At 44.2% G+C, this 72,089-nt stretch overlaps 1 long non-coding RNA gene across 1 annotated transcript; it reads left to right on the top strand.

Annotated features, from left to right (window-relative positions):
* The first annotated feature begins 35,003 nt into the window (after positions 1–35,003).
* Positions 35,004–48,342, top strand: LOC146358736 (uncharacterized). Its single transcript, XR_014787123.1, has 3 exons — positions 35,004–35,340; positions 40,622–40,812; positions 44,686–48,342. It is a non-coding gene; the product is annotated as an uncharacterized LOC146358736 (long non-coding RNA).
* The last annotated feature ends 23,747 nt before the right edge of the window (positions 48,343–72,089 follow it).

The raw sequence follows: 72,089 nt of genomic DNA, 5'->3' as shown, positions 1-72,089 counted from the left end.
AAATTTGGAGAGCACCAGGGTGGGGAAAGCTTCGTAGAGATATACAGGATATTTTGTATCATTATCATGATTAAGCAGCATGTGTGGTCTGTCTGTCCTATATGTGTGTCTTCACTGAAAAGCTCAAAAATTACGCTACTGAGTTGCACCCACAAGGTCAAACGTCTATGGCCTCCAGGTGATACATTTTCAATTTGCAATGCAATCCTATATATGTCTACCCAGAAGTAAGCCCCACTGAGTTCAGGGGACTTACTCCCAGGTAAGTGTATAGGATTGCAGCCTTAATTAGCCAAAATTACTCATAGATCTTAGAATTCAAATGCCGAAGTCTTGACATCCCGTTTAGCACTCAGTCTCTACGACATCAAAGCAGCTAAGCAGATGCTAGTCAGAGCAGCTGTGATCTGTCTGCATATAAACAGACCCATGGTGATATCTGAGCAGACTGGCACCAGTGCAGCCTGGGATGTGATTAAGCCAGTACTATACCTCCCTATTTTTGCCAGTTTTATTTGGGTATTAACTGAGGGCAATGAAACGTCCCTTTGTAAAGTCTCTAATTCTACAACTAAAGTAAGGGGGAAAGAGTTGAATGGTTTTTGGATCATGGTCAAAGACCATGACAATTGTTCTAAGTCTAACTCTAGTCTAGAAATACTGTAGCAAAGATCACCAGGAGAACAAAAGATGTCGGATACAACTGCAAAGACTCTCTCTCCCTCTCTCTCTCTCTGAGATGTTTCACTAGTAATGATTCAGAGGCAAATATGTTGTCAGGAATGATCTCATGGCAATGACAGAAACTAGAAGAGCATTTTAATGTGACTTAATGCATTTCAGCTTCTTGGAAAACACAGCACATAGGAGCAGCTGCCGGGAGGGTGCTTTTTCAGAATATAAATTGAGATTGGAATGTGGGTTTAATTAAATCATTCCTGAGGTCATCGTGAGCAAAGACAAACTTTACCACCTTTATTTTTCACTTCCTATTTTGCACTAAAGGACATCTTGCCTAACTAGATGTATTGGGGGATGTATTTAGATTGAAGAGAGGCTGCCACAAAACCTGGCTGGCTTAATTGAAATAACTGTTCACATACAAATACATTAGAAATGCTTTGTCCTTCCTCAGAGATGACTGCATCCCAGCATTAGAAGGGGAAATTGTCTTATGTTATAGTCAGCCTTGTTCTGCATGGCATATTTACTGCCAACGATTCAAGCAGATTGCATTGAGTATAAATTAGGGGGTTACTTACTTCCTTGCCTATAGTCAGAATCCAAACAATCAAGGGGAACTTTCATACACCTGCAATGGACTCAGTGTTGAGTTAAAAGGAGCTGGAGATATTCACTTTCCAAACATCCACTGTAGATTTCAACACTTTCCTGCCTTCTTCTGAATGTACACAGTTCAATCTATTTCCCTACTCAGTCATTGTTTACTTGAACTTTCAAAGAGGTTTTAACAAAGTCCCTCACCAAAGACTCCTGAGAAAACGTAGCAGTTATGGGATAAGAGGTCCCCTTATGGGCAGTGGAGGCTGGTGACTCCAATGTCAGTGGGGTGCTGAATCTGCTCCAGGTTTCAGTCAGAACCAACCAGAACTCTAAAGGAGCTATCAGTGGATACTGAGCCCCACTGACATTGGAGTCACCAGCCTCCACTGCTTATGGGTAGAGAACTGGCTAAAGAACAGGAAGCAGAGAGTAGGAATAACTGTATGGTTCTTGCAATGGAGGGGTGCAAGAAGTGGGGTCCTCCAGGGATTTGTATTGGACCCGGGCCTTTTAATCATGTTCATAAATGATCTGAAGTTAGGAGTGAGCACAGAAGTGGCCAAGCTTGCTGATGATACCAAATTATTTAGGGTGCTTAGAACAAAAAGGGGGAACAAAGAGCTCCAAGCAAATCTGTCCACGTTGGAGGAATGGGCCTCAAAACAGCAAATGTGGTTCAGTGTAAGCAAGTGTAAAGTGATGCATGTTGGGGCAAAAAATCCAAAGTTGATGTATGTGCTGACGGAGTCTGAGCTGGCAGTGACTGACCAGGAAAGGGATCTTGGGGTCGTGGTGGAGAGCTCAATGAAAGGATATTGTAGAGCTGGAAAAGGTACAGAAAAGAGCAACTCAAACCTATCTAGAAATCATAGGTTAAAAAATGCCATATAAATCCTCTATCACAGCGATAGTGGTTGCCATTGAATAGTAATAATATGGATGGTGTATATGCACATTGTTTTAAAGAAGAACTAGTTTCAGTGGCTAGGTTCAGACAAACAGTGAGGAAAAGAAGCCACGATGGCTTCTTTCCCTACCCCACACATGCTGCTCCTGTGGATAACAAGCCACCCAGAATCCTAAAACAGCCCATGGCTTCCAGGTGGCTTGTTACCCTTGGCCAGGTTTGCACAACACTACAAACCGCATTTCTGATGGTAATTATGCAAATCCCCCCAGCACTTGTCAGATGGTTAACAAGCCATGGTGGCTTGTTAACAATGTGATTGTGCAAATCCAACCAATATAAGGCAGCTTCCTATATTTCTCTCCTTCTGCAAACCATGGTCAGTAAAACTGAAATAAACAAGCCATTCCAAGTTCTGTAAAGAAACCCAAATAAATTGTTCATTCATTCTAACATATGCAAATGAAGCAATTGTTCTGTGTATGCAAAACTGTGAAATTTTCTGAATTCATGTTGCACAGTACTGCTAAATTTTCTTCTCTTGGAATGTCGGATAATTATACAGAATTTCAGAACTCTTGGAGATGCAGTACTTTCTTCTCCTTCCTTGTTTTCCCATACTTCCTTCCTATGGGTCTCAGTCCACAATCTCAGTGTGGAAAATGTTTGGTATTTCAAGATGCAATCACAGGGAATTTCATGTTAAAAGTCTGCTATGCAACAAAAATACACATTTTGCAAAAAGTTGTACCATGCTATAATGAAATGATAATTAGTCATGGTAATTAGCATGGGCTCCAGTTCCCACTGGGAAGGCCACACGGATGTATGGATTAGGCTTCTATCCAGTGGCTTGAATGGCCTGAAGTCTGCCTTATTGAAGTCTGTGTCTCTCTTGCACCTCTGTATGTAAAGCAAGTTTGTCCATTTAGGGCAGTGGGGCCACAACCTTTTTTGTAGTGATCCTTTCTGAGTCACCCAACAAGCATTTAAGCCTGCTCACTAAAACAGGGACAGATGGTTTGCATGATGGCAACTCAATCTCATCCTCAGCCTGAGGCAAGTAGATCAAAGGGAAGAGAGATGTGAGGCCACCTGGGTCCCACACAGCATACTTGCAGGTGCCTGGGGGAAGGACCCAGAGGAAGCCAAACACTTGTGAAAACCAGGGGCCTGCCCTGTTAACTCTTACACTGAGAACCAAACAAGAATGTCTTGTAATGTATGGATTGGAAAGCGGGGAGAAGATGCCCCTGTTTCTGGGTTCAAATCAAGGCTTACTCTGGAAGCGGGAGGGTGTGTGTTAACAACAAGCTTGTGTAGAACAGGGCTGGGCAGAAAGTAGATCTCTGGATGTTTTGAACTTCAACTCCCAGTGTTCCTGACTGTTGGCCATGCTGGCAGGGGCTTCTGGGAGTTGAAGTCCAAAACATCTGGAGATCTACCTTCTGCCCAGCCCTGGACAAGAGCTGTGTAGACCGCAGGGACACTTGCCTCTGCATTTAAATTATTTTTTAAATGTATAAACTGTCCTTCTTCCACAAGGGATGCAAGGGCAGTGTACACAACAGTAAAACGAACAAACAAATCCAATATAAAAACCAGACAATTACGCATTAAGGGTGCAATCCTATGGGTTGGCTGGAAGCCTCTGATCTCAGAAGCTTCTGAGTATACAGTGCCCTGCCAGGCTTCTGTCAGTAGAGCGGGAGGAGTGGTGGAGGCGATTTTCACCTCTCCGTCCTCCTTTTTCCCCTAGAAGGAACTTCCTCTGAGTCTGTCTAGAGTAGTTGCGCTACTGGGGGGGCGGGACTGGGGCTGGAGAGGCCATAGGAAACATCGTAATGTGGCCTTTCTGCTCCCCTCCCCACCCCTCAGAACACCCCCTTGCAGACCTTTCTGAGGTCCTCTGGGGCCACTTTTGTGACCTTGGAAAGCAGGTGGTGTGGTGCTTTTCACAGTGGCTGGGAGGGGAAGGGGTGGGACCATTGGGGAGGAAGCAGATTCTGGAGTCCCCCTTCCAAGATCGTAGCAGCATCTATAGCCTCGGAGGGGGAACTCCAAAGAATTTTATGGTCCCTGGGATGTCCTCCTGGAACCACAGGATTGCTCTGTCCAAGAGAAGTGAAAACAACAACTCTTCAACCAGCAAGCCAAACAAAAACACAACCATCAACTCAGCTTAGTACTGTAAGGCTCATTGCTGGAACTGAAGGACCATTTCTGGTAGGACTTTCACTGTTCACATTTTGAAAATGCAGCCAAAGATATGAGTTGTTGTAAAGTGAGAGACGTAAGTTCCCATTACATGCAAATGTGTTTAAGAACCCCCTCCTCAGGTCCACTTTTTTGAAAAACTGTTTTGTGAGGAGGCGATTTGGAGAAGAGGCTCAGGGGGGGTGGTACTAAACCCGTTCCCCGCCTGCTGATTTTCTGCCCCAAATCACACACACACACACGCACACACACAACCCCCCCCCCCAGAAGTTCAAAATATGTAGGCAAAGATACAAATGTTTGGAAGCCCACATGTGGGATAGGGAGTGTAGTTAAACCTGCCGGGATAATTTGAATGTTACATCTTAGCAAGCACTGAGGAACCAAGGAAGACTTGGTCACTCCACTCCTGCCTACTATAAAGTAATGCCCAAATAACTGACAGATTAGATTGCCTGCAGTCTGATCACTGTCTCAAAAAGGGACCCTGAAGGAGGCTGGTGGCTCTGATTTCAGTGGGGCTGTGAATCCACCCTGGGTTTCAATCAGCACCTGCCAGAACCCTAAAGGAGCTATCCAAGGTGCTGGATCCATTTTGTGGATAATGTTCAGCATCTTGGATAGCTTCTTTAGGGTTCTGGAGGATGCTGACTGAAACCCAGGGTGGATTCACAGCCCCACTGAAATCAGAGCCACCAGGGTGCACACAGCTCTGACTGGGGATGACATCTGCATCAGCAATTTAACTCCTTCCTCCCTCAACTTTTTGCAGGTATGCGTGGAGCAAATGGGTGCTGCTTCACACAAAACTTTTGCCTGCAGGGGGAGATAACCCCTGTGCGTGAAAAAGATGTGCCCAGATGGTCGCATGCGAAGTGCAGTGTTTAATTTGCTGCAGTGTACAAGCCAGGAAGCTGCTGCAGACAGCAGCCTCCCCACTTGTGTAATATTCACCGCTATACACATCTGGCACTTTGTTTTGATTCCCATCCCGCCGTTTGATCCAGAAGGATCCCCCAGACTGCTGACATAAAGGAATATGCTGCACCGACGTTGTGCCCTCTGAATTAGCTTGCAAGGCAGCACCTGGCCGTTCCAGAGTAACAAAGGTGTACAGCGTCGATCAGTTCTCAGGCTGCTTCCCTTTATGCATTTTCTAAACGTGAAATGTAATCCTGAAACGGCCCTCATATCATATGCGTTCCCACCCCCATTCACTCTGATTTGCACATGGCCCTTTCCAAGGTCCTGAAAATGATGTGGAGAACGAGGTAGAGTAAAAAAGAAGCACCACAGAACTGGCACAGAGGAAAAAAAGGAAAGAAATGAACACTGATCCCCATTCCTGATCTGCCCTGAAGACCTTGAAGAGGAGAGATTTATTATGTATTTGCAGGCTCCCTGGGACCTGGCGTGGGTGTCCAATGCGTTGGATTTTCAGGCGAGTTCCTGTTAACAATTAGCTGCCAAGCAGGGCATCACAAAATTAAAATAGACTGGAGGGGAAGAGAGATAGCAAGGTGTAGTGGCGACAGTCTTGGGTATGGACCAGGATGCCTTTGATGCAAGTCTGTGGCTGGGGGCCAAACTACATGTCACATACAAACGTAGCTGACTGTAACCCAAATGCCCCCCTTTTACTTTGAAAAGCCTCTTTTTAAAGGGGTGATTCAGAGTGGGAAAACAGCGGGACAGGGGCCATTCATTCATTCATTCATTTCTATATTGCCCAATAGCCGAAGCTCTCTGAGCAGTTCAGAAAAATTGCCTCTTTCTCCACCTGCCATTTTTCTGGTCCTAGTCATCCGAAGTTTCTTTCCCCCATCCTGCAAGTTTTCACATGTGTCTGTTTACAAGCACAAAGTACTTTAGAAACCTCACAGGGGAAACCTGGTGTTAGGGGAGGGGGTATTATCCTGAAGCTGAATTCTGGCAAGATGGAAGCCCTGTGGGTGAGTGGTTCCTGAGTCTGGGAGATAAGCTAATTGCCTGTTCTGGATGGGGTTGCACTCCCTCTGAAAGATCAGGTCCGTAGTCTGGGGGTACTCCTAGACCCATCATTGTCGCTGGAGGCCCAAGTGGCCAGCACAGCTCAGAGTGCCTTTTACCAGCTTCAGCTGGTTCACCAGTTATGGCCTCTCCTGGACAGGGATAGCTTGGCCACAGTGGTACAGGCATTAATAACCTCAAGACTGGATTACTGCAATGCGCTCTATGTGGGGCTGCCCTTAAGGCTGCTCCAGAAGCTGAAGCTAGTGCAGAATGCAGCAGCTCAGCTGTTGTCAGGAGCTCCCCCTTTTCAGCATGTAACTCCTTTGCTGAGGGAACTGCACTGGCTGCCAATTCACTACTGGGCCAGGTTTAAGATATTAGTACTAGTGTACAAAGCCCTAAACAACTTGGGACCAGGATACCTGAGAGAGTGCCTTCTCCCTTATCAACCTGCCCGGCCACTGAGGTCATCAGAGGGCATGCTACTGGTGGTTCCACATGGACCCATGGCCCGATTGGAGTCCACCCAGAGAAGAGCTTTCAGTGTGGTGGCCCCCTTCCTGTGTAATTCCCTGCCTTTGGAAGTCAGCCAGGCACCAACATTGTATTGCTTCCAGTGCCTCCTGAAAACAGCTTTATTTCAAGAAGTCTTCTTCTTCCAGCCATGGTTTTTATTGGTATTTTATTTTTTAAAGCTTTTAATATGTTGTTTTAATATGGTGTTTTATTCTTTTTATCTTTTATTGTTAACCACTCCAGAATCTGTTTAGATATGGAGTGGTATATAAATGTTGTAAATAAAATAAATGTGAAGCAGGGAATGGCAGTCGGGGGGAAAGGGATTTATTTTTGCTTTCCATCACTTCCTCCCAAAGAGGATTTTTAACAGGCCCAGAGTCAGCACCTGGCTACTTCAGGCCACTGCTAGGCTACCAGGGCCCCAGCATTGCCCACTGGTCCTGAGTCCTTCTGTAGGATTGCCTGCCTATTCCAGTGCCCAGTACAGATTTGCCTAGCAGCAGGTAGCTGTGAGCCCCTGAACATTTAAAATTTCCTGGAGCAAGGCCATGGTGGGGCACTGGGGACAATTCAAAATGGCAGTAGTCTCACTGCTGCCGCCCACCACCACTGGTAAGCCCATTCAGGGGCCCTTTGCTGGGAGGCCCTATGAACTTGGAGCTGGCCCTGCTTGTCAAACTAAATAAGGGCCACAGACAAAGGTTGGGCATGTTTGCAGGTAATGTATACTTTGAGCCTCAAGCAGAACGTTCACTGGTGCCCTTGCCCAATCGCCATCTTTATCTCAATTTACTCCATAGAGTAGATGCGAGGATAAAATAACACCCTGCTCTATACAGCGTCCAAACTGCTTGAAAGAAGAGTGGGATTAAAATGTAATAAATTAAAAAAAAACAGCGACAAATACTTCCTATGCATTACAGTCCTGGGATTTTCTCCCAAGTAAGTGTGCATAGGACTGCAGCCGTAGCTGCTGATTTAGACATGCAGCATAATTGCTAGAGTTGGTCATAAACATTAGGCAATACTGGAAGTGAAGCAAACAAACGAGGCGATGGTTTTTCTTTCGGATTGCATTACCAGGAATTCAGATGCTCTCATTTTTGTTATGGGAAATTCCCCTCATTCAAGAAAAATACTCTTTGGGACTTTCCACTTTCATAACTGCTGGGTGCTAAGAGGCAACTGCTGTTGTGGCAATGAACTTGTTTGCAGAGAATTCCAACTGCTGCCGTAATTCGACACCATGAGCTGTGAAGTTACTTTAGGGTTGTAAGTACGCTATTGTAGGCAACTATACAAGAGCTCATGAAACTGGCTCTGTCAGTCCAATATGAAGCCCCCACCCCCACCCCCAGCTTCATAAGTAAATACAATTTCTTCTAGTATGTGTGCACATTGGGAGTGCGTGTGTGTGCGTGCGCGTGCGTGTGCAGTTTCATCATTTCAATGTAACAAATCTCTTTCTTGGCTTTCCATTTTGCAAGCAGAACACCCTAACCCAGATTCCCCTCCCCAATGAAGTTCAAATGATGTAGTTTAGAAAAAGAAAGGAAGGAAGGAAGGAAGGAAGGAAGGAAGGAAGGAAGGAAGAATTCTTTCTGGTTCACTCTCTTCCCTTCCCTTTCCTGTCTTAAAATATACATATATATTTATATTGTTCTGATCTTCAAGCTGAATGCTCATTTTGCTCTGCATGTGCTTGAAATGTGGCCTGTGCATTTAAAAAGTTGCATTGAATTTTAAATGTGGAACGTATACAGCAGAGACGGGCAACCTTTTTGGCCCCGAGGGCTGCATGTAATGCTGGACGGCAGGTCAGGGGCCGCACATGTAGAGATTCTGCTGAGAATTGCTGGGGTGGGGGGAGAGTTTAACCTCACCCCCATCCCAGTGACCCAGGGGAGCTGTCTTTTCCCTGGAGCCCAGCTAATCACTGCTGACACCATAAGCCCATAGGTGCGCAGCTAAGTGGGGTGTCCATGTGTCCTCTTTTACAGAGGCAAGTCCTCTATTTGAAGGGCTGCCAGAGAACTGTCCTGTATTTTGAAAGTGTCCTCTATTTGAAAGGCCACTGTAGTCCAAATCCAGCTGAAAGACAAAGAACTGTCCGAAGGAAGAGTTGGGCCTTGAAATTGCCCATTAGCAGCATCTGTACAGCAAGGCACCCAGGTCATTTGGTCCGAGTCTTCCACACTATGATGAGACGTGCTGTATTTCTAGTTAAATCAGAATAATTATTTCTAATTTTGCAGCTACACATACAAATTAGCATATGCAAATTTTATGCAAATTGACACGCTTTTGTCTCTTCTTTTTTGGTGAGTCGTACGCAGCTAGGTGAGTGGGGTCACTGGTGTAGGCAGGAGGACCTATCTGAGGACACTTTGCTGGGGGGTGGGGCAGACCTCTGGTTTTGCTTTTGCTGATTGTCCCAAACAATCCCAAAGGACAGCCTGGTGATCAGTCCCAAGGATTCCTCTCATAATTCACTGGCACAGCACAGCCCACTGTTTGGAAACCACTGATCCAAGCAGTAAAGAGGTCTTGCTGGTATTCTTTAACAAAGGAAGTTCCCATCCAGACTGAGAGCTTTTGTTACCTGCCTTTTCTTGTCTGCGCTTCTTCCTTTAAAAACTTCCAATACATGATGGATTCCATGACATCCTGACATAACCTGATACAAGTCACATTGTGTCAGACAGCATGATATCTTGCTGCTGAGACCACAGATATACAGTATCCTCAGATTGCCTTGCCAGATGAAATTCAATCCAACCTCCTATTAGCCGTTAGCAAGATATATTGATTAAGCCTATAGGCAGATAATGCAAACAATAACATGGCTATTGATTAGTGAGATGGCAGGCAGATAGGTATTTATGATGATGGGGGCTTCTAAACTCTGTCTCTCTCCAGCATGTGCTGGAGGCTGTATATCAATCACAGCCATTTTCTGGATCTCAGGGATGGTGACTGGTGTGTGTGTCTGTGTGCGTTGGGGATTGACCCTAGGACATTTTCAGAAAACTCTTCCTGTCTTTGGGGTACAGTTTTGGATTTCATAAAGCCTTACATCTCCTTGCTTGTCTAAAACATTTTTATACCACCTTCCAGTTTAACAAAACTCCCAGAGAGACTAATTCATTTATTTCATTCATTTATTACATTTCTGTACCGTTCAATAGCATACCATTTTGGGCAGTTCACAAAAATCATTTAAAGATCTACCTTCTGCCTACCCCTGGACTAGAGTCCACTCCATCAGATGCATGAAGTGTTATCCTATGCCAGGATGTTTGTATTATAATCAATGCTGTTTTGTGAACTAAAACTATTTTACATACATTTAAACCTTAATATAATTGTCACAGTCTGTACTTTTTGACTTTCATTTCTCTCTAACCTCAATCTCCCCCACCCCACCCCCCACTACCATGTGTCTGTGTACCTGCCAGCGTAGGGTAACACTTCATGCATCTGATTAAGTGGACTCTAGTCTACCAAAACTTATGCTATAAAAAAATTGTTCATATTTAAGGTGCCACAAGACTGTTTTTCCTGCATCAGTTGAACATGATTACACCTCTGGAAATTATATAAAAAATCAGCAGCGTCTAGTAAAACAGTATAATAAATACACAGCAGATCTAATTAAACCTGCACAGATCTAAAAAGAAAAGAGTATAAGGAAGGTGCCAGGTGAGCCTCCCTGGGGAGGGCATTCCAAAACTAGTGTGCCACCACCAAAAAGGCTCTTTCCTGTGTATTTACCCATTGCACCTTTCTTAAGGGTTTCTTAAAGAGGAAAAATTGCGGGATATAAATGTAATAAATAAATAAATAAATAAATAGCACCTCATTTGGTGGGGCACATGGAAAAGGGCCTCCAAAGATGATCTCAGGGTTCAGGTAGGTACATGTGGATGGAGACAATCCTTCAGATAAACTGCTGCCAAGACACTAAGGGCTTTAAAGGTCAAAACCAGCCCTTTGAATAGAGCCCAGAAATGGGCTGGGAGCCAGTGAAGATGGTGAAGCACTGGCATAATATGTTCAAATTGTCTACTCCCTCTTAATAAATTGGCAGCCCTATTCTGGACCAGGCGAAGTTGCTGTACTGTTTTCAAAGGCAGCCCTGTGTACAAAACAGTCTAGTAATCCAAGCCGACATGATGGGGTGCACTGAATTTCCCCCCTCCCATACCTTACCTTCCTGTTATCAGTTGGTTGAGGCTGTTTTCTCCCTGCTTGGTTCTGATGCTGGAAGTGAGCTGGGAGGGGAGAGAGGAGCCGGGAGCAATGATCTGAGGGGAAGTAAGGGATGTGGGGTGAGGGTGGGGGTATGTTTCAGCACCCTCATCTGCTCCTTTTCCTTGTTAAAGCAATGCATCCTGACTCACCCTCTGCTCCATATGTCAAGACAGAAGAAATACGTGTCTGCTAACATTGCATCAGGGCCCCATCTACGTGAGCCATTTACTCTGGGGTGGCTGCGATTTGAGGTCCTTCAGGATATACGAGGCAGTTGCCACTTCGCAACCAACGATGGTTTTCACCTGGAAAATGCGGATTTCCAAAGAGGTGTTTTGCTGCGATGTTTTTGGTTTGGTTTCCCTCACTTGTGAGCTGTCTGTCCCTTCCCCAAACCAACTTCGCATTTTGTGGTGGGTATGTGGTAAGCGTGCCTAGTGCTTGTTGCACTCTGTGATGCCCCTTCACTCCTCCCCATTCCTTTGCTGCTGAGCAGTTACAGAGGCATGGAGAGGCATGCTCATTTATTCAACCACACTTTTGCAGACCTTCGCAGCTTCATCTCTTCGCAATGCTTTGGAATCAGTAGCCAAGGGCTGGGGGGTCTTGGGGGAGCAGAAGGTCCAGGACTGCCAAACAATTGGCATGGTAATGAAGGAGGAGACCACCCACATTTCACCTAACAAGGAACGGACAGACACAAAAGAACCCCTAAAATACAAAACAGCCATTAAAACCTGAAGTGTGCAGCCTCACGTGGCTTCACAGCTGCACATTTAAATATAATGGTAAAAAAAAAGAGGGCACAGTGGATTTTCCTGTTGGAGAAGTCCGCAGTAAATTGCAAGTGTACTGCAGCAGAAGCTAATTCGCAGCTGCAATGCTGTGCAGTTATGACACAGTGAAGGTTGAAAGTAGTGCCGTGTAGATGGCCCCCGAGTTTGATTGGCTTTGGGGATGAGGAAAAAACTGCATGTTATGAAAAGTTCTGATTTGAATTGCTATTCCTGTGTTTAATTTTAAAAATGAAAAGTCACCTGAAGCTATGATCAGAAACAGGAGGAAAGGAGGTGAAAATGGTGTGTCTAACCATTTTCCCTGCTAGCCATTTTTTCCTCTCAAAATCGTCCTCTACCTGAACTGTTTTTTTCCCCTGTGAGGGAAGATATACCCCCCGCCAAATGCTAGGAAATTAATATTTATGTTATTTATTTATTAGGTTTCTATATCGCCCAATAGCTAAAGCTGTCTGGGCGGTTCTCAAAAATCAAAATCTTCTAACCTTGTCCAGGGTGGCTGGAAGATCCCGCCCCTGCTGAGACTGTAAACAGCTTTATTGCAACCTGTTTGCAAACCATCTTTTGACTATGAGAATTGCTTTTGAGAAGTTTCTCTCAAAAAGCAGCATATCAGTATTCCAAATAAACAATAAACAACCTAAAGGAACTGCTCTGTTAAACAGGCAAGACTGAAAGCTCTATTATTAGTATCTACACCTCACTTGGCCAATCCAGAGGCTTCATATTGCCAGCCAATCACAAGAACTCATGGTGCCAGCCTCTCCCCCGCAGCAAAGTGCCCTCTGGTGGGTTCCCTTCTACCTCAGCGATCCCCCTGGTGGGCCTGCCTGTGGGCAACAGCTGCCCTGCAATCTGAACCCAGCACCTAAAAGCAGCCTGCCATTTGAATGACCCCAGTGTTCCATTAAAATGGTGGAGAGCTCCCAGACCCAGCCACCAGTCCTGGGGGCCCAGGGTGGTCATCAGTGGTGGGCCCAGCATGGCCCTGGCAGCTGCCCAACTGTCAGGGTCGAAACTGAGCCCATAGAGCCCCAGAGCAGTTCTGATTCTGAGGAAGAGCAACAACCCGTGGGAGAGGAGCTCGCTCATCGCTCACAGGCACAGCGGCAGGGAGAGATTCCTCCTGCCTGCATTCCTGAGAGGGATAGTGACCTTGGCAGCAAGACAGCAGGGTAGGGGGCCTTGCTGGATGCTCGGCGCAGATGCAGGGAGCGACAACAGATGGAGGGCGCCGAGAGGAGGTGCTCTGCTTGCTTGGCGCTAAAACAACGGTCGCGTCCCGAGGACCCAAGGGTAAGAGGGAGGACCTCTCCATAGCCCATGAGTTAAGAGTCTTCCTGCCCTTCTCCTTCAAACGGGGACCAACTGCCTTACCTGGAGCTTAGGCTCCTCTGCTAGCTACCCCAGTGCAGTTCATGGCTTAGTCGTTGGTGATTAGCATCTGAAAGAGTCATTAAGTTGTAAATGGAATAAAGCCTTGGAAAGAATCCTTTTCATCTGTGTTTTGAGTTGGCTATTGGTTGTTGTTGTTCAGTCGTTCAGTCGTGTCTGACTCTTCGTGACCCCATGGACCATAGCACGTCAGGCCTTCCTGTCCTGCGCTCTCTCCCGGAGTGTGCTCAAGTCCATATTCACTGCATCAGTGATGCTATCGAGCCATCTCATCCTCTGCCGTCCCCTTCTCCTTTTGCCTTCAGTCTTTCCCAGCATCAGGATCTTTTCCAGTGACTTTTCTCTTCGCATTAGGTGGCCAAAATATTTGAGCTTCAGCTTCAGTATCTGTCCTTCCAATGAGCACTCAGGGTTGATTTCCTTTAGGATTGACTGATTTGATCTCCTTACAGTCCAGGGGACTCGTAAGGGTCTCTCCAGCACCACAGTTCGAAAGCATCAATTCTTCGGCGCTCAGCCTTCCTTATAGTCCAGCTCTCACAGCCATACGTTGCTACTGGGAAAACCATAGCTTTGATTAGACGGACCTTTGTCGGCAAGGTGATGTCTCTGCTTCTTACTATGCTGTCTAGGCTTGCCATCACTTTCCTCCCAAGGAGCAAGCGTCTTTTAATTTCATGGCTACAGTTACTGTCTGCGGTGATCTTGGAGCTCAAGAAAGTAAAATCAGTCACTGCTTCCTTTTCTTCCCCTTCTATATGCCAGAAAGTGATGGGCCAGATGCCATGATCTTAGTTTTTTAATGTTGAGTTTCAAACCAGCTTGCACTCTTCACTTTCACCGTCAACAAGAGGCTCTTTAGATCCTCTTCGCTTTCTGCCATTAGGGTGGTATCGTCTGCGTATCTGAGGCTGTTGATAATTCTCCCGGCAATCTTAATCCCGACCTGTGATTCATCCAACCCGGCATTTCTCATGATGTACTCTGCATATAAGTTAAATAAGCAGGGCCAAGATATGCAGCCTTGTCGTACTCCTTTCCCAATTTTGAACCAATCGGTTGTTCCATGTCCGGTTCTTACTGTTGCTTCTTGGCCTTCGTACAGGTTTCTCAGGAAACAGGTAAGGTGGTCTGGTACTCCCATCTCTTTAAGAATTTGCCACAGTTTGTTGTGATCCACACAATCAAAGGCTTTGGTGTAGTCAATGAAGCAGAAATAGACGTTTTTCTGGAATTCTCTTGCTTTCTCCATGATCCAGCGAATGTTGGCGATTTGATGCAATGAATATGAACTTGAGCACACTCCGGGAGAGAGCGCAGGACAGGAAGGCCTGGCGTGCTATGGTCCATGGGGTCACGAAGAGTCAGACATGACTGACCGACTGAACAACAACAAGCACACATAGATGCTGTTCATACAACAAGCTAACCCACACTCAGTAGTTGAGTGTGGGTTGTTTTGCACTGTGGGTTCATTTGTTGTCTGAATGCAGCCAGGGTGGCTTGTTAACCATGCAGTGTGGCTTATTCTTTCAAAGAAGCCACCTTGAGAACCCATGATTTGCTGTGGGGTTGTTCAGGGTGGTTAACAAGCCACTCTGCATGGTTAACAAGCTACCCTGGCTGTGTTCAGACAACATGATAACCTATCCTGTGGAAAACATGCTGCTTTCAGAAAACATGCTAACCCACAGTTCAACAAACAACCCACGGTTCACAACAACCCACACTCAACTGCTGAATGTGGGTTAGCATGTTGTGTGAACAGTCCCATAGTCCATGGTAGCTTATTGGGCTACAGCTAAGCCTTATGTTACAAGGGTCCTGACTCAACCCCCGCAACTGCTGACTCAGCAATTTCTACCTCAAAGGTTGTTCCGATTTATGTTCATATCAGATTCTGAACTGGATTGTTTCTTTTCATGTGAAAATTTGTGCATATTTTATGTGCATTTTTAAAAAATGAATATGTCGACTGTGCACATTTTAAAAATGAACTCATCCCCCCTCCCATTGACTAAAGCATGTTTGTGCACACTTTTCAAATGCACACATTTTTTCATGCACATTTTTAGAATGTATGCATTTGGAACACATTTTTGTTGTTGCACGTATCACACTGCTAGCTCAGGAATGTAACTGCAGATGTTCAAGTATGCATTCAGTTCCAGGAGGTGCAAATTGGCTAAATTCTGGTCAAACCTGAACTGAACTGAATTTCTCATGCATCCCTAATCCTGAGAGAATGTTTGGTATTCTTTGAAGGGGGCACTTGTGATTCTCCCAGTGGGAAGGATACAAACACTTTATCCCAGGCCTTAATTTATAGACCCTGTCTTAAAAACCTTGCAAGGCTTCATCTGTTTGAAAAATCAGTCACTGAATACCATCTATAATGTCTTCCCTCAGGCAAATTGCGCTGGGGTATCTGTGACTTTGATCAGTCTGCCACACTTTGGTGACTGAGATGCATGGCCCACTCTAGAATTACATTTGAAGTGCTCCAATGTTTCTCTCATATATGGAGAGGTCTATTTTCCCCTCAACACACATTGGCTTTAATGAAAGTTACTTCTATACATCAAGGGGGAAAAGAGAGCACACGATTAAGAAAGCCTCTAGCACAACTTGACACATCGCTCCAATTCCAATTCAAGAGAGAGGCATTGAAATGAAGCATGAAAATAACCAGAAATTTTACATAATTTTCTGAGGGTGCGTGTTTCATTTGTTTTACTGTAATTTTCACACATCTTCACATTAAGTGCATATACTGACAGTGTAGGAGCACTTCGGAATAAGTAATGCCATTCCATGAGTCACAGATGTCAGGCAGTGTTACAAAATGGATCTATAACTGGCTTTTTTGTTCCTCAATCTGAGATGATCTAATTCGATTGCCATGATTTATGAGACAAAGAAAAGGACATCCTCTGCTCTTTGCCCCCTCGGTTTGTTTTTCCCTGGTTCAAATATTTTTGGGGACAGAATTAAATAATTCTTAGAAAAAAGGAACAAGCATCTTTCTTGCCTGCTAAAGGTTTTACAAGATTTGCATGTCAAACTTGAGGATTTACTTCCATCAGCTGCTCCGCTTTTGATGCAATCAGTGTCAAATGTTCTTTAGCTTTGTGTGATCACTGGTCTTGACAGAGCTGAAACTTGTGTGTTTCGTCAAAATGCAATAATGGTAACAAATCCACAAAGTGAATATTGGAATACCATATGATCAATTGTGTATTTGGTACGTTTTCTTTGCCTTTTCTTGTTGTTAGTATAAGATGGTGAATATAAGTCAGTGATGGCACAGTCTCTCTCTCTCTCTCTCTCTCTCTCACACACACACACACACACACACACACAGAGCAATCCTAGACATATCTATTAAGAAACAAATCCTATTATGTCCAATGAGACTAACTCCCAGGTGTGTGTGTGTGTGTGTGTGTATGATTACAGCTTTAATTGCTGGAATTGAAGTGAAATGGGAAGGCAGCATTGTTCTTCATGATTAGCGGCCACTCTTTTCAAGGTGAAATTCTGTGCAGTGGACAACACATTATTTTAAAAAATCAGGCATTTCACAACTGGGCAATATATGCATTTTTGTAGGCGTATCTATAGAGATTGCATTGTATGTATGTATGTATTTATTTAAAATTTATTTATACCACCCTTCATCAGAATTGATTCGAGGGCAGTTTACAACAATATAAGAACAAAAACATTTGGAAACAAAAATACAACATGCTAAAAGAGACCACAAGTAAGAGTAGCAAATAAATCAGAAACAGTACTTTAAAAGCCTGGGTGAAAACTCAGGATTTTGACTGGGGGCTAAAAGACAGCAGTGTTGGTGCCAGGCAGGCCTTCTTGGGAAAGGCATCCCATAACTAGGGTGCTAGAACTGACAAAGCCCTCGCCCTAGCTGACATCAGCTTCACCTCTGAGAGGGGTGCACGTGCAGAAGGACAACTGAGCATCAGTGTGATATTTGACACATTGTCCTGTGACCAGCTTCATGAATCATGGATCCTTCCATCCAAATATTCTCTCCTTTGGCCAGCAGTGCTTCACATTTGGCAGGTGTGACACGCTTTGAGATGGGGCAGCTGTAGAATAATCCAGTTTTCACTGTCCTTTGTCAGTCACTTGCACTGGAAGGAGATCTCTTCAGACTGCCCATATAAAACAAGCAAGTCTCTCTTTAAGACACAATCCTATGCATTTAGGCAGAACCATGGCCTATAACTCCCAGCCAGTGGTGGTCAGTGACTCCAGTTCCGGAGGGGCCATGATTCCATTCAAGGTTTTAGTTACCACCAACTTAAACTCTAATGGTGTCTAGCATCCAAGGTGCTGAAAGGTGCTATCCAAGGTGCCAAATCCTATCTCCAAAGTGGGCTCAGCACCTTGAATAGCAGCATGAGAGTTTTGGCTGGTGGTAACTAAAACCCTCAATGGACCCACAGCCCTTTTGGAGCTGGAGTCACCAGACAACACTGCTCCCAGCATGCTCCAGCCAGAAAAATAGATGCATCTATGGCTGATGTCAAGAATATTTCATTTATTCTGTGGTGGAGACTGAGCAGTTCAAGGTATCATCCGGATAGCATTTGCAATGGGGTTTGCATGGAATGAAAGCCTCTCCTCCTTCCGTGGACCTGATGACTGAGCTTTAGCAGTGCTTTGAGTTCAAAGACATGTAATATCCATTGAAACTGAATGAATAATAGATGGCTGTTAGCTTTCCTCATTCTGTGGCAAAACGTAGAGGGCCTTTACTACACCTCTGATGGTGAACAGGGATGGATGCTTTTGGATAACAGGCCTCTCCTTCAAGCACGATAGTCTGTCAACTAAATGTCATTTTGCATATGGCAAAGACTTCTATTTATCTATAAGCTAAAAAAAGGCTTTGACTCTATTTGATTTCTATGGTGCTTGCTTCCATTGAACTTTGTTTCAGATCTCCCTCTTCCTCCTCCTTCTTTGATTCCCAAGCAAAACAAGTCTAACACAACTCAGAGCTCTGATCTATTGTCAGTTTTCCTGTGGAAGATTTTTCCCTAACACAGCAGACCCCAGATGATTACAAGATGCTGGTGTCATCATCACCACTGGAGGTGCTGATGTGATGGTCCACAAAGCTCACAGCTATCTCTGTGCCTTGTGTTTCATCATACTCCTCCCACAGGCTGGAAGGACCAATTGGCATTCTCAGACACAATGCCTATAACAGCCTTCCCCAACCTGCGGACCTCCAGATGTCTTGGACCACAACTCTCAGCATGCCCCAGCCAGCCATGCTGGCTGGGGCATGCTGGGAATTGTAACCCAACATATCTGGAGGGCCCCAGGTTGGGGAAATCTGGTCTACAGAAATCTCTGTTTGCACCATCGTACAATGGCTTCTCCTACAGTTCGTTATCCACAGTTCGTTGTCAGCAGCTACCACATCAAACCTAAGCATAGTGTGGAAGCTTTCGAGTCCTTCAGAATCTTCCATCAGGCATCATGTTAAGCAAAACGGTGCGGGGATGGGGAGGAGAGAAAACTGGCATGTTGTTAAAGACACAAACTCCTGATTCCACCCTTCCCCAACCTGGTGCCCTCCAGATGTTTTGGACTACAATTCCCAGAATTCCTAATCATTAGGCCTTCTGGCTGGGGTTGATGAGAATTGAACTCCAAAACATCTGGAGGGCATGAGATTGGGGGAGACTGCCCTATTCAGTCACTCCTCCTTATTCAATTAAGAATTTGGGAGGGAGAGATTGGCCCTGCCCCTACAACAAATTAAAATGCTTGAGGAATTAGATTTTTTTTAAAAAATTCTGATGCAAACTGACCTGATTCACACCCCCTGGACTAACATGCGAATCAGCATGTAATTATCCTTTGCATTTCCCAGTTCTCCGAATTTTATGACGCAGTTTGCAGCACAGGAGGCATACCAAAATGTGTGTAAAATGCATGTTTTAGGCTAAAATACAATTTAGACATGTGTAATCTGAGATAAAAATATGTTTAGAAATACACATTTTGTGAGAAAACACGTTAAAATATGTATTTTAATATGATTTTTGTGCATTTCAAAAAGCACAGATTAATGTGCAAATGAGATGGAACAGACTTAAAAATGAACACATGCCAAATTGCTACAGGCATGAAATAGACTGACCTGTCCATCCGTACACCAGGGTGAATAAGAACATTTTTGCATGGCACAGCAAAGATGGCAATGGAGACGCCAGGCAACTCGCTTTAGGGAGGGAGCTTCCATAGCCAGGCTGCTACTGCCAAGAAAATCCTTTCCTTGGTTGTTACGTAAAAAGAGGCACCTCAAGAAAGGCTTAAACAGAATATCTTAAACTACAGACTGGTGGATATGGGCAGAGCTGCTCCTTCAGGTATTTGGGTTCAAAGTCATTTAGGGTGTAACTGCTGGCTGGGGCATGCTGGGAGCTGTGGGACATTTTTCTGAATAAACATGCATAAGATTGCATCCTTAAGGCTTTAAAAATAAGTACTAGCTCCAAATAGCTCTACAGTCTGCAGTTGTAACAGTTTAAGATCTGAGTGAGCACTGTGCGTGTCTGTGTGTGTATATAAATGGGGGGTCTTCCATGATTTTTTTCTTTGTCCAAACAGCAGGCACTCCTTGTCAGAAGCAGGAACTCCTTTATACTTTTTCTATGATGTGGCAGGTGGATGAGAGAAGCAAGGCATAGCAAGGCATGCAGAATCATCTTATTTCAAGCCCCCCACCCCTGGGGAGTGGAGTATATTTAGGACAAACATGGGACTTGCCCTTACTGAAGGGAGAGGACACGTTTTAAAAAAGCGGGGGGGGGGTAGGGAGGATATCTGACAGCACAATCCTATGCATGTCTACTCAGACATTAGTCCCATTGTGTTCAGTGGACTTGCTCCTAAGTAAATCTGTGTTTGGCCCACAGAGGTTCCCCCTCCAGCCTGCAGAGCCACCCTGGATTCCTCCAGGGGGTGGGGCTTGGCTTTTAAGCCCCACCTCCTGGAGGAATCCCTGTTGAGCTCTCCAATCTGTGACCAGAGATAACAGTGGGGATTCCCCTGTCTGCTGCTCCCCCCTCCCTACTGGGGAGATTAAAAGACTGAGGGACACTGTTATCCATCTTCCCCTTCCCCTTTGCTGTGGGGCAGCCACCCCTCAGAATGGGGTGGACAGATCCCTCCCTCAGGGGACTGTAGGGGCACACCATGGCAGAAGTCATGCCTAGGGGTGCCAGCAGGCATGGCTTCTCTCAGGCAGGGCAGGCGCAGCATGTCCAAAACTGACAGCTGGGCCAGTTTGCTCAAAGGCTTTGCTGGATCCAACTAAGGGCTATTCCAGCCTCTGCATAGCCAGGGCCACTTGCCAGTGAGTAAGATGGAGGTGGAGGCACAAAAGTGACAATGGAAGAAAGCAACAAAAGCAGTCACATAATCACCATCCCAATACTTATATTGTAGGAAACGTTAAAATATGTTGGGGAAAGAACACATCCCTCTTATCTTCAGCACCTGGGGAGTCCTCTGTTGAAAACGCATCTGTGGAGAAATGTTTCTATAAACGCAGGAACATTTTCATTACCACATGTGAGTTGACACAGTCTGTCAGATACATGATTTTGCACAGACTGCTTTAAAAATAGCCCCTCTTGAAACTTCGATTGGAACGGCTCCCTTGGGAGCTTTTGGAAATGAACGTTCATATGTCACAGGGAACTTCTTAAAAAGTTTAAGCAGGGCTAGACTGTCCCTCTCTCACCAGAGCATTGTGATGGAATGACAATGTGCATGGGGATTAATTCCTTTCTTTGAAACGTTTCTGTCCCATCCACGCCAAAGAGTTATGAAATCAAGGGCCAGGCAAATTAGGCCAGGGCAGGAAATAGAACCAAACCACATGACTGATTTCAACCGAAGGAAAACGATGCAGGAGGCATGTTGGTGGTGCAAACCCTTGCCAAAAGTGGGGAGGACCTGAGCCAAATAATGGCGAATGTCTAATCCGAGGGCTCCTCACCTCAACGCCTGAAAAATCTCTGAAAATGCAAACTGGAAAGCAACAGGCAGCAAAAAATTAACTGCAAAGAAGGGAAATCTCTCAAGGACTTCAGATAACAAAGTAAAAAATATATTTTTCTAAACAAACCAATAATGGAGCAAACAAACCTGCTACAGAAGAACAGAGCTGATAATATGGCTACCAAATCTGCACAGGAAGAAAGCAATGACAGCAAAATTGCAGACCTTCTACAAGTTATGGCAAATCAATTAGCACAGTTAAAACAAGATTTGAAGCAGGAATTAATAGAAGGATGGCAAGAATTAATGAAACCAATAAATGACCAATTAACGGAAATGGGTGATAATGTAAAAAGCATAAAAGAGATAGCAAATGAAGCACAGAATATGGGCAAGACACATGGTCTGCAAATAAGGAGATTGGAGAACCAAAATACAGCCATGAAACTTAAAATAGCAGACCTAGAAGACAGAAGTCGATTTACAAATATTCGTGTCCGAGGGGTGATAGAATCTGTGGAGGGGGGTGATATGATAGGATTCCTCATCTCCCTAGTCCCAGACACCCGCCTGAAAATAACAGATTTTGAAAGAGCACACAGAGTTACAATTTCAAAAACAAGTGGCACTGTAAAGCCAATAGACATTATAGCGTGTTTTGCAAGATATGCAGTGAAAGACAATTTCCTTAAACAAGTCCGGAAACGTCCATCTCTAAATTATAAGGAACATGCAGTAATTCATGCCAGACCTAAGCTCTGAAACGCTCAGAAGAAGACGTTCTCTGCGACTAGTTACACAAACACTGCAGGAAGCTAAAGTTAAATATCACTGGGGGTTTCCTTTCAAACTAATTGTGCAAAGAGAAAATAAAACTTATGTTGCAACTTCATTAAAAGAAGCACTGAGAATTTTGGAAGATCTACAGCTGGAACTCCCAAGTGAGATTAACGACACCGATAATACAGAAGGAGGAGGAGGAGGAGGAGAAAATGGCGAAAGTGAGTGGCAAACATACCACAGGAGGACAGCAGGAAGGAAGAAAAATCAAAGAACAAGACAAATAACTGAAATTTTAAGCTGTCCTAAACTTCCCAGACAAGCAAAATTTAAATGAACGTTTAAGGACTGAACAATCAACTTTAATTCAACATGTTAGATAAGTTATGATGTTCCTATATTATTAATGGGTTATATGAGTTCAAAATGAAGAATGTTAAAAATAAGCGATTTTAAAAATTAGATACCCAATGAGATGGAACTGTACATAATGCTATCAAGAGATAATTATTCAAGTAAAAGAGGACCTGAATACAATGTGCATGTTTACTTAAAGAACGGTAAATTGTGTATAGGCGTGGGTGTGGAGAAGGAGAAGCTGGAGGGAGAAGATGTACCCCCTCAAGGTGCCACAGCATGGCATGGATGTAGTTAATCCATGCCATCCCACTTTGGATAAAAGTGGGACTTTACATATGACACCCACACAGTTTCAGTTTTATTTAAAAGTTTGGATGGAGGGCTTAAAACAATATATGGAGAGGAAAATACAGGGTAGATATAGAAGTATTGGAACAGTGATTGAATATGGCTACAAAGGGGGATGTTAAAATGTATACATTTAATGTTAGAGGAATGAGGGATCCTATTAAATGAAGGCGAGTTGCGAATTATATAAGAGAATCACACCCTGAAGTCATTATGCTCCAAGAGATGCATCATAGCAAAAAAGAAGACAGATTATTGAAACACGGATATTATAGGCAGCACTATTCAGCACTGGGTAATTCTAAGTCAAGAGGGGTAGCAATAATTTTTTCAACTGCATTTTCATTTCAAAAAGAGAAAATAGTTAGAGATCCAGAAGGATGTTACATCTTTGTGAAAGGGCATTTGGGAACAAAATATTTACATTTGCCTCTATTTATGCACCAAACAAGAAACAAATTAATTTTTAAGAGATACTCTTTAAAAATTAGATAAATTTAAAGAAGGAGAAATTATAATAGGGGGCAATCTAAATTGGATTCATACAGATTCTCTAGATAAAAGATGTAATAAAAACATTAAGAACAAAACGGGGAAATAAATTGGTGAAATTGTTACAGGAATTCAACCTTATTGATGCCTGGAGAGTAGATAATCCACAGAAAATTGACTTCACTTATTATTCGCATAGGCATAATACTTATTCTAGAATAGATTTTATTTTAACATCAGCCAGTTTAATGCAAAATATTGTAAAAGCAGAAATTGGCATTAAAAAAATCTGATCATTCACCTGTTTGGTTAGATTTAAATATTCTTGGACAGCAACAAACTACTTACACATGGAAATTTAATACTATCTTATTAACTAAATCAAAATCTAGGAAAAAATTACAAGAAGGTATACAGAATTACTTTAAAGAAAACATAACTCTAGGAATGCCAACGCATATAATATGGGACACATTAAAATCTGTAATGAGGGGCCAGTGTATTCAGGAGATGGCTGGATTAAAGAAGAACATTAACCATGAAAAATTAAAATTACAGGTAGAAATAAAATAACTTGAAATGAAACATAAAAAAACAGGATCAAAAAAGATATATAATGATCTGGAAAAGAAAAGATTTAGACATCACTGAATTAGATTTCATTACAACAAAATTATTATATGTAAAACAGAATCATTATGAAATTGGCAATAAGAGTTCAAAAGTACTAGTGAATACAATGAGAAGATGTAAAAATAGAAATAAAATTGCAACAATAGAATGCAATAATATTCAAATACATAGTACAGTACAAATAGCAGAACAATTTGCTAAATATTATGAAAAATTATATTCTTCAGATAAACCATCTGATAAAAAAATTGATGAATATTTACAAAAATTAAATATTCCAGAACTGAAGAATGAACATAAAAATATTCTAAATAAGCCAATTGAAAGTAAAGAAATAGAAGATGCGATAACAAAATTAAAGAATGGGAAATCTCCAGGTATAGACGGATATGATCCAGAAGTTTATAAACAATTTAAAGATTTACTATTACCATACATGGCAGTATTATTCAATCAGATAATGAAAGGGGAGCAATCACTATTATCATGGGAAGATGCAAAGATCACAGTGATTTTAAAACCAGGTAAGCAAACAGATCAATTTGATTCATATTGACGAATAGCATTATTAAATCAAGATGCAAAGTTATTCACTGCGGTTGTTGCATCCCAATTGAGCATTATAATAAAAGAATATGTCTCCCCTGATCAATCAGGCTTTATACCCCAAAGGCAAATAGCAGACCCAATACGTAGAATACTGAATGCCATTTATATTAGTAAAAAGAAAGAGACACCATTAGCAATTCTATCCATCGATGCACAGAAAGCATTTGACCATCTGGAATGGGGTTTTATATTTGGACTCCTGGGGAAATTAAATATTGGACAACACTTTATGAAAGCGATACAGTCAGTTTATCAAAAATCAAAAGCTACAGTGAGAGTAATGGATTTGATTCAAGGAGTTTCTTTCTGGGCAGAGGAACTAAACAGGGTTGCCCTTTGTCACCCTTGCTTTTTATCCTTTCTTTAGAACCTTTGACAACTGCCATAAAGAATAATAATAATTATATCAGAGGCCTAGAAATTAATGGTCAAATACATAAGATCAATATGTTCGCTGATGATGTGGCAATATTAACTACAAATCCAAAAGAAGCTTTGCCAGAATTAATGACAGAAATTTATGAGTATGGAGCAGTGGCAGGGCTACGTATCAATTATTAAAAATCTGGAGTACTATATATAAATATTAAACCCAAAGTACAATATGAAATTCAAAATTATATAGGTATTCTATCATTCCATAAATCATTTAAATATCTGGGAGTAACTGTTTCAAAAAATTTAAACAAACTTTAGCAGTTGAATTTCCATCCAGTAATTAGACAAAGAAAGAAAAAATATTAAAAGGTGGTCTCAGATACATTTAACAATTATGGGCAGAACTAGCGCTATAAAAATGAAAGTGCTGGCAAAATTAAATTATCTTTTTCAAACACTCCCTATAACAATTGACTCAAAAGATTTGGCATAATGGCAAAACAATATTTACAAATTTTATCCATCAAGGTAAAAGACCAAGGCTAGCCAAAAGCCTGAGGCGAAAAAGATTAGATCAAGGGGGATAGGGAGAGCCAAGTATACACAAATATTATGAAGCAAATCAATTAAGAACCATAGTATCATATTTGGAGGGAACCTCAGAGAAATTATGGGTAGGTATGGAAGCAACAAGGAAACACATACAATTAATTGAAATATATATATTTGGAGGGGAAAAAATAACAGACTTAGAATGGGTAGATAATCCCTTTTTACATGTTACTTTAAAAATTGGGGAAAAATGGAAAAACAAATTAATCCCAGATATTTCCCCGTTGCTTCCATTCATGTTATATCCTGGCTTCTCATATTTAGATAAAGCAGAGCAATATGCCAAATGGAGAGAAAAAGAATTATATAGAATGCGAGATTTTTATGAAAATGAAACCCCTCTTACTGTAGCAAAATTAAAAGAAAAACTTCAGGGACTACTAATAAATTGGATTCTTTTTCATCAATTACATTATCTTATTATGAATTCTACAGTAAGGCAAAATATGATCAGAAATATGACTAAATTTGAACGCATTATATTGGAACATATGAATAATATGAAAAGACTAATCTCTAAAATATATTTACACTTAATTGAAATAGATACAAGTATGTCAACAGGATTGAAAATAATATGGGAAGATGATGTTGGGATAAAAATAGACCAAGATATATGGAAAAAAGTATGGATGAATCAGTCAAGGAAAACTATATCAATAATCCTTATGGAAAATTATTTTAAAATATTACACTGGTGGTATATTACACGGGTGCGTCTAGCAGGGATAAATAATACACATATTACAAAATGTTGCAGAGGTTGCAATCAGCAAGGTTTATATATTCATATGTGGTGGTCATGTCCTGTTGTGCTGCAGTTCTGGAAAAGGATATTTACAGAAATGGCAAACATCACGCATCAAGTTCTCCATACCACACCAGCATTAGCTTTATTAACAATTTGGGAGGAACAAAATGGAAAACTGACATCTAAGAGACTGATAGGCTTTATGCTGATGGCAGCTCGCAGGGTAATAGCAAAATGTTGGAAAAATGCAGAATTCTTAACATTAAACTCTTGGTATACAGAGCTGTGGCAAATAGCCATAGCAGAAAAATTGACACACCAGCTTAGATTAGTTAAAGGTAAAGCTAAAGTATCTGATTTTTATAAAGTATGGCATGTTTTTATTTTATATACAGATCAGCAATATATTCAACATCCGTCAAGGTTCTTCCTCAGATTATGGAAAAGAGAATAAATACAAACTGTAATATGAAGAATTATATGAATAATCTCCAAGCCATTTAAGGATTTAGTTCACATTTGTGATTGTAATGTAAAAGTGGAAAATGTGTTAAATATATTACCCTCTGCCAATAGAATTCAAATTTATGTATTTTATTTTATTTTTTCTCTTTTCTTTCTTTTCTTCTTCTTTTGTTTTTTTTTGTTTATTTGTTGTGCATGTTTTTATTGTATTTGGAAAATTAATAAAATTATATAATAATAATTTTAAAAAACCTTGCCAAAAGGACTGCTTTGGCTGCATTTCGACAGACGCCTGAAAAATAAGGAAGAGCAATATTATAACAAGACACCTTGGGAGTCACAAATATAAATGTCCTAAAGCAGCCTTTAGCAACCTGGCACCCTCCAGATGTGTGGGACTACAACTCCATCAGTGGTCATGCTGGCTGGGGATTATGGGAGTTGTAGTCCACATCTGGAGGGCACTGGTTTGGAGAAGGCTGTGTGACAGCAACAACAGGTTGTAGCAAAAGTTACCATAACATTCAACAGTTCATGTCTGACATCTAGAGTGGCAAAGCAACTAGGCAGTTGCTGGAGCCAGTCCTTGTAGCATTGCTATTACTATTACTACTACTACTACTACTACTATTACTACTACTACTTGTAGTATTAGGTTGGATCCAGGATCTACCTTCTGCAAGAGGAAGGAATCTTCCACAAGATAATGGGCTCCACTTTCAGAAGGTCTCTCTGCCCAATGTGGGGGGGACCCCCCACCCCCCATACCACAGCTCACTCCATTCAGCAGGGGCTCCTGACATTCTGTGTACCATTTTCAGGGGGCTTCAAGGACTGCTGTGGTAATAAGGGGGCGAAGAAGTCCACTTCCATTAGTGCAGTTGGTCCCGTGTAAATCTAGATCCCACACAAAATTAGGAGCAGCTTCGCTGGGTCGGACTCTCTACACAAACATTTGAGGAGACAGGAACTTTGCATCTAGATGAAGGTAAAGGAGGTACAGAAATTGAGATAGATCTGGGAAGGGAAAGCGTGAGGCACTTGTGTTTCCTGTTCACAACACCACTGATATCAGAAGCCACTTTCTAATTCAACTTACACCTGTCAATTCACAATCAGATTATTAAAATGATTGCTGTGACTTTAAGACCTTAGAGCAGCCTTCCCCAACCCAGCCCATCAGTGGCCATGCTGGCTGGGGATGTTGGGAGTCGTAGTCCAACACATCTGGAGGACACCAGGCTGGGGAAGGCTGCCTTTAGAGCATTCACAACTGTTTATTCCACTACTGATTATTTTCACATGCGTACACTAACAACCCACTCAAAGTAGGGTTTCTCTATGTTGCACTGCTGCTCAATTTTTAGTTCCCTATAGTTCTTGATGGTGACCCAGTGAATAGAGAGCAAGCCATGGTGCTAGACATTTGGGATTCAAGTCCATCCTTTGTTCCCCTTATGACCTGAACCCCCTGAGCAAGCCCTTAAGGATCTCTTGCCTCCTTAAGAGTCCCACCTTCCTTCTTTAAACTTCCCCTTCCCAGGGGGAGGGGGGGAGGAGTTGCCATCATCCATAAGGATTCAATCTCCCTCACGAGGAAACCCATCCATCCTAGCACCAGTTTTGAGGGTCTGTACCTTGTGTTTAGCCAAAGAGACAGAACAGGTATGCTGCTGGTGTACCGCCCACCCTGCTGCCCAGCAGTCTCCCTGCCTGAGCTGGCTGAGATGGTCTCAGAGGTGCTGTTGGAGAACCCTAGGACAGTGGTGCTGGGGGACTTCAACATCCATGCTGAGGCTATCCTGACAGGGCCTGCTTGGGACTTCATGGCAACCATAACAACCATGGGGCTATCTGAGTACATCACTGGCCCGACACATGCGGCAGGACGTACCCTGGACCTGGTTTTTGCTGTTGGGTGGATGAGGGATGATCTGGTTGGGGGGGGGTCAACAACCCCATTGTCATGGTCAGATCATTTCCTTGTGAAGTTTGGATTGGCGGTAGCAGATCCTCCCTGCAGGGGTGGGGGACTGATTAAGATGGTCTGCCCCCAGAAACCTATGGAATCCGATGGATTCCTGAATGCTCTGGGGGATTTTCCAGCTGATAGGGCTGGTGATTCGGTCAAGACTTTGGTCTCACTATGGAATGGTGAGATGGGAAGGGACATCGAAAATAAAAAGTTACAAAACGCAAGTCCCTTTACCCTAGCTGTCCTCAGGCTTTTCTAGACTGCTTCTTCCTGCCCACTCTTCAGACTCTGTTCTCACTTCAGGCTCTAGCTGTCTCTCTTGCTCTGCTTATATACCCTCCACCCTCAAAACTGAAAGTACTGCTTCAAACCTGAAGAAATGAAACTTCAGCGGAGAAATGAAATGGACACTTAGCCAGAGAAATGAAACTACTCCTCTCAGTAATTCCCACTCCCAACAAAAAAACCCCAGGCTTTGAAGCCTGACCAGTTTTCCCTTTGCCTCTGTAGGCCTCAAACCTTCACACTTGTGGATTCATTGTGTGGCCTAGCACAGATCACTATGTGGTAGTCTCAGTTCTGTAGCTGTAAAATGTGTATAACCGACTCAAACGTTTAGCGGCGGCACATGCTACATTCCTCATGGCACCATACCGCCTCAGAATGCATGTGTGGGGTCATTATTCTATGCACCTCCATGTCAAAATCTCCCTACTTATGCAAAGTGCATGCTTTTTCAAGCCCAACCTTCTTCCTGACCTGTCAGCTTTTCAGGTGCCAGAAGATTTTGACAGGATGTTGCTTTCAAACATGCAAACACCTGCATGCATTTCTGGTTCTTTTTAAGCCCCAGCATGCATTTAAGAGATGGATCAGACTGTACCACATGCCCTACGGCAGTGGTTCTCAACTAGTGGTATGTGTACCACTGGTAGGACACAAAAGTAGTGAAGGTGGGATGCAGGGTTTTCATAACAATTACTAAGAATTTGCTCTCTCTCTGTTCCCATGCCCACCTGAAGATATGACATGCTGTTTCCTGTTGACCCTACTTGCCATGGATTATCTATTTTACCATGGATTATCCACAGATTATTCTTTTTTTCCTTTTAATTGTTCTTTATTTCATTTCCATTACAATACATGTACATTATCTATTGTACAACTTTGTTCAACAAATGCTTAATAAATTGTACATCAATTGACAAGTTATCCATGCTATTAACAATGACAAGGTGTACCTATTTTACTCTTAAGAACAAATATATTAACTAAACTAAACTTTTGCTGTGATTTTTTATGTCTGAAAACATGCATTACAGTTTGTACCTTCTTATTTGTTATTTTAATCATGTATAGTACCTTCTTGTGTTCTTATGATAACCAGAGTTTTGTAGTAGGAGGGAACACTCCATCATTTCTCTGCATTTGTATAAACAATAAAATTGTACCATTCTTCTGTAAAACTGTCCTTTGTTCTTTGTCCTTTTGGTAATTTAATATTATTTGTCAATTTTTCTAATAATGCAATCTGAGATTATTCATATTTTGCCATGCTACAAGTAACCTTTTTAACTACCAATGGAATTATTATTTTTGTTTGTTTGTGTTTTAGTCATAACAATAAAATTTATTTCCAGTAATACTACCGCAACTTCTTATTTATTATCTTGGTGTTTTACTGTTACCGTAGCAGTAAAATTGACACTCAGTGGTATTATTATGCTTTTCAACTACTAATGGAATTGTTTTTGTTTGTTTATGTTTACTCCCAACAATTACACTGCAATGTTTTATGTTCTTAAAACTTACAGTACATACTAAATATAACAGAATGCCTGTAAACATATAAATGTCCCTCTCAGAAAAAAGTGGCTTTTTTGTTTCTACCATGGTGGGACCCAGGTTCTTTGAAAGAGTGATTGGTGGGATGTAAGATAGGAAAGGCTGAGAACCTTAGGGGATGGGTGTTTCAGTCTAAGATAGATGTACCTCACAGAGGTAGTGGGAGGAGAAACACAATAAAGATCTAAAACAGATTGCAGGCAAAAGGGTTATACTATTTTTTATGTCCATTTCTAACAATGATCCCCTTTGAATGTGATGGAACCACAGAGCAAACAGGAAGTGCAAATACTTTGGACTTGTTCTTCTGCGACATCCAGAATACAACTGCTGCGTCTTCCCTGCCAAGGCGATGTGCAAGATCCTGATGCAGAGACTTAAATGTTTTCACTACTTCTCTTTTGGCCACTTCCCTGGGTGAACCGAGATTGCACTACAGAAACATTTGCAAGGTAACAGAGAGTTCTAAGAGTTCTCTTTAGGAACTGAGGTCAAAATGAGATATGATGCTTAATGCGTTGTTAAACTACATCCGTTAAAAAAAAAAATAGTAGGCATGGGGGAGCCCATTTTTCAAAAATCACTCCTCCCCCTTGGCATGGCTACAAGTGGAGTGGGGAAAGCTCCCACAGACATCAGCAGGAGTTTCCTCACCCTAAGGGTGCAATCCTATGCATGTTCAGACAGAAAGAAGTCCTACAACTCCTAGCATGCCCCAGCCAGCATTGGCTGGCTGGAGGGATGCTGGGAACTGTAGGACTTTTTTGTGTCTAAACATGCATAGGATTATACCCTAAAGCCTCTCTTTCTCTCTCTCCCCCCCCCCCCACTCTCTGTGTGGGGATTTTCATCAGGTCTGTGGCTGGGAAGGGAAGGGTTAAACCTTCCCTCTCCATGCGCTGCTCTCTCAGTGAAAATTTGGCTCTCCTGTCTGTGTTATTCAATTTTTTAAATCTCAAACCAGGATGTTTCTAATGACTCATTTAGCAGCACACATCTGGTTTGGCCCCAAATTCATACTGAGTATGCATTCACAGAGCCAAACAGCAGCAATTATACATTTTTCTCTGGTGCTTTTGGTTGTGTACATGAGAATCAGCTCATGCTTGAGAATCACCTGGTTCTTTGCAGAGCCTGTTCCTTTTCCCATGTGATCAATGTCCTACCTTGTGGTTATTTCTGTGTAGGAAATTGTATGGATCCCATGTGTGGTTCGTTGGGTCTGTAATGCCGTTTTTATTCCTGATAGGAGGAAACCCAGGATTGGCAGCCCTAATTTTCTGCTGTGTGTGTACATTGTGAAATAAATGCATGCAAATTTGTCACACTTGACAAACTATACAGGCGCCTTCCCCAACCTGGTAACCTCCAGATAAGTTGGAAGGCAGCTCCCATGATTTCCTTCATGCTGGAGTTGTAGTCCTACACATCTGGAGGACACCATGTTGGGGAAGTCTGGTGTACTGGAGTGACAGGGTACTATTATTGTTGTTGCTGTTGCTGTTATTGTTATTTTACATGGAAGGGACTTCTGTCTATGATGCAAACCTTCAAAGAAAGCTATTTTAGGCTTGGTTTACACTTACAGAAGAATGGGGCAGTAGGATTCTGAGATAGCAGAAAGGGCTGTAAAGGTAATATCTGTAAAGGCAGAAAGGTAAAAGTAATCTTGATAGGGACTGTAAACCTCCCTATCAAGGAGAAGGGCTTGAAAAGCTGTGTGTGTGTGTGTGTGTGTTGGGGGTGGGGGGAGACATGTCAGTCCTTACGAAGACAGGGATAAGGGGCAAAAGGGGGGGAGCAAGTGTCTCCTCGGCTATATTAGACTTCAGTGCAGATGTAAGTATAAAATGCTCCACAAGTCCTGTAATTGAGAAAATCCATCAAACAGCCTGACAACTGCTCTAGCATTTCCAGAAGCGATAAAAAATAAAAAGTAAATTCATTTCACTTTTGGAAAGGGGGCAGTATCACCTTCTGGCGGCTTTAATGAAATGCCATAAAACTCGAGGAAAAAGTGTGTTGTAAAGTAATAAAAAGGTAGTCAGGAGTGGATTGTTTGTTGAAACATTCAAGGAGGGAGGAGACAGGGGGAGGCTGGAGGGGGCGGCAGGCACCATTCCACTTGAAGCATGACCAGTGAAAAACTACCGGCAGAAAGCAGAGCAATGCACGGTGCAAGACCGGCTAGGTGCTTATCAGAACAAGAGCATCAAATGTAGGTCAACCTCCTTTTCCCCCATCGAGGCAATGGCCCTGATCCAGCTGTAGTGCCACTCAATGCGCCATGCATAAGAGTGGGTGGTCTTAGTTGGGATTTCTCAACGCCATCTGTATGGAATGGCGCTTCCAGCCAGTTTGGTGGGCCACTTGTGAGGCAGGCATAGAAGTGCATCCAGATGCACACCTGCTCCGTCTGTGCATGGAGAAACCTCCTTCCACACGCAGATCTCCCTTGCTGGATCAAGGCAATGGCACATGGTGTCTTCTTTGTTCAAACTAAGCTCCAGCTCAGATATAGAGGACAGCAAACACTTTTTACATTATCTACATTTTGGCCTAATACATTTCTGTGCAACCAAATGGGCAAACTACAGAAAACAAGCGATCCGACTCTCTGAAGTTGATAAAAGTTCTCTGCAACGTGTTTCCCACAAGACTTGGAGCTCAGATCAGGAACCATTCAGCTTGCACAAGTGGGGCCCCACAGCAAAACATTGCTTGTGTGTGTGTGTGTGGAGGGGAAACCTGAGGAAGAGAAACACTGGAAGGCCTGGATTGGGTTGGTTGTCCACTCTGGGTACCCCCACGCCCGAGATCCCTTAACTGCTGACTTAATCTGCCCCTTCGGAGGTTCTAAGGGTTCCCACTTTGAGTGGGACACTGCCCAGTGCCAGTCAGCCTCCCCCACGAGCAGAGACCCTTGAATGGAGTTGTGGTGAGGAGAGGGGGGGATCTGAGTGGGGCAGACTGGGCAGCAGCTCAGCAGCTTTCTTACTTCCCTGGTCTGCACTGAGTGCTGAGTCTGCGCCTCCTTGCTGCGCATTGGTGGTGCTGTTTTGGCTGCATAAGCATCAGCACTCACCTTGTGACAGGGCTGGCGCAAGACATTTTGCTGCCTGAGGCAAAGGGCAAGATGGCACCCCCCTTCCATTTCATGTACAAACACCAACTGGACTGGCAGTTGAATCTTTCTTCAACACTGGCAATGGGGCAGAGGCCTCCACTGCACCTGAAGGCAGCAGGCTAGTTTAGGGGGCACAGGGCAGCCTGCATCGCCCACAGCTCTCTCTGCGGACACCTGGCTGCTGCCTCCCAGCATCTGCTGCCTGAAGCGAATGCTTCGCTCTGCCTAATGGTAGGACCGGCCCTGCCCTGTGAAGTAGGGCAATAGAGGGAGTGATAGTCTGACCAGTAGCTCATATCATCCCTAGAACAATGAGATAATAAAACACCAGCAGTGGCTGTGGAAGATGTCGATAGAGAGTTTAATTTGTTTTCATTTCTCGTCAATTCACTGGTGTAGTCAGTCCACATACTCATCTCTGTATAAGGTGTGAAGTGGCCCATGCTGAATAACAACGCAGTTCATTTCCTCCATTTAAGGCAGCAGTGAGAGACCTCCAGCCCATGGGCTGAATTCAACCCATGGAGATTCCGAATCCAGCCCACGGAGGAACCTCCATCGGCCATACTCCTCTCCTAGGCCCCTCCCGCTGCCTTGACATCATCCCCCCTTTTACATTTCTCTGTGCCTCACTCTGTACAAAGACAGGGGCTCAGATGGGACTCAGAGGAGTTCCTCCGAGTGCAAGCTAGTCCCGCTTCCTTTTGCAAGCCCCAGTTGGCAAGCAGCGCAGGAGGGAGGCGCCCAGCTCAGCTGACACTTGGAGAAACCGCTCCTCGGAGCACCAGCTGTGTCCCTTCCTTCATGAGAGATGCATGGAGCTCCAGGCCTCTCTCCAAACAGAGAAAGGAAAAATGGGCAGGATTCTGTAAGGGGAGGGGGAGTTCAGGGGTGGTGCCCCACCATCTTGACGTCAACCAGCCTAGTGGATTGGCCTGGGGGGGGGGGCAACTTGCCCCCTGGACCAAAAAAGGTTCCCCTTCCCTCATTTAAAGCATCTCTGTTTGCTGTTTTCCACTTCTGCTTCCTCCTACCTTCTGGGCCTCTTTCATTCTGGAATATTTCAGTACTAAAAGAAAGATACAAAGTTTAATTGCCAAACAAGTACTGCAAATAGTTGGCTGGAGCCAATGCTAATATTGAAAATGGCAAAGTACTGGCAGCTTGCCCTGGAGAATTTTAGAAAAAGAGACCGGCATGCTTACTTTTGTGAAAGAAAACATTTCCCGCTTAAATCGCATTGGCTGTGTCCTGGGCACTTTCACAAAGGCTCAAATGGCTTTTGCTTTGGTTTGTTTGTAGGAACAGACATTAGTTAGAATGCCTCCTTTCCATTTTATCTTCCACATTAGCAACCATCAAGCATTCACATCAACAGTGCAAGAGAGTCAAAGGGCAATTTAAGCTTCACATAAGAAAACATTCTGAAATAACAATTGATTCATCCAGGAAACTACTGTGAAGTTGTCGTGGCTATCACAGGAAGATGGGTTTCATTTGAGTTAGTGACTAAAAATGAAGATCAGAAGACAACTACATTCAGAAGAGGTTAGTAACAGCATTTATTCAATGAAAGGTTTGCGTGTGTGAGTGGGAAGCACCATGGTCAATGAGCCAGTGTAGTGTAGTGGTGAGAGTGACGGACTGGGAGCTGGGAGATCCGGGTTCTAGTCCCCACGTGGCCATGGAAGCTCACTGGGTGACTTTGGGCCAGTCACAGACTCTCAGCCCAACCTACCTCACAGGGTTGTTGTTGTGAGGATACAACGGAGAGGAGAAGGATAATGTAAGCTGCCTTGGGTTCCTTGCAAGAGGGAAAAAGGCGGGATATAAATGCAATAATAATAATAATAATAATAATAATAATAATAATAATAATAATAATAATAATGGTCTGTACAGCATCAGCAGAACCAGATGGAATGACCCAACAGTGGGTGCCAAGGAGCAGTGATGAAACATCCCGGCATCCCTCCAAATATCCCCCTTGAGAGGAACTTCCAGTAGGTGGCACCATAGCTGATGGTTGTGGTTGTTCACCGGACTTGAACAAACTGGACTCGCCTGCTTACCAGCTGTTTTTTGGCTGGCAAATGCCCTCTTACAGCCTTCTGAAGGTCACTCCACCACTGTTTAGGATTCAAGTAGTAGAAAGCCCCCCTCTTTCCAGCATCCCCATTGCTGTGTAACCCCATTCAGGGCTTCCACTGTAATACTATAAGGGTGCAATCCTATTCAGATAGGCGGCCGCCTCCCCTCCTATCCAACGGAGGGCAGGAGGAGCACAGAGGGGATCGTTCCCTCCGCGCTTCTCCTGCCCTGCATTTTCAGCTAGACAGCCGACTGTGGCTGTCTAGCCGCAGGAGGGCAGAGCGGGGGAGGAGGCTGCTGTACGACACATCGGATGTGTCACACTTGCATTTCCGCCCTCCTCGCCCCGGAACACCCCCAGACACACCCCTTTTCAGCCACTCCATGCATGGGGCTGTTCCGCTGCCTCCGAGGCAGTGCGGAAGTGGGAGGGGGGTCAGTTCTCCAGGAACCAACCTCGGAGTGCGGGCTCTGTTGAAAAATCCAGCCTGTTGCATTTCTGTAGGGGAAAGATATGCTGCGTACAGAGCATCCATCACTGGATCCAGATTTGTTGGCTTCTTTCATCGCAGAGGACAATAACCAAGAATGGTTGCAAACAGTTTCTGTTACTTCCTTCACAATGTGGACAGCTGGTGCAAACCACTGGCTAGTGCAGTCTTCCAGAATTTGGCAGCCTCGAGGTGTGTTGGACTACAACTCCCATCATCCCCTATCAGCATGGGGATGGCTGGGCTAGTGTGTCACTAGAAGCTGGGAGATCCAGGTTTTAAATGCAAGCTCTTGTAACAGACTCCCTCTGGATGGAACTTGGCTGAGATCTTCGACATGAAGCCACAGCAACACAGGGTGGACTAAATCAGGGGTGTGGAATCTCTGGCCTGTGGGCCAAAGTTGGCCCTCCTAGGGTTCCCCAGTTGGCCATGCCCCTTTTCCCCTGACTGCCAACTGTTCTGTGGTTCCCTAGCTTTTGTACAGTTTTTTCCCCCCATTCTAAAAGGTTGAAATGCCTTTTAGAACTTTCCTAAGGTTTACTGGCAGTAAGAGCTTTAAACTGAAATATGCTAGTATTTCAAGCATTTTGGTCATGTCCCTTTTGCATCCAGCCTTGCCCACCACTGGAACACAATCCTTGAGAGCTTGTTTGAAATGGAATTTGGCCCTCAGGCTGAAAAAAATTCAACCTCCCTGAACTAAGAGCATTTCTACACCAGGCTAAAATCCTGCACCTTACTGAGGCTTCTGCTTCCAGATTCCTTGTAGGATTAAGATTGGCTCCTTTTCACATGGTTTCATCTGTTTGTTGTTGTTTTCCTTTCTGGGCAAGTTCTATATGTTTCATTATGCACCCACTAGATGGTGCTGCAATATAGCGTGACTCCAAAATTTCACCAGAAAGTTATTGCACTATGAAGACTCTTATCGTGTTTTCCCATAGAGAATTAAGCTGCTATAATGGCCAGAAGGGATGGGAGGGGCCCTGGAGTTGACAACGTCATGTAAAGGGCCCACAAAAAACCACAAGTGACCAATCACAAGTGCACAATAAAAGTTCCGTGTAGAAATCCTCTAATTGAATGAAGTAGGGTTTATTGACAAAAGGGTGAACAGAGATAAGCAAGCATTGTGAAGATTATGGGGTTTACCAATGTAACATAGCATATTCTTTCCCTTCGCTAACTCTCATGTCCTCTCCTACACAACTGGGAGTTGATCCCTTTCATGTGATTGGGAAATTCCAGCTCAAGTTAGCCTGAGTGATCTGCTAAAACTTTCTATTTCCATTTATCCATGACACACTGAAGTTCAATCTTTCTACACTCAAGGGTCACTTTCCACATTGATCAGTCTGCCGTGGAACCTTGCACATTAGCTGTGGAACTCCTTAAGTGCCACGGGGGATTCTAGAGCAGGGGTAGGCAGGAACTAGATCTCCAGATGTTTTGGATCAACTCCCAGCATTCCTGACCATTGGCAGGGGCTTCTGGGAGTTGAAGTCTAAAACATCTGGAGATCTACCTTCTCCCCATCCCTGTTCTAGAGTACAATGTAGGAGTCATTCTCAGTTGCCACCAGCAACCAGCAAGGTTTTTTAGGGCATGGCTTTGTGCTAATGGGGAATATGCTCACTCAGTACCCCCTTGCAACTGAAGTCACTAATGGTAGATAAGCTGTCTTCTTGGAAAACTCTTTATCATTACAAGTCTTCTTGTTTTTACAGAGCCCCATGTCTCTGTCAAACAGTTTGAAAACCAGGCCTCTAACCCAAAAGATGTTTGCGAAAGAAAATATTAATTTGGCTGCCCTTCACTTTAAATAGAACATTTCCCATAGAACACTTTTTTGGAAGTTGGGGTGAAGGGCTGACATATTAAATGCCTTTTACTTCAAGCCTAAATTAATGCAGAATGACCATTATGGTGCATGTGTAATATACACGAAGACCAGAAATGCAATATGAATAGCGCTACCACAACAAACACAGCACGGCCACGGTGCACTTCCCATCATTGTAATTATCTTCTAAAACTTTTAACGGGAATGCTGATTGCTATTCACTTGCTTATTCTCTCCCAGAAAGTGGAACAATGAACAGATGCCAAGAGTCAAATATTGACTGCAGAAGGCCTGTGTGTGATGCAGAGTTGAGAATTGAACAAGAGGTTGAACAAGGAAGGATGTCCTCTCTCAGGACTGAATCAGAAACCATTACAAAGGCTGGCTTTGCCAAAGAGGCATAATTGGAATAGGCACTATGTGTGAGCATGTGGGTGGGGAGAGGGGGAGATCATTCTGTAAAAAGCTTGGGCTGGAAAATAGAGAAATATAATTTTATGTATCTTTTATCCTCATATTTTCAAATGATGCTCAAAGAGCATTTTTTTTTTGCCTTTAGCCAGGCAGTAACTACATGGCTGAGATGAGATTTGAGCCAAGGGCTTTCTGGCTTACAGTTCACACTGTAGCTTTGCACACAGAAGGCCCCAGGTTCGATCCCCAGCATCTCCAGTTAGGGCAGGAAAAATTCCTGCCTGGCGACCTCCTGCCAATCAGTGTCAACAATACTGGGCTAGATGGACCAACGGTCTGACTCAGTATAAGGCGGCCTCCTACGTTCCTGTGCAGCTACCCTTACCTGGTATGCTGCACCAATTTACAGCGTGATTCCAGCACATCCCTCCCTGTCAACCAGTGTGGGCCACCTGCAGTTCTCAGCCTAATTTCATGTGGTCCTCGGCCTAATTTCAAAAGCCCCCTGCATGCAGTCAGTTCAAACCTCTGGCAAGAGTGGTCTGTCCCTTCCCTGCTGCCTGGGAAGGAAAAAGGAGAGAGAGAGAAAAGGGGGGGGGCAGAAAGAGAAAGAGAGAAAAGGTCTTCCCTTAGCAGACGAGAACAGGTAGAACTGGTTTGTTGAGAGAGATCAACACAGTTGCCTGCATTTTTGGACTGTCCTTGGGGATGTGGCTGTGGGCTGTCAAACTGAGTGCCTGCACCACAGAACATACCGCTCCACCCCTGGTCACTGGTGGGTTGCAGGGCATAAGCATCTGTGCCCAGCATCAGTGACATGAATAGGTCAGTACTGGCTGTTTTCACAGGGTGGAGAACCTTCCCACAAAGGGAAAGAAGGCCTTGTACTCAGTTCCATCACCTCCCCAGTGAGTTGCTGCCGCCACCACAGTGTACAGTTCTGATCAGCCATTTACCGATGCACATGCTGACCTGACCCATCAGTCGGAACAAAGTATGCGGCCAGAGGTGCCAGAGGCGAGGATCCAGCCCGCTTCTGCATGTGGCTTACTGTCCCTAGCTGGTTTCGGATAAATGTGTGAAAACTGGGTAGAGTTCACTCGCTACTAGTGGGGCAGAGGAGTGCGGGTGCAGGATGGAAGCACTTATCTTCACATAGACCCGACATTAAACTGACAGGGAGAGGATTCACCAAACTATAGGTTGGATCCAGACTTAGTCAGATTTGGAGTAGACCCATTGAAATCAATGTGGCTTCAGCTGGTTGTGACTAATTTAAGTCCTGCTGATTTAAATAGTTCTGCTCTGAGTATGACTAAGTCTAGATCCAACCCTTGGTCTCTGATTCCCAGGTAAAACCACTTGAGGTTTAATGTTATTGAAAGATGTTCTGATGGTATAATTTGGATCTACTTTTCTGGGAAGATAAAGCCAAATTCTGAGCACATTTTAATTTTACTGGCTATAACCCCCCCCCCCAAATAATTTGTAAAACACTTCCCTCCATTCTATTATTTCACATAAATGGTTCCCTCAGTCTGAAAACTTTCTAGCTCTTGCTCTCTTGGCAAATTGTTCAGTGCCAGAGTATATCTTTAAACAAGAACCACCACCACATTGCCAGAAAGTGGACACACTCAGTATTAATGATGCTAATAAGAGACAGTAATAATTACTTACAAGATAAATGTATCTTGTACATTTCTCTCTCTCTCTCTCTCTCTTGTGTATGTGTTTGTTCATTCTGGTGTGTGAGTGAGCGAGTGTTTGCATTTGTTTTAAGACTCTCTACAGGCTACACTGGAGACTACAGATCAACAAGCCTATCTTTTGTATCAAGCAAAATAATAGAGATGAATAGCATTCTAACAAGCTAAATATGTAACCCTTTTAGCACTACTGAATGCTATGGAGTGGTTTGCTGCTGAATTTTGGTGTCAAACTGGCAATTAATTAATTAATTATTCTTTCTTTCTCTTTTACCTAGTGTGGCCTGTGGGAGGAGGGGCCTGGGGGGCCAAAATTGCCCCCAGACCACCCCTGCAATAAAGCCTCAAATAAGTTGTCCTTGGTCCTCCTCGTGGCACTGACTGTCTTGACATTCTGTTCCTGAGTGACCAACTCTGCCACAGGGGTTCTGCTCCTTGCTCCTATCACTGACCCTCCCCCTTGCCACTGGTAAGACTCCTCTGAGATGTGCTTAGTGCTGTGTGGGCCCCATGATCCACCAGAACAGAATGGAACCTAGGGGTAACTACATGGCTGGTGTGTGTGTGGGGGATTCATTTCTGTTGTCCCAATGCTGCATTTTAAAAACATATATTTTATTGGATCAATTTTGTTAAGTATACTACAAGCTAAATATACTAGCTAAGGAAGTAAAAAAAAATCTTGAAAATATAAGGGTACAAAAAGGGTGGGTGGGTAGATACTCCCCCCCCCCCACACACACACACAAATTTGAAAGATGATTCTGATTTAGTATGGTAGTCCTTGGGTTTCATCAGACACCATCAGCACAGTTTGCGATTATAAAGCAAATGGGGCTTTCTGTAATCATAAACTAAATACGCTTCTTGCCTTGCCTTTCCAAGGAAATGACAAATGTATGAGTATCTGTCAGTGTGCTACCAGATTTGGCTAAGGCAAGCCTCATCCCAACAGCCCACTTCAGAGATGTGACAGGAACAGCTGTTTTGGCTTAAATGAGCAGTCTAGACTGTTCTGTCCAATTCTGCAGTTTTGTTAATTAAAGTAATACCTTCTTCCAGTAAGAGCTGAAACTGAAAATGTCATGTCATGAAAAAGCGAATTCCCCGGATCAGTGGGGTGTATTTTGTTTTGTTTTTGAAATGAAGATCCTTGGCATGCTTGGGTCTAGGCCTTGAGAAGGCTGGATGAATTTCGCACATCATGACTATGTCAGGGCTGGCCCAAGGCAGCGAGCCACCTGAGGCGAAGGACAGGAGAGTACGCCCGCCCCCATGCCCTGACAGTTGATGGGACAGCATCCCCTACTGCACCTGAGGCAGCAGGCTGGTTTAGGGGGTGCAGGACAGGCTAGAAGGCACACACAGCTTTGTCCTCCAGCAGAAGGGAACAGCCAGGGGCTGCCCCTGCTGTCGCCCAGCATCTGCTGCTTGACACAGCTGCCTCCCCCTGCCTAATGGTAGGGCTGGCCCTGCACAGTGTTTAAGTGATAGGGGATACCAGACCTGGTCCTTTGTCCTACTGCAAGCTACTGGTAGTGCGGAACTCTTTCAGTAGACCTGGCAACTCTATGTTGCCTTTTTGGGTGGCTCATTTTTATGGATCCCTTGGTTCCCATTTATATCATATGCAAATACTTCTCTCTCACATTCTGCTCAGATGTTCTCTCTCTCTCTCTCTCTCACACACACACACACACATACACTACATCCCAAATAAATCTTGTCTGATTCATTGCCTGTACTTTGCTGGACACTTGCCTTATCTGGATCTGCCCTCCAGTTCTTGCTTTGGGCCTTATATTACCTTGTATGTCCTCTGAAGCTGCTGGACAGGGGCATTTGACCCCACCCCCACCCTTGCAGCCCTTACCTCTTTCTCTTTGTTTCCTGACTCATCTCCTTCCCATCTCCTTCTCCTCCTGGTGACTGCCATGGCTTGGAGACTGAAAAACAGAACTGAGGGAAACAAGAGAAATACCCCAAAAGTGTGGAAGCAGGAACAAGCAGGGCCAGTAATTGAGAAAGCAGATATTTGATGTGCATTTCTCACATCAGCATGCTGCCCATGTCCTAACTCAGCAAACGATTGCGGGATTCATTGTATACTGAAGGCTTAATTCCTGCACTTTTACACATAGTGAGTAACAGATGCTGGGCAGTGTTTCACTTCATCACCATTGCCTTCGAGCATCTTCCTAGAGGCCAGGAGTGACTTTGATGAATCATCGTAAGATGTATCTGTGCAAGAAGATCTAAACCCTCACTCTTCAGTCCCAGTCCAGAGAAAGTTAATCACACTTAAACCTCACTGGAGTCAATGGGACAAGAACTAACTTAACTCTATTGATTTCAATGAGGCTTCAGCATGACTGATTTCCTCTTGGGGGAGAGGGGTCCTTTCTGTAGGTCTCTCCTGCCACTATATCCCCTCCTGTCTTTCTCTGAATTGGGAATATTAGCCAGAGTTAAAACCCCTGACAGGGCTTTAAATATGGCAATAGAAGGGAACAAATGAGCACACATTTCAACACTGTGAACTGCTGAGAGATTCTATTATATTGAGTGTTATATAAATACCATAAATAAATAAATAAACAAACAAACTGAAAATGTATAAACAGGATAAATTTGGGAAATTTGAGATTTGTAAAGTGTAAACTGAAGAATGATCTGATGCAGGGAAAACTCTGGACTTGTGGGGTCTAACTCAGTGAAGCCATAAGCTATGCCGTGCAGGGCCACCCAAGATGGACAGGTCATGGCAGAGAGTTCTGACAAAATGTGGTCCAATGGAGAAGGAAATGGCAACCCACTCCAGTATTCTTGCCAAGAAAACCCCATGGAACGTATCACAAGGCTAAAAGGTGTGACGCCGGAAGATGAGCCCCTCAGGTTGGAAGGTGTCCAATATACTACTGGGGAAGAGCAGAGGGTATTTCCAAGTAGCGCCAGAAAGAGTGAAGCGGCTGGGCCAAAGCCGAAAGGACACTCAGCTGTGGATGTGTCTGGTGGTGAAAAGAAAATCCGATGCTGTAAAGAACAATATTGTTTAGGAACCTGGAATGTCAGATCAATGAATCAAGGTAAGCTGGAGGTGGTCAAACATGAGATGGCAAGATTGAACATCGACATCTTGGGAATCAGCGAACTAAAATGGACAGGCATGGGCGAATTTAATTCAGGTGACCATCATATCTACTACTGTGGGCAAGAATCCCTTAGAAGAAATGGAGTAGCACTCATAGTCAACAAAAGGGTGGGAAATGCAGTACTGGGGTACAATCTCAAAAACGACAGAATAATCTCAGTACAAATCCAAGGCAAACCATTCAACCTCAGCTTCTTCGGCCTCAGTGGTTGGGGCATAGACTTGAATTACTGTGATGTTGAATGGTTTGCCTTGGATTCGTACTGAGATCATTCTATCATTTTTAAGATTGTACCCCAGTACTGCTTTTCCCACCCTTTTGTTGACTATGAGTGCTACTCCATTTCTTCTAAGGGATTCTTGCCCAGTAGTAGATATGATGGTCACCTGAATTAAATTCGCCCATGCCTGTCCATTTTAGTTCGCTGATTCCCAAGATGTCGATGTTCAATCTTGCCATCTCATGTTTGACCACCTCCAGCTTACCTTGATTCATTGATCTGACATTCCAGGTTCCTAAACAATATTGTTCTTTACAGCATCGGATTTTCTTTTCACCACCAGACACATCCACAGCTGAGTGTCCTTTCGGGTTTGGCCCAGCCGCTTCACTCTTTCTGGCGCTACTTGGAAATACCTTCTGCTCTTCCCCAGTAGCATATTGGACACCTTCCGACCTGAGGGGTCATCTTCCGGCGTCATATGTTTTAGCCTTGTGATACGTTCCATGGGGTTTTCTTGGCAAGAATACTGGAGTGGGTTGCCATTTCCTTCTCCAGTGGACCACATTTTGTCAGAACTCTCTGCCATGACCTGTCCGTCTTGGGTGGCCCTGCACGGCATAGCTTATGGCTTCACTGAGTTACGCAAGCCCCTTCGCCACAACAAGGCAGTGATCCATGAAGGGGCAAACCATTCAACATCACAATAATTCAAGTCTATGCCCCAACCACTGATGCCGAAGACGCTGAGGTTGATCGGTTCTATGAAGACCTACAACACCTTCTAGAACTAACACCAAAAAAAGATGTCCTCTCCATCATAGGGGATTGGAATGCTAAAGTAGGAAGTCAAGAAATCACTGGGATAGCAGGCAGGCATAGCCTTGGTGTACAAAATGAAGCAGGACAAAAGCTAATAGAGTTTTGCCAAGAGAACACGCTGATCATAGCAAACACTCTTTTCCAACAGCACAAGAGACGACTCTACACATGGACATCACCAGATGGTCAATATCGAAATCAGATTGATTATGTCCTTTGCAGCCAAAGATGGAGAAGCTCTATACAGTCAGTAAAAACAAGACCTGAAGTTGACTGTGGCTCAGATCATGAGCTTCTTGTTGCAAAATTTCGGCTTAAATTGAAGAACGTAGGGAAAACCACGAAACCATTCAGGTATGACCTAAATCATATCCCTTATGAATATACAGTGGAGGTGACGAATAGATTTAAGGGATTAGACCTGATAGACAGAGTGCCTGAGGAACTATGGACGGAGGTCCGTAACATTGTTCAGGAGGCAGCAACTCAATCCATCCCAAAGAAAAAGAAATGCAAGAAAGCCAAGTGCCTGTCTGATGAGGCTTTACAAGTAGCTGAGGAAAGAAGGGAAGCAAAAAGCAAGGGAGAAAGGGGAAGATATATCCAACTGAATGCAGAGTTCCAGAGAATAGCAAGGAGAGACAAGAAGGCCTTCTTAAATGAACAATGCAAAGAAATCGAGGAAAACAACAGAATGGGAAAGACTAGAGATCTCTTCAAGAAAATCGGAGATCTCAAGGGAACGTTTTGTGCAAGATGGGCATGAGAAAGGACAAAGAAGGCGGAGACCTAACAGAAGCAGATGAGATTAAGAAGAGGTGGAAAGAATACACAGAAGAACTATACAGGAAAGATCTGAATGTCCCTGATAGCCATGAGAGTGCAGTCACTGAACTGGAGCTGGATATCCTCGAAAGTGAAGTCAAGTGGGCCTTAGGAAGCATTACTAACAACAAAGCTAGTGGAGATGACAGTCTTCCAGCTGAGCTATTTAAAATCCTAAAAGATGATGCTGTTAAAGTGCTGCACTCAATATGCCAACAAATTTGGAACACTCAACAGTGGCCGCAAGACTGGAAAAGGTCAGTTTACATTCCAATTCCAAAGAAGGGCAACGCCCAAGAGTGTGCACAATTGCACTCATTTCACATTCCAGCAAGGTGATGCTCAAAATTCTACAAGCTAGGCTTCAGCAGTATGCGAACCGAGAACTACCGGAAGTACAAGCTGGGTTTCAAAGAGGCAGAGGAACTAGAGATCAAATCGCCAACTTTCGCTGGATCATGGAGAAAGCAAGAGAATTCCAGAAAAACATCTATTTCTGCTTCATTGACTACGCTAAAGCCTTTGATTGTGTGGATCACAACAAACTGTGGCAAATGCTTAAAGAGATGGGAGTACCAGACCACCTTACCTGTCTCCTGAGAAACCTGTACGAGGGTCAAGAAGCAATAGTAAGAACCAGACATGGAACAACCGATTGGTTCAAAATTGGGAAAGGAGTACGACAAGGCTGCATATTCTCACCCTGCTTATTTAACTTATATGCAGAGTACATCATGAGAAACGCCGGGTTGGATGAATCACAGGTCGGAATTAAGATTGCCGGGAGAATTATCAACAACTTCAGATACGCAGACGATACCACCCTAATGGCAGAAAGCAAAGAGGATCTAAAGAGCCTCTTGTTGAGGGTGAAAGAGGAGAGTGCAAAAGCTGGTTTGAAACTCAACATTAAAAAAATGAAGATCATGGCATCTGGCCCCATCACTTCCTGGCATATAGAAGGGGAAGAAATGGAAGCAGTGACAGATTTTATTTTCTTGGGCTCCAAGATCACCGCAGATGGTGACTGTAGCCATGAAATTAAAAGACGCTTGCTCCTTGGGAGGAAAGCTATGGCACACCTAGACAGCATAGTAAGAAGCAGAGACATCACCTTGCTGACAAAGGTCCTTCTAATCAAAGCTATGGTTTTCCCAATAGTAATGTATGGCTGTGAGAGCTGGACTATAAGGAAGGCTGAGCGCCAAAGAATTGATGCTTTCGAACTATGGTGCTGGAGAAGACTCTTACGAGTCCCCTGGACTGCAAGGAAGTCCAATCAGTCAATCCTAAAGGAAATCAACCCTGAGTGCTCATTGGAAGGACAGATACTGAAGCTGAAGCTGAAATATTTTGGCCACTTAATGCGAAGAGAAAACTCTCTGGAAAAGACCCTGATGCTGGGAAAGACGGAAGGCAAAAGGAGAAGGGGACGGCAGAGGATGAGATGGCTAGATAGCATCACCGATGCAATGAATATGAACTTGAGCATGCTCCAGGAGAGAGTGCAGGACAGGAAGGCCTGGCGTGCTATGGTCCATGGGGTCACGAAGAGTCGGACACGACTGAACGACTGAACAACAACAACAACAGCAACAGTACTACATGGTCCACTAAGGACACAATCCTATGCATGTTTATCTTAAGGAGCGCCTCCAGCAACACCAGACAGGCCGCTTAACAAGATCAGCCTCGGATGGCCTTCTCTCTGTCCCATCAGCCAGGACAGCTAGACTGGTGGGGACGAGGGAGAGGGCCTTCTCTGTGGTGGCCCCCACTCTGTGGAACTCCCTCCCTAGGGAACTCCGTCATGCCCCCTCTTTAATGAGCTTCTGTCGTGCATTAAAAACGTGGTTGTTCAGGCAGGCATTTGGGGTGGGTTAGGGTATTTTTTTAAAAAAAAATTTATGGTAAAATTTTATTGTTTTAAATTGTTTATGGTGGGTTGTACATCGCCCAGAGTGGCTGGGTGACCAGTCAGATGGGCGATTAATAAATTTAATAAATAAATAAATAAATGTTTAGACAGAAAAAAAGTCCTACAACTCCCAGCATGCCCCAGCCAACCATGGACCCTGGTACAAAACATCAGGGGATGGGAGATACCAGGGGAGTAAACTGCCTACTGCACCTATAACCCATACACTGTATATATAAATACAAGTCTATATCCAAGTTACCATACATCAGGAAGTCTAACACAAAACTCTCAAAGAGGCTGTTCATACTACACACTAACCCACACTCAATGGTTGAGTGTGGGTTGTTTTGAACCATGGGTTAGCGTGTTGCCTGAATGCAGCATGTTTTCCGCAGGGTGAGTTAGCATGTTGTCTGAACCCAGGGCATTTTCCACAGGGTGGCATGCTAATCATGCAGTGTGGTTAACCACCCTGAACAACTCAACAACAAACAATGGGTTCTCAAGGTGGCTTGTTCAAGAAAAATAAGCCATGCTGTGTGGTTAACAAGCCACCCTGGCTGCATTCAGACAACATGATAACCCACGGTTCAACGAACAACCCATGGTTCAAAACAACCCACATTCAGCCAATGAGTGTGGGTTAGTGTGTTGTGTGAATGGCCCCAAAATGGCCAACAGAGCTGCATAAAGACCTGGTTAAAGGCGACCAATTAATACTCATATTTTACAGATGAAGAACACTCACACTCAGAGATAAGTGTAGGGTGGCCAGGTGGCTTACTTTTCAGAGGACAGTCCTCTATTTGAAGGTGTCCTCTATTTGATGGGCTTCCCAGTCTAAGTCGGGTTTAAAGTCAAAGAACCACAAGGAGGGAGAGCAGGAAGGGGTCCTGAGGATGCCCTGCGACGGTGAGCCCCTGGACAGCAGACTGTGCAGTCACACCCATCACCTATCACAGTCTTCCTTGTGACAGTATGATGTACTGTATTTCTATTTGAATTACAGCAATTATGTCTAAACCTGCATGTATACATATAAATTAACATATGCAACGTGATGCACATTGGAGTCCTCTGTTTTGGTGATGTAGTCCCCCTTGGGGGCGATGCATATGTGGCACAAGGCCAGTCATGGCCGGGGCTTTTAAACTGTATTTTCAGTTTTACTTGCCATTGTTAAGCTGTGGGGAGTCAGAAGCCTTTACCCATCAGCTGCAAATCACCCAGATTTACCAGCAAATCCTGATCTGCCTTCTACCCACCTCAATCTAATGGGCCGGGCTGGAGAGAAACAGCATCCTGCATACAAAGGTGCCCAGGGCTATAGCTCCTAATGGACCCTCTGCTTTAATTCTCATTGTCTAGAAAATTGATAGTGTTTCCTTGTCCCACATGGGAGCTAAAAGCATTTAAATCCATTACTTATGCTCAGATTCTTGAATATGCTCATGCTGAGGGCTATGCAGGCACTTTTATACAGAGATCATGTTGCAAATGTATTTCTTTGAGAGTCCTGCATATTTCTGCAAAGCTTGTGGGATTGGGCTATATGTCTGCATTTGCATAACCCAATTATACCCTCATTTAAATTAGGTCAGAATTGCTAGATTAATTTGTACTTCTATGCCATTAGATTGTGGCTAATTGGACGTTATCAGTGTACTCTAATCTGCATTCACGAAAAGGGATTCAGTTCTGGTGGTGGAGCTTTGAAACAAGGGTGGAGAGAGAGGAAGCCAGAGAGGAAGTCTCTGGGTTCCCTCTGCAGGGGCCAGGGTCTGGCCTTGGGCAGCAGTCTGGGGCAAGTCAGGACAAAGAGCAGTTAGAAACACAGGGCAACCCAGAAGGCAGGGCTGAAGAGCTGGGCCAGAAACACAAGGCTTGGTGGCATTCAGGCAGGCCTTGCTGCTCACTCAACATCCCACAGAGATGGGAAGCCATCTTCTACGTCTTCCCGCTCAGGAGGAACCCATGGCCAACCTGGGTGGAGTCAGTCCGGAAGCCTCTTCAGTGAGGAGCTGTAGTGACATGGGCTTCCACATGGGGCAGTGGTCAGCAGTTTCTGACACTTTACTGCAGGGAGGGCAACTCTTGGTCTGTGGAGGCTTGGGCCCCCTCTGTGGGACACCCCCTCCCCTCCCGCTAGCCTGGAGGCTACCAGAGGCTCTGGGAGGAGGTGGGGAGAAGAAAATTGCATTAAGGTTGCCTCCAGGTATTTTGGTCTACTGGTCCCACGAACCCCAGCCAGCATGGCCAATGGTCAGCAGTGCTGGGAGTTGACGTCCAAAACATCTGGAGGGCACCAAGTTGGGGAAGGCTGCATTTCGGTAACCAGAAGGAAAGGTGGAGTGGCTTCTTCTGCTTCTCCTAGTTAGACAGGAGAAGGAATGTCAGCAGGTGCAGCTCATCAAGCAGGAGTGAGAAATGTCACACCGATTTAAATTCCCACTTCTATACCCTGCCTTCCTTTGCATCTGGCACCTTTCGCCTTCCTTAGTGAAAACAGTGCTCTACCAGCTACAAGCTGCCCACGTGAAAAGGGGAAGTATGCTGGTTGCCCCCTGCCCACATCACTCAGACTGCTGGAACTGCTAGAGAGACTCCCCCCTAAAGCCAGGAGCAAAGTCAGGCATGTAAATGTATTGCTCTGTAAAGAAATGGGGGTGGGGGGGGAACCTTACCACAAAAAGGCAGTGGAGATGCGCCAGCCACACGTAATCAATTTTACATCTGATTGACTTGCAATCTGCTTCGCTTAAATGTTTCCCTTTGAAATCAGAGGGACTGAAAGTGCTTTGCCTGTGCCGGATCAAGCCCATTTGTGTGTATCCATGAAAAGCCATGCAAATACAGCCAAAGCATTTTGCAAACACGATAAATGAATTCCCATACTGACTCTATGGCATATGTAAATGTTAACATTAATTCGCGAAGCCCAAGAACAATTGAGACCAGTCATGAGAAGGTTCATTAAGTTTCTATTATGTTTACATCTTCAAATGTCAATAAGGCAAAGATCTGGAACAATGTTAATCACATTAGATACCAGTGAGTATGTTCCAACTGATTATAATGAATACCTTGGGTGAGTTAGTATGCACTTCTCAAGCAGTAATATTATTAAGAGTTCATGACCAAAAATCCAGCAATTGTGCAATGAGAGTAAACCTTGAAAATTCAAAATTATAAAGGAAGGGAAAAGAGTTTTCCCAACAGTCCTACCACTAATGTGTGAGAAGTCCAGAAGCAATGTTGCAAGATGTGCAGCATAATTCTAGCCAAGTTTACTCAGAACTAAGGTCCACTGTGTTTATTGGGGTTTATTTCCAGGCAAAAATGCATAGGGTTGTAGCCTTATTTCCCTTTGAATAAAAGTGCAGTGGAAATCTATGGTTTAATATTTATTTTATTTACAAATATACAAGCAGAATGTAGTGGAAGCAAATAGGCTCCTAAATATAGGCAGCCAAACAGCTGATCCTGCATCAGATTCCAAAACAGCCACTACTGCAGCCCAGCAAGTCCTCACTCCATCTTTAGCTAACTCCAGCTCTAAAACTTTGCCTGCCTAGTTCTAAATCCAAACTGCGAAATGGGCTCCAAGCTGTTTTTCTGCCGCTTCCTCCATCAGGGAGGTGTCATCTTCAAAGGTCTGGAGGGAGATTCTAAGCCATCAGGAAATCTTCCCCATCCTTTACAGGGGAAGGGTCTATATAACATCTGGCTACTCAATAGTTGCCCATTTTCAGTAATCAAGACAGTATGGGTTCATAACAATACATAAACAATTTTTACTTACAAACAATACAATCCTACCATCAGGTTACACCAGCCAGACAAGGATAGGCTTGCAGCGAAATCTCTTATGCCAGCATATCTCCATGTTATACTGGCATGGTGAAGTTATGACATTACAGAGACAACATTATGTTGATGTAAAGGTCAGTGTAGCAGTCTCTAGCTTAACTGGCCCAGTGGAAAGGACTCCTAACAAAAAATGGAGTTGTTCACATTTGGAGATCATATTAGCTCCCTCATATGTTTACACACATGGCATCACATGTAGAAAGGGGTAGTGGGCCCATAATATTGGTCCCACCTTCAAGGTCATGTGGCTTCCCCACTGCCAATGTCTATGAGCTAGGCATAGATGTTTGCAGGGCAAAACTCTACACATGTATGTATCCTCAGGACCTGGAACCCACAGGAACCCTCCTCATGCAGATATCAATGCTTAGTGCATGGATATGGGGCAGGGCCAAAGGAAACCACATCACCTTGGGGGCAGGGCCAGCAGTGTGATGCCCATTCATATGTTTAACATGTGAAGCTGCCTATTCCCTTCTTGTTCTCTGCCCGACTCCTACAGTTTGACATCTTTTCTTCAAAGTGCTTATGCCATCCTCAGCTTGTTTGATTTAAGCCAAAGAGGCAAATGTTTCTTCATACTGGGCAAAACCTCGCTAGGAATGTCTCTTGAACAAACCTCATTGAAATGAAAGGGAATTGCGCAGAAGCTGTGAACAGGAGAGGCTTGCGGTGGCTTGAGCTCATTATAGCCAGTCAGTCCTCATGCAGAGTGTGTTAACAATCAATCTAACACACTGAGCTGCTCCCTTGTCACTGCAGAGGAATTCAGAGTGGATATTTATTACTCCTTGATACGCTTAATCTTTTGTTATTATGCTTTTTAATTAATACAAAATTGCTTTAAAAAGGAACTGGTAATTAATCATAATCTTAAGCAATTAACAGGAAATAATCCTACTTTGTTGGAGTCATAATGCAGTCATTTGGAGGTGATTATATGGATAATCCAATTGGATTTATTCCAGGGTAAAACTGCAGCTCCCATTCATTAAGCCAATTATGCTACAATGTGCTATAGAATTTCCACCTCATAACTTGAAATATAATAGTAAAACTGAGTGTGCAAGCTAAGGTGGAAGCCCATGCAGGGCTGACTTGCTAGTACCCAAAACCAAAATCAGCATGTACACATTTTACAATTCTTACCTTATTTATCCCAACACCAAGTTCTAATTGGAAAAATGAAACCAAGGAAGTCATAGCCAGTTGGCTACCCGCCTTGAGCCAGGTTGGCCCTGAACTCTTATGTGCCAACTGGTGGCCCTTCCCAATTAATCAAGCTGTGGAAAAAAGTTTGCCAACAGCTTCACTCATAAAAAAAGGACATTGGTCAGAGAGAGAAAGACACACAGACAGACATTCACTCACTCACTCACTCATACTCAAGTTGGATTTTGTGTTCAATGTCCCAGCTATACTTGAATGCATGTGCCCCATAACTGTGGACAGGAGAGGGAAGAGGTGACTGGGCTGCTTTGATTATTTATTTATTTATTTATTTATTTATTTATTTATTGCATTTATATCCCGCCTTTTTTCCTCTAGCAAGGAACCCAAGGCGGCTTACATTCTCCTCCTCCTCCTCTCCATTTTATCCTCACAACAACAACCCTGTGAGGTAGGTTGGGCTGAGAGTCTGTGACTGGCCCAAAGTCATCCAGTGAGCTTCCATGGCTGAGTGGGGACTAGAACCCAGATCTCCCAGCTCCCAGTCCAGCACTCTCACCACTACACCACGCTGGCCATCACCTTCTTCCTAAGCCCATAGTAAAACCTTGAGATCGCTCAGAAGTACATCAAGGAGTTGGACGAGACTCCCTCTGTGCCCCGTCCATGCAATGGAAGCTGAGGAGGCTCTGATCTACAATGTGTTTTATGTGGTGTCACGATCTTGTCTCCAAAGTTAAAGGCTGAAATATGCTTCTCTGTTTCAGTAATATCACAGGATGACTTGACTGGCACAGAGATTTATACAGCACTCTGTCAAGGATCTTGTCAGGAGAATAGATCAGACAGCAAATGGCATATCAGCAGCACGGGGAAAGAACACAAACATGTACCTGAGGTCAATTAAATAGTCTTTCCACATCCAGCACATGTCTTTTGAGCACTGGAGTTGGAGACTTGGCACTGATCCATGCTGACATCCAAACCGCAGCAGTAAATGCTGCTGCGCTAAGATGAAAGGAAAGCACACATGTGAAACTGTAAAAGCTGGAGCTTTGGGGGTAGGGGAAGAATCGTGTTCAGTTAACCAAAGAGGAAAATAAATAATTTCTAATCACTTTGAAGCTTTCACTGCCATATAGTTGGCTTCAGCAGTGGATTGCCATGACCTAAGGTAGGTTGCATTGAAGGATAGTTTATATAATAAACAAGCTTACATTTTAAAAATGTCCCCTGGCACTTCAACAAACCCTGTGGGGAAATTAACCCATGTGGTTTGTCGTTATGTGCAAGCCAGGTCTCTCTCTCTCTGACCTGGTTCACACCATTGCTGGGTGGTTAATGAGCCATGGTGTCTTGTTAACCACCCTGCACATGTTGGTTGCATGACAGGGGGATTAGCATAATTACACTCGGCAGCGTGGATTGTTATGTTGTCTGAACCTGGCCAGGGTGGCTTGTTGCCATGCATGACATGACAAGCCACGCTGCCGAGGGTAATTATGCTAATCTCCCCAGGACACAACCAGCACATGCAGGGTGGTTAAGAAGCCACTGTGACTTATTAACTACCCTATGATGTAAAGACAAGCTACAGTGGGTTAATTTCCCCAGGGGGGCTTGTTGCTACCAGTCACCATTTTTAAAAAAGTCAGCTGGCATGCAACAAGCCCCACAGGGAAATAAACCCATGGTGGCTTGTCGTCATGTGCAACCCGGCTCAGAGAGAGAGAGAGAGAGAGAGAAGGAGAGAAACCTGCTCCTATGTTTTCCCTTTGCTACCTCTTTCTTTTTTCTTACCACAAAAAAACTGTTAAGGAAGGCTAGGAGAAAGATGGAATAGTTGCACAATACCTTTCAATTAGTACCCATTTGGAAGCATCCAGAGAAGGAGAAAAGCGAGTGTGCGCGCGTGTCTGTATATAGGATAAGAAATGGAAAATGGGTCCCATGTAGAGATGCTGATGAAGTTCATATTTACCTGGCTTGGAAACCAAACTTCTTCTGCTTGTAACATTTGACTGCATTATTAAATGAGTGCCATTTTCCCAAGAAGTGTTTCTCTGGCTTACAAAATAACCTGGGCATGTGCAGTTCAGTAAAGAACTCAGAGATGTGTAGTTTTCCATGGTGCCCTAGTATCAGCTGTGAAGGTAGGCCTCACTAGGCCTTGTAAGTAGTTTGCTTCAGGCGAGATGCCTGGTGGGATAGAGAGAATGTCTATGTGCCTGACCATGAGAAGGTAATTGTAACTTGCTCATAATAAGCAGGAAATTCCTATCCACCAAAGTAACTAATCCCTAAAGAGTAATAATGCAGCTGTGCTGATAAGACTGTTACTGAGTACTACTTGGTTTCTGAGCATGCGTAGTGTTTTCTTTGTTCTCCAGCTTTCAGTCTGCATAAATGCATACTGTTTTCTTGGGGGGGGGGGTGAGACACAGTTTCCTCTGTCTCTCCCATGGTTGTGATGTGCTTTAATAAATTTCTGACTTTTCAACCTAACCTGCCTTGGATATTTCCTTAACACAGGCATCCTGGAAACTACATGCCCCAAGACTCCTTGTGCCTGGGGCACTACTGAGCATGCTGACACAGCATGCCAGGTGCAAGAAGCTGTGAGATATATAGTTTCCAGGGAAACTGACATTCTGACTTACTACTTGGATATCATGCAAAACAATTAGCTCAGGAAGAAAATGGAGGCCTTGCAAAGAGCTGCCACCAGGTAGGGCTTAGGTGAGGCTAAGGTTGGATGGAGCTCAGGACTTCAAGGGTGCGGAGTCTGTAGGGATTGCAGTGGAACTGAGGGTGGGGTGGGGTGGGGGAGATATTAGTGGCCCACCATCCTCCTGATGATAACTTTGAGAGCATAATAGGGTTTCTGAATTTTGGAATTGTGTTTGGAAAACCCAAGTTATTTTCCCCATTTCCCCCGGTTGGTTTGCAGAGCCCAGTTCCAAAACAAGCCAAGGGGAGTTTATCCATCACTTGTCCTGTACTGCAGATTTGCAGGCTGTGATTAAAGGTGAGTGCCAGTGCTGAAAAGGCTGAAGACTATTGTGGGATGTTTCTTGGGGAAGGGAATATGCTTTTTTCCTAGGATACCCCCTTGCTCACTTTAGAGAGTTAGTCATGCAGAAAGCAGAGCCGTGTTCTTTCCTCAAATACCATTTTATTTCTACACTGCCCATCTCCTTTCCTCAAATACCGTGGAACCCACTGTTTCCACAGAACCCAGGCATTCCTACATAACATTAGCCCCCATATTATTGTTTTCAGACTGTTACCAGCTCAGTTGAAGCATTCCATTGTTGACAAATGGCCACCACTGAGCAGGGAATACCTCTGATCTATCACAGTGATCAAAAGTATTCTCACAGGACCGTGAGAATAGGTCCTGTGAGTACTATCCCTTTTTTGAGTTACTATCCCTATTTTGAATCCATCCTACATGGGTGTCTAGGGTGGAAAGTTTTCCTTAAGAAAACCAGGATGACAATAGAGAGGCTGCTGCAGATTACCCCCCATGAGTCTTTTTCAGCAGCTGTCATATGCAGACTGTTGTCCGGTGGTGGCGCACGCATGTTTTGCATGGAGGCAGTCCCAGTTTCAATTCTCAGCTGCGTCTCTAATTAAAAAACAATCAGGTAGCAGGTGATGGGTAAGGTCTCTGCCCGAGACCCTGAAGAGCCACTCCTAGTCAGAGCAGATGGTGCTAGAGTAGACGGACAAAACATCTGACCGGTACAAGATTGCTTCCTGTGCTGATGGTACTGAGCAGCTGTAAGCCCTCTTTGGAACTACACAGTAGAGGCCGGTAGCTCCAATGCCAGTGGGGTGGTGATTCCGCTCTGGGTTTCAGTCAGAATTCTAAAGGAGCTGTCCAAGGTATAGAAGCCCCTTGGAGAGCTCCTTTAGAGTTCTGACTTGTTCTGACTGAAACCTGGAGTGGATCCACTGCCCCACTGGCATTGGAGCCACCAGCCTCCACTGGAACTACATGACCCACCAGACGACTTTGCATGGTCTACCTGGGCCCTCTTTTGACATTTCCCATGTTAGCATTCTATTGATGCTGAAGTCAGCGTCACTGAGTTTGTAATCTGCTTTATTTTATTTTTTTATTATTATCCGCTCTATTTAGGGGGCTGTATAAGCTATAAAATACACTTTGCCTGCTGACTTCATCTTTAATGGAATTTCCTTAAGCTATGTGAGTAAATTCGGAATACTTTAAAAATGAATTTTGCTAGACCCTTTATTTTTATTTTATTTATTATTAAATTTATTAATCGCCCATCTGGCTGGTCACCCAGCCACTCTGGGCAATGTACAACACACCATAAAACAATTTAAAACAATAAAATTCTACCATAATTTTTTTTTAAAAATACCCTAACCCACCCCAAATGCCTGCCTGAACAACCACGTTTTTAATGCACGACGGAAGCTCATTAAAGAGGGGGCATGACGGAGTTCCCTAGGGAGGGAGTTCCACAGAGTGGGGGCCACCACAGAAAAGGCCCTCTCCCTCGTCCCCACCAGCCTAGCTGTCCTGACTGATGGGGCAGAGAGAAGGCCATCCGAGGCTGATCTTGTTAAACGGCCTGTCTGGTGTTGCTGGAGGCGCTCCTTAAGATAGGCTGGGCCGGAACCATATAGGGTTTTAAAGGTCAAAACCAACACCTTGAATTTGGCCCGGAAAACAACTGGTAACCAGTGCAACTCCTTCAGCACTGGAGTGATGTGATCTCGCCGGCGGCTGCCTTTAATCAGGCGAGCCGCCACGTGCTGTACCAGCTGCAGCTTCCGAACCGTCTTCAAGGGTAACCCCACGTAGAGCGCATTACAGTAGTCTAAAGGAGAGGAGACCAGGGCATGTACTACCGATGGGAGCAGATGGTCGGGAAGGAAGGGGCGCAGCCGCAGTATCAGATGGAGTTGATACAGCGCTGTCCGGCTCACAGCTGACACCTCAGCCTCCATGGACAGCTGGGAGTCCAAAATGACCCCCAGGCTGCGGACCTGGTCTTTCAAGGGTAGCTGTACCCCATTCAACACCAGGTCAACATCCCCCAGCCTCCTCTTGTCTCCCACCAAAAGTACCTCGGTCTTGTCAGGGTTCAGCTTCAGCTTATTCCTCCCCATCCAGCCACTCACCGTCTCCAGACATTTGGACAGGGATTCTACGGCCAACCTTGGTGAAGATTTGAATGAGAGGTAGAGCTGCGTGTCATCCGCATATTGATGACACTGCACCCCAAACCTCCTGATGATAGCCCCCAGCGGCTTCACATAGATGTTAAATAGCATCGGAGAGAGGATGGAACCCTGTGGCACCCCACAAGTAAATGGCCACGGGTCCGAAACCTCCTCTCCCAGTGCTACCCTCTGCTACCTGCCGGAGAGGAAGGACCGGAACCACCGCAATACAGTGTCTCCAATGCCCAACCCCTCCAGGCGGTCCAGGAGGATACCGTGGTCAACGGTATCAAAAGCCGCTGAGAGGTCGAGGAGAACAAGGAAGGAGCATTCACCCCTATCCAGAGCCCTCCTCATATCATCCACCAAGGCGACCAAGGCCGTTTCTGTCCCATGCCCAGGCCCGAAGCCTGACTGAAATGGGTCTAGATAATCAGTTTCTTCCAAGTGTGCCTTCAACTGCACCGCCACCACCCGCTCAATCACCTTGCCCAAAAATGGCAGATTTGAGACTGGGCGAAAGTTGTTCAGAACTTGAGGATCCAAGGAGGGCTTCTTTAAGAGCGGTCTTATCACTGCCTCCTTGAGGGCTGATGGCATCACTCCCTCCTCAAGGGAGGCGTTCACCACCGCCTTGATCCCCTCACCCAGTCTCTCTCTGCAGCTCATAATGAGCCAAGATGGGCAAGGATCAAGTAAGCAGGTGGTCGGCCTTACAGATGAAAGCACCTTGTCCACTTCATCAGGAGGAAGAAGCTGGAACCGATCCCACAAAACCGGTTTGCCACAGGCCGCCTCTTGCTCACTAACTGTATCCACAGTGTGCAGAGTAACACACCTAATCTGATCAATTTTATCTGCAAAGTGCCTTGCCAAAGCCTCACAGGAGGCCTTAGAATGCTCCAGTGGTTCCGAAGCCACAGGACCGACCAGGCTCCGGACCACTTGGAACAGCCTCCTGGGACAGCACTCTGCAGACGCGATGGAGGCAGCATAATATTCCTTTTTTGCTGCCTTCACCGCCACGTGATAGGCTGAAGATACAGCTCTAGACCCTTGAGTGGTCATTTAATAAAAGCTTGAATGTACCTAATTTGCACATGTTTTATCCAGTTAACTGTCAAAGGTATTCATATGTGGAAGTGGAATTGTATTAATTTTGCTACTTGAAAGGAAACATTGAGCTACGCATAGGGCTGTTGCTGCCTTCCACATTGGTTTACAAAAATGACAGTGGAAGTCTTTAAGTGTCTACTCAGAAGTAACCCCATTGAGTTTAATGGAGCTTACTCCCAGGTAAGTGAGCATAGGATGGCAGCTTGCCTCCGAGACTGAAATCCTAACCATACTTACAGTCTGATCCTATGTATGTTTATTCTGAAGGAGGTCCAATTCAGTTCTGTGGAGCTTACTCCAAAGTAAATAATTTTTCCAGAGGGGTAGCCATGCTAGTCTTTTGCAGCAAAACCAACAAAGAGTCTTGTGGCACCTTAAAGGTGAACATATATATTATGGCATAAGTTTTAAGGACATAAGAAGAGCCCTGCTGGATCAGACCAAGGGTCCATCTAGTCCAGCATTCTGTTCACCCAGTGGCCAACCAGCTGCCCACCAGGAACCCACAAGCCGGGCATGAGTGCAACAGCACCCTCCCACCCATGTTCCCCAGCAACCGGTGTACATGGGCTCACTGCCTCTGGTACTGGAGGTAGCACATCACCATCAAGACTAGTAGCCACTGATAGCCTTTTCCTCCGGGAATTTGCCCAACCCCCCTTTAAGGCCATCCAAATTGGTGGCCATCATTACATCCTGTGGTAGCGAATTCCATACTTTAACTATGTGCTGTGTGAAGAAGTACTTCCTTTTATCTGTCCTGAATCTCTCACCATTCAGCTTCATGGGATGATCCCAGATTCTAGTATTTTGAGAGAGGGAGAAAAATGTCTCCCTATCCACATTCTCCGCAACATGCATAATGTTGTAGACCTCTATCATGTCTCCCCTTACCTTCCTTTTTTCCAAGCTAAACAATCCCAGCTGTTGTAACCTTCTCTCATAGGGGAGATGCTCCAGCCCCTTGATCATTTTAGTTGCCCTTTTCTGCACTTTTTCCAGCTCTACAATCTCTTTTTTTAGGTGTGGTGACCAGTATTCCAAGTGTGGTTGCACCATAGATTTGTATAGGGGCAGTTTTATTCTCAATTCCTTTCCTAATTATGCCTAAAATGGAGTTTGCCTTTTTTACAGCAGCCACATACTGGGTTGACATCTTCACTGAGCTGTCCACCACAATCCCAAGATCTCTTTCCTGGTTGGTCACCACTAGCTGAGATCCCATCAGGCTATACTTGAAGTTGGGATTTTTTGCCCCAACTTGCATGACCTTACACTTGCTTACTCTGAACCACATTTGCCATTTAGATGCCCATTCTCCCAGCTTGGAGAGATTCTTTTGGAGCCCTTCACAATCCCATTTTGTTTTAACCACCCTAAATAATTTGGTGTCATTGGCAAACTTGGCCACTTCACTTCTCACTCCTAATTCCAGATCATTTATGAACAGGTTGAAAAGCATTGGTCATAATACAGATCCCTGTGGGACCCCACTATTTCCTTCCTTCCATTGGGGGAATTTACCATTTATTCCTAGTCTCTGCTTTCTGTCCTTTAAACAGTTACTGATCCATAAGAGGACCTCTCCTCTTATTCCATGACTGCCAAGTTTGCTCAGAAGTCTTTGGTGAGGGACTTTGTCAAAAGCCTTTTGGAAGTCCAAGTAAACGATGTCTACCAGATCACCCCTGTCTACATGTTTATTGACACTCTCAAAGAACTCCAAAAGGTTAGTGAGACAGGACTTCCCTTTGTGGAAGCCGTGTTGATTCTTTTTCAGCAGGGCTTTTCCTTCTATAGGCTTACTCATTTTATGTTTAATAATGCCTTCAACCAATTTACCCAGAGCGAACGTTAAGCTAACCGGCCTGTAATTTCCCAGGTCCCCTTGGATCCAGTCCTCTGGTATAGAGGCTGATCTTAGGAACATGTTGCATATTTTGGTTAGAAGATCAGCAATTCATATGAATTCAATGAGTTGAGAACTCTACCATGGATACCATCTGGGCCTGGTGATTTATTTGCTTTCAATTTATCAATAAGGTTGAGAACTTCATCTTTTGTCACCACTATTTGCCTCAGTTCCTCAGACTCCCTTCCTGAAAATGTCAGTGCAGGCTTGGGTATCTGTCCTATAACTTCTGCAGTGTAGACAGATGAAAATAATTTCTTCAGCTTCTCTGCAATTTCCTTGTCCTCCTTCAGTCCTCCCTTAACTCCATTGTCATCCAATGGTCTAACTGCCTCCCTAGCTAGTTTTCTGCTTCTGATATATTCAAAGAATTTTGTTGTTGGCCTTGACGTTATTACTAATATGCTCTTCAAAATGCTTTTTTGCATCTCTTATTGTCTGCTTGCATTGCCTTTGTGCAAGCTTGTGCTCCCTTTTGTTCTCCTCATTTGGGCAAGACTTCTATTTTCTGAAGGAAGTTTTTTTCTGTAACAGCTGCCTTGATACTGTTCATTAACCATGCTGGTGATGTCTTGGACTTGGTGCTGCCTTTCCTAACCTGTGGTATACATTTTAGCTGGGCTTCTATTATTGTGGTTTTGAGTAATCTCCAAGCATTCTGAAGGGATTTAATCCTCTTGACTCCCCCTTTCAACTTCCTTTTCACTAGTTCCCTCATTTTAGAGAAGTGTCTTCTTTTGAAGTCAAATGTGACTATGTTGGACTTCCTGGGCCATTTTCCACTTAAATATATATTAAATCTGATAGCACTGCGGTCACTGTTTCCAATTGGTTCAAAGACATTTACATCTCGTCCTAGGTCCTGGGCGACACCACTTAGGATTAAATCCAAGGTTGCCTCCCCTCTGGTTGGTTCCATGACCAACAGTTCTAGGGCACAAAGCTACGGTAGCTTTCATGGACTACATGATGTATCTGATGAAGTAGCCCATGAAATCTTATGCCATAACAAATTTGTTGGTCTTTATGGCACCACAGGACTTTTTGTTTTTCCGAGTACTTGTGCATAGGACTGTAACCCTTGTAGGAGCAAAAGCCATTATACTCATTACACTTCCGCTCCCCCTCCCCCCACCGTTACTTGGTTGACTGCTCCTGCATTCTCTCCCCACCCCCCTCAGCCACCTTACTGCTGATGAATGGCAGCTTTCTGAGCCCCCAACCCTGAAGCCTCCTCTCGTAGTCCAGGACACAGCAGCCAGCCCACCGCTAAAGCAAACAAGAAGGCAAAGGTGGAGAACCTCTGCTGAGAATGAACAGCTGCTGCTCAGAGAGACAGAGAAAGGCTGCACTTGAGGTTATTGGGAGCTGCCATCAGGGGCAGCCCGTCCATATACTGTAGGCGAACTAGGCAGTTGCCTGGGGCACCAAGCTAAGTGGGGCACCAAATTAAAGGAAAACAAAAAAAAAAGTGCATACAGAGGGGGAAAGGCCAAGAGTGTGGAGGTGAGTGAGACAACGCGGGATATCCTCCTGCTCTGCTGCTGCTCCCAGTTGGAGGCAGGGAGTGAGAGGTCCTCCCGAGAGCAGCTGCTTCCTTCACCCTTGGAGGATTCAGCCTAGGGTCTGGTGGCACCTTGTTGGGCATGTCGCCCTGAGGATGCAACCAGGACCCTTCTTCCAGGGCTGTGCTCGTCTCCTTTGTTGTTTTTATCAGACCCTCTATGCTGATACAGTGCTTGTAAAAAAAAAAAAAGCATTTAGGGAGCATTTTAGTATAAATGATATTTCTGCTTCCGAAGATGCATGGGGGGGGGGGGGGTTGCCTCGTCATTAAATGGAAAATAAGGGCAAAATGATTTCCAGTTTACCATAAACCTCAGTCTAGATCTGCCCTTGGGGTGGGGGCGCCGATTGTGTCGTTTGCCCAGGGTGCCAGTTGCTGACAGGGAGTCCAGGGCCGCCCTTGCCCGCCCTTGCCCGCCCTTGCCCTACATAATTATTTGTGGCGAAGGGGACCACGATGTAGAGAAATAAAATAAAGAAGTCCTGACTAGTCTTGGAATAACTAAGGCTATAGACAAACTGGTTGAACAGTCATTTCCTCTTCACAGACAATGCTGGGAACTGTAGTTTTGTGATGCGTGCCTAGGATCTCTAACAGAGAATTCTGAGCACCTCTCCCAGCTGCAGTTCCCAAGATTCCTTTGGGGAAACCCTGACACAGTTAAACAGTAAAGCAGCCCCCCGCCCCCAATATAGGGTTGTGATGTAGCTGTGCCCCATATGTGCTCAAATGTACCATTTTTAATCCCTCCTGCCCCAGTTCCTCCGCTGGTTCCTTTCAACCATCCTCCTCCTTTGCCTGTCTTATCTACAGAAGGCGGAAGCGGGAGGTGATGGATGGAGAAAGGAGCAGGAAGTGCACTGGCTGCATCTCATGTCAGGGACAAACTAGGTGCAGCACTGGAAACTGGGGTCGCTTTTATTTTGGGGTGGACCCAATTTTGTCATCAAAAGGGTGCAGAGATGAGGGGGGCTGTTTGAGCAATGGACCTCGGAGGGACGTCTAGGAGGGGCTCAGCTCCTCTTACCCATGTGCCTCTTTTAATGTAAAAACCAGACTCCCCTCCCCTGCCCTACACATGTATGAATTGGCCAGGCACTCAATGAAACATCTGTGGTGGTCATGTCTACTTTGGCCCTCAGCAGCTCAGAGCATTTAAAAATACAGACCTGTGTGCTCTGTCACCGAGCTAAGACCTTTCCCCATATGGCCCTGTACATCCAGCGTCAATAATTTATTTCTGAAAGAGCTCAGAGCCCATGTTTTCCACCTGCTTGAATGCTATAGCAAGGACCAGGTTTTCAGAAGTGTTCATTCATCCACTTGGATGTTAGAAAAGGGGTGGTTCTGAGTTGTATTACCGAGTCAAACCTCATCTGAGGGTGGTTCCAGACAGAGGGCTCCTAGTGCCAACAGTCCAGAGGCATTGTGCAGCTATTCCATTTTTTCTTTCTTAACTGCTTTTTTTCTGATAAGAAAAAGAGATGGAAGAGGTAGTGGGAAAACATGGGAGAGCTACAAATGGAAGATGACAACTTCTAGAACACCACCCCCATAAAATTCCATGGATTAGGCAGTGCTATTGCACAATAAAAGCCTAATCTGGAAGTAAAAGAAAACGTATTTAATGCGACATACTTAATATAGTGTGTCTTTTAGTCGTTAGATTGCTGGAATGTTGCACCAAAATGCTGTGGTTTGACCCTCACCCCCACCCCACTCTTTAAAAAACAAGTGGGATCGTCTTTCTTACTACATTCAGTTTCTGCTTATTTCAGACAATGGGAAAATCTTCAGCATTCCTTCCTCCTGTCCCCTCAGGACTGGTTGGTTTAATTTGTTTTTTTTCTAGTGGGCAGTATCTGGGCCAAAGAGAAAAGAAACTGTTGCTTTTTTTAAATGGGATTTTTATTTGCTAATTGTCCTCCCACCGTTTTTATCGCAAAAATGTGGCTTCAGTTTGTGGTGAGCAAACATCCACAGAAAACAGAACACAAAAAGCCTTATTTCCACAAATAAATTTTGCTTTAACATCTGGTTTGATGACCACACATCCAAGCAATGGGGCTTTGTTTAATGAGTTGCCTAAATGGAAGAAAGGCCACCTTAACAAATTATGCGCCTTTTGTGCATGACATCCCTTTTCTTTCCCCTTTGCGGGGCGGGGAGGCAGGGGAGAAGCAAAGCATTTTCCGCTGCTGACATTCCGTCTGGTGTTACTCATCACCACACTGGTAAAGTTGTTCCCCACAGCTTGAAGTGGGGAGATTCATCATACACAACAAAGACCTTTGGAAAATTACATCTGGAAAATGGAAACTTCCTAGAAAAGGCTACTGAAAGAAATCAAGGGCCCAGCTTTTCATCATTATCATCATTAGTATTTTGTTCAAAAATTTCAACCCACCCCCGCAATTCTGCAGCCACTGGTACAGAGGGTGCCATTTGCCAAGAGAGAACAAAGACTGATACACTGCAGAGCACCATAATGCTAATGGCATTAAAGCACTGGAGATCTACAGGGGCATAGCTAATGCAAGTGCCACACTTTGGATGTTTTGGGTGGGATGGGATGGGGTCTTCCCTGTAACTTTTAAAGCAGATAGATCATTGTGACCATTTTTCCACATTTCTGGGAGAGCAAGGTTCTTAAAATTTCATCCCAGGCCTCATCTTCCAGCTCAAAAAGGAACATAAAATGTTTTTTTAATGACATTCCAAATCTAGCTTTAACAGAAATATTACTAAGGGCTGATTCCAACAGTATATTTTCCACTTTTTTCGTAATGTGTAATTTACACATCTAAGGGCACAGTCCTATGGCTGGGGAATGCTGGCACTTGTAGGCATTTTTTCTGTCTAAACATGTATAGGATTGCACCCTAAATGTGCCTCTATGCCTCATTCTAAGTGCTGCACATATGCATGAATCTTCTATTTCATTTGCCTATCAGGCTATATCAGACTTGTTCTCATCTGTTCCTCCACAAATGTATATTATTAGCTGCCTTTACATTAAAGAAAAAACCTGAGACCTATCAGTGTGGAGCCTGTCCATGTTTACAGCAGGCTCCCAGATGGTGACCACATGATTGCTGAGAGGGGAAGCTTTTAATTTTCAGGGTTCCATAGAACTCAATGAAACAGCTCCATCTAGTGGCTGTTTTAATAGCGTAACAATCTGCGTTTTTTTGATACCTCATTTTTCCCGGATCTTTTAAACATGGAATAACCAGGAATTACCTCTGGATGTGCCTTGGAGGTTGACGATGTCATGAAAAGGACCCACAAACTTCCATGTGAGCAATCTCAATAGCAGGATAAAAGCTCCATGTGAAGAAGCCCATTATGTCACACCACTTAAGCATATTGTTACCATCGCTAACCAAAAAGTTACATCACTGGACTGGCCCAGCATGTTTTAGGTCTGCAATCCAGTCCATCCATCTGTTGTCTTGCCAGCTGGCCATATGGTTGGCCCATCTCTACTTGGCATCATAGATGGCATGCATCACACCTGTTACACTCGTGTGCTGTCATATTTCTTCCTTTGGTATATGGCTACAAAGAACAATTTTGCATTCATATTGTCCTGTAAATCTTTGTGTATTTTGTCTTCGTTGGTTAATACTGTTGACCAACACTCTGCCCTGTAAATCATGGCAGGCATGATTGTAAAGTTCTCCTTTAGTCTTCAATAAATACTTCAATAAGGTAATGATTACTTTATTCTGTTAAAACTGGCAAGTGCTGCCTTTCATTGTCTTCTGCACTCACTTCTTAAAGTGTTGGTTTTCATCCCTTTTTTTTGTATGATTATTGTGTCTGCTTCATTGCTACCAGATATGAATCACCTGCTGGCTCAGTCACACACTTGTACAACCTGGTCCTGTGGAAACAATGGACACATCCAGTTTTCAAAGATGGATCCATTAATTAAATGGCAGATTCTGTTCATAGGGGAAAAGCTGTGCCAATCGGAACTGGCCCATTTCAAGCCAATAAGCAAAAGAAAACCATACTATTTTACACTCCTAATTTTAACACATTCCTTGATATAAATATACATACTATAAATACCCTTGCTTCTTATTTACCAAGACAAAATCAAGTCATTTGCCATTTGTCACATTTGGAGAACGATGGCCGAAGGATCCTGTAATGGCAGAGACAAAGAGAAGGAGGGTTCAGGGCAGCTCCTTTTTCCTGCTTCAGCAACCACAAAGACATCCTATCTGCCCCCACCTCACATCATCCCGGATGAGAGAAGGATCAATTGAACCATGTGACAGGGACCATGGATCAAAGTGACATCACATTCATGCCTGATATTACATGTGGTATATCCTACTTTGGGTTTCTTTAAGGGCCAATCCAGAATCCTGGTTTTGGTCCAGGTCTTGGAGATTTTGTACAACCACCATTGTGCATTAGCAAATAACCAATGGTTCAGGCATGCGTACAGATGTGAATTTTTTTCTGATTATCACTGACCTTCCATTTACAGGAATGGGATAGAAAGAAAGCTGAAATCAGGTGAATAATGTATTAATCTGTATGCAGGGATGCCCAGTTCACATGTTACTTACTACACATGGAGATGGGATCACAGGATACTGACATGCACCACCGATGTCCCACTGTGTGTGAGACATTACACTAGATTCAGTGTTATCAACATCTGTGCTGACCCTGCGTATTCCATTACTTCTAATCATCAGTATCCATGGTGCTATTGTAGGAACTCTATTCTAACATTTTAGAAAAATACACATTTCAGATCTAGCGCTGAATTTCAGTGCTCTCTCACTTCCTCAAAACAGCTTCAAAATTGGCTCTCCGTGTGTGTGTGTGTGTGTGCGCGCGCGCGCGCGAGCTTGTGTTTGCATGCTCTACATCTCTCAAGATCTGGTTCAGAGTCTTTCCTAAGGAGCAGCTATCCATCATATTAAGAGACAAGTCCTCTGAGGTGAACAAGTGGCCCCTGAGGGAAAGAGTCAAGACCTAGCAAAAAATTGCCTTCCATTTCTGACTGAATGCATTCTCTGAACCCAGTGCTTTGGAGGTGAAGTGCTGAGGCATGCATATACACTGTGGTGCAAAGATAGAATGGGGTGTTTATCTGGAGATCTCTCCCTTGCTTGTCACACTGTTATTCAATTATTGACACTTCACTAACCAAGTATGACCGATGGTTCAGTATTATGGAGAAGGTGGCCCACAAAAGGTCAGCTGAAGGGGAATCTGTCGAAGGCTTTTATTATTTTCCGGATGCGTCATATAGAGACCTTCACAAGACACACAACTACATGTTTCTTCTCTATGGTCACCTCTGTTATGTTGTAGAATCACATTTCCTTATCTCCACTGGCTTGCTTGTTAATTAAGGAGGGGGGGGCACGATAAAACAGGCCCTGAGGTAATGCATCCATAATGCATTACCTCAGAGCATAGAATCATAGAATAGTAGAATTGGAAGGGGCCTACAAGGCCATTGAGCATTTCCATGAAGCTGATAAAGAGGATACTATTCACCCCCAAAAATATTGCTGATGATTCATACGGGTTGATTTCTCATAGCAAAGGAGGGTAATTCTTAAGAATGTGTAAGGAACTTGTGCACATCCAAGAAGGGAGGGGGGAGCCTTGTGAGATAGGAGCGCAAAATGATTCCAGCTGAGAGTTGATTTTTCAGTAGCTCACAGCCCAGCCACTGCCATTACTGAATTCAATATGCTTTGGGCAATGAAAATGGCAATTTCAGTGCTAGGAATTATTAGAAAGGGATTGAAAATAAAATGGCACATCTATGGGAGAGCCACATACTGTAAGCTGTTCTAGGTATCCCAACTGAAAAAGGTCATTGGAGAACTGAGAACATATAGAAAATAGCAACCAAAATTATAAATTTATATTAACACCCCCCCACCCCTACCCCCAATAATCATGCTGGTTTTATGTGCCATGGAGAATACCATATTTAGCCATTCAGGGCAGAATCTACCACCAGAGGAAGATGATTTTCTAGCACCTGAAGAGGGACTTGGCTTTCTGAGGTTTCCATTCCCTCCAACCACTAGGTCAGGGGTGTTGAACCTCTTCCAGTCTGAGGGCCAAATTCCATTTTGGAGAAGCTCTCGGGGGCCACATTCCAGTAGTTGGCCGGCCAAAGGTGAAAGGGGTGTGGTGGAAGTAACAGCATATTTTGGCTTAAGACCCTTACTTCCAGTAGCTAAGCCTCAGGAGAGGCATTTCAATCTTTTAGAATGAGGGGGAAACGCCACAAAGGCTGTGAAACCACTAAACAATTGATGGTTGGGTGAAAAGGCTCAGCCATTGCTTCTTTGTCCCAGAATGCTAAGTATAATCTGACACCTGTAACACCTACCAGTGACTAATTCATTCAGTCTGCAATCTCTGTCTTGAAACTGAATCTAACCCCACGGCCGTGACATTTGGCCTAATTGTTGTACTCCCCCCCCTCCGCCCGCCCTCCCGCCTTTGTACCATCTATGATAACGGGTTCTGGAGAACTCGAAAGCTTATACACTCTTTTATGGCATTTTGGTTGGTCCTAATAAAGGCCCAGCTTGATTCTGGATAAAATTTGAATCAAGATTTAGTCATGCTTAGAGTGAACCCATTAAAATCAGTGGGCTGTAAGTTAATCATGAGTGACTTGTCTCACTGATTTCAGCAGGCCAGCTCTAAGCCTGGATCTAGCCCACTATCACTATCAGAACAATCGAAGCAGACTTCCCCAACCTGCTGCCTTCCAGATATTTGGGAAGACAACTCCCATCATCCTTCACCATTGGCTATGCTGGTTAGGGCTGATGGGAGTTGTAGGCCAAAACATCTGGAGGATCACAAGTTGTCTGCCCATAAAGAGACTGTAACCCTGAAAACCCTCAGTAGAGCTTTGCCAGTCCACACTGGGTGGTTAGGCAGCTGCGAATCAGATCTGAAAAAAAGAAGGTACAGGAACATGGAAAACATCAGAATGCAGTAGACTGGCAATGATGTCATCTGAATTATCCATAAAAACTGAGTGAATTAAGGGTGTCCATTCCAGACTAAATGGCTAATGTGGAAGCAATCTTGGACTGAGCACAAGAAAAGAGTAACATCTGTACATTCACCATGCTATAAAACTGTGCATAAAAGTTCTAAGCATTTAGCAGAAACTGTCCAGTTCCTGGATCTGGTTCTTCTCTTTTACAATAAGATCTAGAAACATACTCATATATAATATATGCTGGGAGGGAGGGAGAGGCTTTCCATATTTCAGTACAGCTGCCAGGTTTCTCTTTGAGGTCATATTGCACTCTGTACATTGTGGTGATTTCTACACCCCTTATCTGTGATCAAGTAAACCTAAGAAAATTAGCCTACAAACACTATACTACAGCATGGGTTTTAAAAATAGATATAAATCCATACCCTTTATCACAGCTTTCCCCAATCTGGCTCCCTCCAGATGTGTTGGGCTACAGCTTCTATTTTCCCCAGCCAGTATGGCCAATGGTCGCTCTGGCTAGGGATGATGGGAGTAGTTGCCCATTTGGAGGGCACCATTTTGGGGAAGACTGCTTTATCAGAAGTAAATTTCTCTCTCCCCCCCCCTCCCTCCGCCTCTCCCTCTCTCTGTCTCAGACGCAGCGCTTGCTGGAGTGAGGGCTTACTTCCATCCAGAAAATCAAAGTGCCCATCTTTCTGTGACCTACACATATGTACTGTGCTTCCATCTCTGCACACCATCTCCTCGTTCTTGCCTTTTTAAGGCACCCCTGCCAGTGTCTGATGATTCATCTTCCCTTTATAATTCAATCCTGCGTGGTGCTTTCCTGAAACTTGCTGGCACTATAAGGAAGATATAACATTAAAGGAGCCCAGCAATGCAATAGGATTGTTAAGAAGTAGCTCTCTTTTGAGTGAACAGCACTGACTCCATTTTGAGACACAGCCCAAAAGCCAGGCATCTTCATCCCCAGCCTCAGCAAAGGTGGGAGAAAGGTACAGGAATGGGGCTGAGAGCATCATGCAAGACTAGGCCAAACAATTTCGTTTCTTTCTCATAGACTTCTTAAAATGCATTCCCCAAAGGCAAAAGTGGGGGTAAAAATTGAGCAAAACATGAATGTGCTGGGTAGCAACAGTGATATCTGGTAAGTTGCCTAGTCAAGCAAGTACCTGCAGTATGCTCCTATTGTTGAACTCCCGCCTTGACACCTGTCTTTAAGACAGTCGTTAACATGCAAGGTCATCTTTTGTTAAAAGAGTAAGAGATAGTAATTAGGACTTTTGTTTCTGGCAAGTACGCCCATCATCCCCAAGCACCCTCTTTTGTTATACAGGATGGAAGGCCAACTCTTTATCCCAAGTAGCACCATTTCCAGGGACTATGAGCAGTGTCTGGCTCATCAGAGTTATGATGCCACTGCCTTTCTCTGAACTGCGTAAGAAGCCTCAGGTTGGGGCAGTCCCCAGTCCCCTCTTCCCAGAGGTGTGGGCCATGCAGCTGAAATGACTAGGTGCCTCACCCCTCCAGGGGCATGGTGCCACACTGCTCCTGAAATCACTCAGAGCCTCTCCTCCCAGAGGAAAGGCTCCATGCTGAAATCACTGAAATAGCTAAGCTCCTTGCTTGCCAGAGCAAGGTGCCAACAGTGGGTGCTTTGCGCTCCCCTAGTCAAGGCTCTCTGCTTTCCTTCCTCTTCACCTGAAACCAGGAGTTGCAATGCACACTAGTTCCTGTCTGCAGGAAATGGATCCAGCCCAAGGAAAGGCATATTGCTGTAGGATATTCTTGGTACAAATTGGGGCCTCCACCCCTGCTTTCCCTTCTGTCTCTGTCTCTCTATCTCTCTGTGTGTGTAGGCTCCAGGCCTTGGGAAGACTCCTTCCCACAGTCTTGAAAACTGCTTTTAGGCCTGGAGCTCAGCTTCACCAAGAATGCAGCTAATTTCCCCACCAAAGCGTAACTTCGTGAAGGCTGGAGCATCCCCAGTTGGTCCTAAGTGTTAAATCCATTTGCTCAGCTAATTCCCCCCAAACCAGCTTGTGTATTTGAATCTTGGTAAACCTCAATAAATGTGCCATTGTGGCATTATCCTCTACAACAGTGTCTTGAGTGTGAATCTCTTTGGGTATGAATCGCTTTCTTAGCCATAGATGCTCTATTGCCAGTGTCTAAAGATTCCTTATAAGCAGGTGTGTGAGTCTTGTTAGAACATGTGCAAATTTGTACATGCGTCTAACTAGAGCACATCACATAATAGGATCTTCTATTGATTTAGTGAATCTTAATAGGGTATTTGACACTATTGAAACTCAAAGCTGAAACCGAGATCCTATGCACAATATCCAACCTTAGGATGATGGGCAAAATAATCCATTATTGTTATTATTATTACGATGCTGCTGCTGCTGCTGCTGCTGATAAAACGAACAATACAAAATGAATTAAACAGCAGCAGTAACTGCATCATGGGTGCCATGCAAACTTTGATTCCAAAGGTTATGGACTAGCCTTGTATATCTTTTTTCTCCATGCTGCTCCAGCCCTTCTGCTTTGTTTCATTTCATCTACGTTTCTACCCAGGATTGTCATAGTAAATGGTTATTAAGGAACAATGGTGTCCTTATGGAAGCCACTCCCGATGTAGCTTTATATGAGTTCAGTGCCAGTCTTGATACGGGGCCCATCAAGTGCCTTGAGACCTGAACCAGCGAGCAAAACTCTGACATTTTATCCAACATCTCAAAGCCAATAAGCACATTGGCTTCAAATATGCAATGCCACCATGTGGCCAGCTGAACTGCAGGAATATGGTGCGCCGCCTTAGTCAAACAGTAGCCCTCAGTAGAACTTTGCCAATCTATGTTGGACAGGCCGGGCAGACTGCCACAAATCAGATCGGAAAAAGTGCTGGGACAGAAGATGATGGAGTTAACAGTGTTTGT

This window comes from Heloderma suspectum, chromosome 1 (assembly GCF_057233095.1).
Source record: "Heloderma suspectum isolate Gila_16-S chromosome 1, 16-S_ref, whole genome shotgun sequence".
Lineage (NCBI taxonomy): Eukaryota > Metazoa > Chordata > Lepidosauria > Squamata > Helodermatidae > Heloderma > Heloderma suspectum.
This window is presented reverse-complemented; position numbering and strand designations above follow the sequence as displayed.